Source organism: Medicago sativa, chromosome 2, assembly GCF_051527215.1.
Source record: "Medicago sativa cultivar Bolivia chromosome 2, Bolivia_mono, whole genome shotgun sequence".
Taxonomy (NCBI): Eukaryota; Viridiplantae; Streptophyta; class Magnoliopsida; order Fabales; family Fabaceae; genus Medicago; species Medicago sativa.
Window position 1 is genome coordinate 28,840,409 of NC_140750.1, and position 72,089 is coordinate 28,912,497.

The following is a 72,089-nucleotide window of genomic DNA, read 5'->3' on the forward strand; positions in this document are numbered from 1 at the left end:
ATTAATTGAAGTTTGAAAATTTTGAAAATTTCTATCCTTTTTATCGGTGTATCAAAAAGGGGGAGTATCAAATTTCAAATAACAATTAATTGAACCATTCTTCTTATCTATAAGTCAATTCTTTCAATTTTTTATAGCTCTAATATTATTATACGAAAAATGAATTTAATTAACCTGGATAGAACTTAGGGGGAGCTTACAAACCTCACCTTAAAGACTATCAGACTCAGGGGGAGTTAGAGCTTACAAACCTCAGACTCTGAGCTTACAAACCTCAGAACCCCAAGGTCAACTTGTTAATTAGATTAACAACAATTGATAAATTTTTAAATACTATTGTTTGTCATCATCAAAAAGGGGGAGATTGTTGGAACAAAATGTGTTTAACAATGAACCTCAAAGAGTTTTGATGATAACAAGGTATTAAAAATTGTAAATTGGACTAGCTAATATTTGTTCAAGTGTACAGGACCATAGTTAAAGTTACATCATTAATTGGTTCTGAATGAGTAAATAAAGAGCAAATGGAAATGAAGCTTAGACGATTCTGAAGGCAATACGCTCCTGAAAGTGGAAAGCGCTCCTGAAGTCAAGCTGCTCCTGAAGAGAGTAAAACGCGCTCCTGAAGAATAGTGCTCCTGAAGACAAGAAGTCCAGAAGCCACATTATCAGAAGCAGAAGAAGCTGCACCATCAGAAGCTGCAGAAGTTGCTTCATCAGAAGCTGCATCATCAGAAGCTGCCTCATCAGAAGTCATTTCACCAGAAGCTGAAGATCAACTGGATTTGCAAAACATTCAAATATTGAAGAATCTACATTGCAAAAGCTGTCTATTGGTTTCGAAAACACAGCAGAAAATCAGTGGAACATTGCAACGGTCATTTCAAAGGTGTTTGAAGGCATGTGCTTGCAATTTGGACGAAAGCGTTGACATTGTACTTTGTACGAATTGTACAACCACGTTCTCCACTACTCTGTTTTGTGTCCACGCTACAAGACAAGAAAACAACTCCAGAATACGGTCTCGCCTGCATATATGTTCCTTTGGATAAGGAATGGATTTCAAATTGGTTCTTCATAGGACAACAACCAAATCAGGCAAAAGATCATTGGTGAAAGATCAAGCTTCAACAACGACTCTTTGGTGTGCTGGCAATTTCACAACGTCTCTTTCACACCTCTATATAAAGGAGTGAAGACTTAGAGTTTTGGTAATGCAAGAACGCTGAACGAAAGACTCACAACATTTTTACAAGTGCCAAACCTCTGCTGAAATTGTTCTGCATTCACTTAGAATTTATGTGTCTCAAAGTCATATCTTAGAAATTCTTAAGTCCATTGAGTCTGTATCTGATTTATATTGTGAGCACCTCTGATTGTATATCAAGTGTTCAACCTTAAACAATTTTCTGTGTAAATTTGTTTAGTTAGGAAGTCTCTTGCAGTTGTGCTTGAGCATGAAGTCTCTTGATTGTGTTCTTGAGCAAAGGAAGTCTCTAGCTTGTGTGCTTGAGCAAAGGAAGTCTCTTGCTTGTGTGCTTGAGCAATTGTAATCAGATATTACTCTTAGTGAAATCTCCTTGGAAGTGCAAGGGGGACTGGACTACTTCCGGATTGTGGAAGGAACCAGTATAATTGCTTTGTGTCGTTCTTCTTCTCTCTCTCTGTTTTATTCCGCTGCATTTAGATTCTGACCATCACTTCAGAAGCTGTCTCACTTAGCTTCTGATCAGTGTGTTCAATTTTTAGGAGAAACGAAGAATTTTTCAAAACACAATTCAACCCCCTTCTTGTGTTTTTCTCACCTTCAATTGGTATCTAGAGTCTTGGTCTGTTGTGTAACACTTAACCGTGTAACAGTCAAAGATCTGAGAAAAACATGTCTACTCCCCCTTCTTGTGTTTTTCTCACCTTCATAAACATCATCAACATATCATAACAATGGTCATGTAGCATCAATATCATCATCATAATCAATTTCATAATCAACATCAATATCAACTTCATAAATCAACTTAACAACTTGACTCGACAATGCAACTTAACTCGACTATGCAACTCTATCATTTTACTCATGCATGTGGTACCATTCTAGGGCATAAGCCCTCGTCGCTTTTGAGCATAAATATACTCCTAGGGCATGAACCCTCGTCGCTATTGAGCAAAAGCTCCTAGGGCATGAGCCCTCGTCTTTAAATGAGTATGCATGGAGTCAACATCTTACAACTTAGACAACATGAACGTCTTATATGACTCCAATAATTTGGATCAACATCTCACATCTTAGACCGACACATGCAGCTTTAATCAATAGTAAACAGCAACATGACAACACATCAATAATCTCAAGATATAACAATATCAAAATGTAATCATCGTCTCGAAACATCACTTATAATTCACATAATGCATATACGATTATATATATAACAACTTCACAGATCATCGTTAATATTATATTCAAACATTAACAATTCATTATATAACATCGTATTCAAACATCAACAATTCATCATGCAATTTTATAAAAACATAATAAATTATACATAACATATTCCCATGTCAAACCAAGGATACTAGAAAGATATCACAATTATCAACAACTTTCATGTTTATACTAAAGACCAATTTAAAACAGAGACGTGCGAAAAAGATGCAAAAACATGAAACAGAGAATGTTGTCACCGTACAATTTCGCTAAGACCTCCTCAGAGTATTTTCATCATAACTAAAAAACTAAAAGTCATTTTCACGTCAAACCAAAGCCACTGGAAAGCTAACAAAATTATCTAAAACTTTCATGTTTTCACCCAAGGCCAATTTTGTACCGATCAATACCAGTTTTCATTTCAATTTCGAAAAAGTTGTGCAGAAAGTCCATAAAAATTCACTGTGACCTACGTGAAGTAATTTGACCATAACTCAAGTTCTATAAATCGTTTTGACGTCAGACCAACGGCATTAGAAAACTAACATCCATACCTACAACTTTCGTGTTTACGCCTAAGACCAATTCTGTACCAATCAATACCAGTTTCTATTTCAAAATTCGAGACAGAGAAAAGAAAAAATCAGGAAAAGAAACTTATATTATTCAAACTTCACATTCATTCAAAATCTTCACAATCAACAACAACAACTCAACATAATTCATACCCAATTTATAATATGACATTAACAATAACAATCATCGACAACCACAAATCAACAACAACATAACATAAATCATCAATTATCACTCTTAACCCTAATTCTCCAATTCTCAAAAACTAAACCTACAACATGTTAAATGAAATTTCCAGAATCATAGACTCAAGATTATTGAATGATAGTTCCACCATTACTTTAGATTGATTGATTGCAAGGATTCTACAGACTTCTCTTCTCTGGTTCTTCTCTTCTCTAGGTTTCTCCTCTTTCTCCCAAAAACAGTTTGCACGTAATCCTTCTTTTCTAACTCTGACTCTCCTCTTTATATAAACCTTAACCTACTTATTTTCCCTTATTTCCAATTCTGCCCCAAAGCCTCATTATTTTAAATAATTATATTTTTCCACTAAATATATTCTTTCACTAAATATATTCTTCCACTAAATATATTCTAATAAATAATAAAATAAAGTCACTCAATAAAATATCAACATATCACATAATTAAATAAATCATATAATTCGACTCTATCTCAAGAAAAATAATTAAATAAACAAATATAGGCTACTAATATATATATCAACACATAACAAAAATATTACTTATCAAATAAAATAATTAAATTATAAAAAGACTCTAAACTCAATCAAATAAATAAATAATAAAATAGGGCGTTACAAATAAGTTGAAATGTGTGATCGGATCTATGATATCAGACACGCAACCAGTGTTTATTTTAGGGAGACATATTTTAGATGGGATTCTAATCACAAACGAAATTATGGATGAGGCAAAAAGAAAAGACAAAGAAGTAATGTTTTTTAAAGTTGATTTTCAGAAGGCGTACGATTCAGTTGATTGGAATTTTTGGATGTTGTGATGTCGAAGATGGGTTTCCACGAGAAATGGAGAAAATGGATATCAGAATGTTTGAAGTCATCAACTATTTTAGTGTTGGTAAATGGCAGCCCAACAAAAGAATTTGGGATGGGTCGTGGTTTTAGGCTAGGAGATCCACTGTCGCCGTTCTTTTATTTAATAGTAACGGAAGGCTTTAATGTTGATGAGGAGGGTCGTGGAGGAGGGAAAATTCACAGGATACAAATTTGACAAGGGGGAAGACCAACTAACACATTTACAATATGTTGACGATACATTGATTATTGGTGAGAAAAAGTGATTGAATATCATAATCATCAAGGCAAATTTGCTTCTTTTTGAAGTAATATCGGGTTTAAAAGTCAACTTTCATAACAACTTATTGGTGGGAGTCAATATATCATAGAGATGGTTGGAAGAGGCAGCTAAAGTCCTAAATTGTAAAATATGATGTAATCCGTTTAAGTATCTTGGTTTACCAATTGGAGCAAATCCAAGGAGATTAGATACGTGGCAACCAGTGATTGAGGCCGTGAGATTAAGATTATCGAAGTGGAAGAATAATCATTTGTCCATTGGAGGTATAGTCATTCTAATAAAATCAGTCTTGTATGCGCTTCCTATTTACTTTCTTTCCTTTTTCAAGGCTTCGATAGGTATAATCTCAAAACTTGAATCTCTTTTCAAACAATTTTTATGGGGAGGAAGTGAGGATGTGAGAAAAATAAATTGGGTTAAATGGGAAAAGGTGTGTAGACCATTGGAAGAGGGAGGGTTGGGAATTAGGAACTTGAGGATATTTAATTTAGCTTTATTAGAAAATGGGGATGGAAAATCAGAAATGAAAGGAATGGCTTGTGGTATAAAACTTTAGTAAATAGAACTATTATGAAATAGTTCTGTTTGGTGAAAAGACATTCGTAACATTGACTTAGGGGGTGTGGAGTCTCAAAATCTGTATTCGGTTAAAGAGACGTATATGGGATTGATTTCTACGGAACCTATATGGTCGAAATTTTGGCATAAATCGGTCCTGTTAAAAGTCTATTGTCTAGTTTGGAGACTTTTTCATAATAGATTAGCAACAAAGGATAATTTATTTAGAAGAGGTGTTTTGGATCAAAGTTCATTACAATGTGTGGGAGAGTGTGGATGTGAAAAATCGATAACTCATTTGTTTTTCGAGTGTCTTGTGTTTGCAGATGTTTGGTCTGGTATATGCAAATGGCTTGGAATATCGTCTGCTTTACAAAAGGAAGGCCATCTTCATCTAGAGTAGTTCAGAGACTTGCTAAGTATAAATTTTTTTATCTCAACGCGCTTAAGTGTGATTTGGTTTGCAGGTATTTGGAAGGTAAGGAACGATAAATCTTTTCATTATAAAGGAGTAAGCACTGAAAAATTGATGGAGGATGTGAAGGTATTCTCTTGGAATTGGATGAGGTTTAAACCAAAGACCTTATATTATAACATCAATCAATGGTTCTTAAATCCGAGGGCATGTTTGGGAGTTATGGTGTCGTGAAGCTTCGTTCAGTTTGCTAATTTAATGGTCAATATCAAGGATTAGGTTCTAGTGTTGTTACGGTGTGATTTTCTCGCGTATCAGTTGGAATAGTGAGTGGAGTTGGTGTTGGATCATCATAATCCTTTGAGGTATGTTTCTATCTATGATTCGGCGTCTTGGTTGTATCTCAAGATCCTTGTTCGGCTGGCTGCGACTGAAGAATGTGTGTTTTTCATGTTCTTTGTAAGATTGTTAGTTGTTTGTGGCATGGAACGAGACCCTAAGAGGACTATCTCTTATATTCAAAGGATTATGCATTTTGTACCATCTGTCGTATTTTTTATACTGTCATAGTTTTAATTTATCAAAATGATGTAGGTGATTATTTAGGGACAGTTTTTCTCTTAGAGTTATGTTAGCAGAAACATATATGTTCTTTGAGGTCTGATTCATAGCTTTTTGTTAAGAGTTGATTTAAGAGGTGGTTAGTTTCGTTGATGTTGGATAATGCTTTGGTGTTCACTCATGTCCATTCTCTTGTACTGATATTGGTACTTCTGGTGCCAAGCTATAATTATTTTACATTTTTCTTTGCCTTTCCACAGAGAGAGAGAGAGAGAGAGAGAGAGAGTGTGTGTGTGTGTGTGTGTGTGTGTGAGAGAGAGAGAGGAGGGTCAATGGTAAAAGATATAATAGATATGGTAGAGAGGTTAGAGAGAAGATATGAATGGAAAATGGGAGAGAATGTGTTTACAAGTACTTTTTTTTAAGGAAAGTCAATCAAATCTGAGACACAAAATAAGTGTTTAATCAAGTGATTGAGCGGGTCCAAAAAAGCTAATATGCAGGCTCACATGTAACTCGGGTAGTTTTGAAAACATGTATAAAATGAATTCATTTTTGAAATTCTGGCACGTTAGACTTAAGATGTTCTAAGAGATGTTTCAACACGAAACACAGAAAACAGATGTTGTATACGATGTTTAGAACATTAAGCTAACCAACATAATAAAACAAAATAACAGACAAGAAAGAAAAGAGGCACAGAGAAATTGTTAACCCAGTTCGGTGCAACGCCACCCACTCTGGGGGCTACCAAGCCAGGAAGGAAATCCACTAGTGCAGTCCGTATTCAAAAGCTCTCAGCAAACCACGTTTGCACTTATGACCTAGGACCTACCCCAACAAGATTTCAACCTAGGAACTCCTAGATCTGAGATCCCATCTCACTCCCTTACAACTGATCATAAACCCCTGTGATTCTCGAATTACAGACTCAATCAAAATGAAGTTACCTTCAAAACATAACAACATGCAACCATGCTTAAAATCTTAGATGCAGTTCACAGACTACCTAACTCCTTGCTTAAAAGCTTCAGAGTAGTGCACAATTTACAACTCAAAATACAGTCCAAAACATGCATCAGGATGATACACGAAGGCTCACAAACAAGTGACTCAAAACCTAGATAAACTCTATTTCTGAAAATGATGTCTTGAATGATTCTTCAGGTCTTGCAACCTCCTTTATATACTGAAGCAAAGCGCTTCATCAACTCAATCGGGCTTCAGAACAAACCGGTGATCCATTACTCAATCAACATGGCCGGATAAGGAAACTCCTAAAAAGTAGGCACATTAAAAGACACATTATGATCACCTTAAAAATACTTTCCTAAGTCATTACCATTTCCTCAGGAAATCACATCGTTCTGATCTTCTCATAACTGCACACGGTTTTGACCAACACATGCTGGCGTGGATTCCTTCAATCAAGCGAACGCGTGCGTGAAAATGGGCAAGGCACAGAACATACAGACCAAGCCTGGATGTTGGAACATTGTGTTCCACATCTGAAGTGAATATTTGTTTTAGGCAAAAGTGTAGCCAACATACAAATATCCAACACAGTCCCACACCGCCGCCTTCACCTCATCAATAGTGAAAGGGCACACAAGGTTCACACCATCACCATACTCAATACAGCGAAACATCAATCCTTCCACATTTGGTCGCACGGCCTCAGGAGCCATAAAGTCAGTTGAAAAATAATCAAAAACCGCTTCACGAACTAGATTGACACCTTCCACAACAGACGAAATAGTGTTACCACGACGCCTACTGGACATGAACGAATCAAAGTACTTAGAGTTGGCATCACCTTCTTGTAACCATAACAATCGAGACTGCTGCCAACAAATGCTAGTGTTAATCTAAGCCAGGGAATGAAGATCAAAAGTATATGCTCGCAATTCTGTTAATGCATCCACCGAAAGAACATCCTGCTCACTCTTTTTATCCAACACTGCAACACGCTCCTTGAGAGCCTGAATTCTACCTGGTAAATTTCGAACATGAACACGATGCCAATCTTTCAAAGCTATTTTTATCTTTTTCAACTTTTCTTGTAAAACAAAACTGCTCCAACCTTGAACTTCAACCGACCACCACTTATTAGTAACAAATTGTTTATAACCCGATACATCAGACCAACATTTCAACATATAAGATTCAGTTAACTGAGGCTTTCTAGACTATATGATGATTGGAGGTTAGGGTTCAATGTTAAGTGTAGATCATAGATTCGATCTTGTGTGTTCTCATGTAGACTATTCGTTTCGATCAATGGTTGCCCAACATAAGAGATAAACATTCAAAAAGGCCTCAAGCAGGGTGAACTTTTAGTCCCGTTCCTTTTTCTTTTGGAGGGTTGAGGGTCTGAGTGCGTCTATTGTAAGGCAGAGAAGCTGGGAGAGTTCTCAGATTCATGGTCGGGGCAAATCGACTTTCTATATCCCATCTCTAGTTGTGAATCCTCCGTGGCAAATCTATGAACCATAAAAACCACCATTCAGTGTTTTGGTTTGGCGTTTGGCCTCAGGGTTAATTTCACCAAGATCAATATCATGGTTGTTAATGTGGACACAAACTTTATGGATCTGGCCAGGAGCTTTCTCCGCTACAAAGTAGGGTCTATTCCTTTCAAGTACCTTGCTTTACGTGTAGAGACGAATCCAATGAGGCTTGAGACGTGGGAGCCTCTAATTGAGCTTATTGCTAAGCGGCTTTGGTCGTGGAGCAATAGGTTTGTCAGTTTAGTTCAACATATAATTTGTGTTCTAGTACTTTGTACAAGAAATTAGTAAACCTTTTGACATGACTCTTGAGCCTTAATTCAGTGTAATGAAGAATAAACCCCACTTGGAAAAGAATGCAGCATCTTTTGACATCTATATAGATCTAATGATTTTGTTCATTCACTCCCAACATAAAATAATTTCTTTCATTCATTATGCTTTATTCTTTTTTTTTGAGAGAATCCATTATGCTTTATTCTACTATGCTATATATAAATTATTTTTGTGAAAAATATCTAAACAAAGAGAAGATACACTATTGGCATTGGATAAAGCACAACAAACAAGAAAAAAGCAGGCCGGAACAAAACACAAGTAGTCTTTAGCATTTTTCGCAGTACCCATGCTCATATAATGATATGATCATATCAAAGTTGAAGATATACTAGTTGGTTGAAATACTAAATTGCAATATTTGTATGTATGTAAAATTTAGTAAAATAATAACTTATGAACGAGTTCCCATACCATGCTCTCTAGCATCCACGAAGAAGGGTATGGATTCGTGGACCCTTTGGTATTTTTCTATTCTTATTACGCGGATACAGCTGTTCAGCCACATTGCTTGCATTCATTTTATTGTTTCTCATGAAGGCAAAATATGGTGTACGTTATCATTTTTTTTTATAAGAAAACATAATAATATAGTAAAGATAATTCAAGGTAGGGATGTCAATAGAACAGTATTGTTTCTCATGAAGGCAAAATATGGTGTACGTTATCATTTTTTTATAAGAAAACATAATAATATAGTAAAGATAATTCAAGGTATAGGGATGTCAATAGAACAGGAAGGTGAGTAATTTCTTGGTCCTCACTTCGGGAAATACTTCCATGACATAGTTTTGGTGCCATTGGGGAAATCCTGGCCATTGATGTGTGTGGATGTGTGTGGGGATGTGTGTGTGATGTGTGTGTGTGGTGGAGATGTAAGTTATGGCACCAATGGCACCAAAGCTATGGCACCAAAGTGCTACTCCCTCACTTCTCATCCCCGCAGCCCAGATAGCTCCATCTATACTCTCCATGATGTTTTTTTCTCTGTCTTTCAACCTAAAAAAATAATAACAATAAATTTCTATCATTTCAACCTTAAAACAAATGTAATACTAGGTCACTATTTTTTTTAAAGGTAATACTAAGTCATTATTGTGAATTTTGTTGCACAATAAACATTATATATGTATGAATTTTTTTTTTAGGGAATATATATGTATGAATTTATACTCACATTTGCGTGAAAAGACATATAATTTTTGTGGCACAATAAACATATGATCAACCCGAAAAAAATTACCTGCAGGCGGTCTCCATGATGATACCTTCTCATGAGTGTAAAATGACATAACTTAATTCTTAAAAACAATATTTTTTTTAAAGGTAATGCCACTAAGATAATTGTCTTTAGGTCACTAAATATTTTTGAAAATTCTTTCATATAAGTTGTTTAGGGGTATACTCATCTAATTTGTTAAACTTTTAAAAGATAAAAGAAAATAAAAATATACACTCATGTAGTGTGTGTTTGTTACACTTTTATTTTATTATTTAAATTTACTCTTATCTATTTGTTATATGTATTATTTGTATTGAAAGTTGAAGGTAATATAGTCTAAAGTTGAGGACACTTATTAGCAAGACCCTTTGTTTATACTCTCTCCGCCCCAATTTAAGTGAGCATTTTGCTCATTTCTCACTTATTAAGAAAAATATATTAGTGAAGGAGAGAGAAAAATAGTTTTAAGTGCACTTGTCAAGTATTGGTGCATTTACCATTATCGTAAATGCAAACAAGAATATATTAAATTGAGAGATGAGTATAATATTAATTAAAATTATAATTGTCCTCGTGAGATAACCTCAGTTGGTAGGGACAATATGCAAGTTCTGAAGTTCAAAACCCGACCATCAAAAAAATTAAAGTTATAATTAGAAAAAAATAAAATATGTTTGCTAAAATATTATCTCCAAAGTTAATTCCAAATCAAACACTACTAATTTAATTCCGAAATAAACTTTAACAAACATAACATGCAAATTAATATACAGAATTTGAAGTATCTAATTTAAAATAACAATCACAGGTTCTATTATTCTCTTGGAACTGAAGTACTGTAAAAAAAATTGAAATAGTTCCATATAAAGTGCAAAAGCCAATGTGAAGTCAAATATATCAACCAAACATAGCGCAGGTAACGGCACCGACGACCACATGAAACCAAATGATGGCAAAAACGTAATTAAACAATTAAGTTAATCATTAATTAAACAAAAAAGACGCATTAAGCAACCCCACCCCAAACACACTTTTTCTTTATAAATCCTCATTTCCTCTGACACTCTCACTGCCACTCTCTTTTTCTCTTCCCCCTTTCTTCTCATTCTCATTATTTAACCTTACCATTGATTCAATTCAATTTAATACAACCCTAACTTAGAACCCACATTATGGGTTCTATTTCTATTTCCATCTTCCTTCTTCTTACCTTAATTTCACAATGCTATTCATTACCATCCAAAAAAACTTACATAGTCCACATGAAAAATCACTATAACCCTACAATTTACCCAACACATCATAATTGGTACTCTTCAACACTTCAATCACTTTCATTATCAACAGATTCATCTAATCTTGACTCAGACGACGTCGAAGACGAAACCGATTCCGATCCGCTTCTCTATTCATACACAACTGCCTACACTGGTTTTGCTGCAAAACTAAACACTCAACAAGCGGATACATTACTTCAAAACGATGACGTTTTGGGAGTTTACGAAGATACCCTTTACCATCTTCACACAACAAGAACTCCACAGTTTCTTGGGCTTGAAACACAAACGGGTTTATGGGAAGGTCATCGTACACAAGAGTTAGATCAAGCGTCACACGATGTTATCATAGGGGTGCTGGACACTGGAGTATGGCCCGAATCGTTGAGTTTCAATGATGCTGGTTTGCCTGAGATTCCCACGCGCTGGCGTGGCGCGTGTGAGAATGCACCAGATTTCAACTCTTCTGTTTGTAACCGTAAACTCATCGGTGCTAGAAGCTTCTCCAGAGGCTTTCATATGGCTTCTGGTAAAGGTGCTGATAGAGAGATTGTTTCGCCGCGTGATAGTGATGGACATGGGACCCACACGGCGAGCACCGCCGCGGGTGCGCACGTTGGGAATGCGAGTTTTCTCGGTTATGCTGCGGGAACGGCGAGGGGTATGGCTCCTCAAGCGCGTGTTGCTGCGTATAAGGTTTGTTGGAAAGATGGTTGTTTTGCTTCGGATATTCTCGCTGGAATGGATCGTGCGATTCAAGATGGTGTTGATGTGCTTTCTCTTTCGTTGGGTGGTGGATCTGCTCCTTATTTTCATGATACTATTGCGATCGGTGCTTTCGCGGCGGTGGAACGTGGGATCTTTGTTTCGGCTTCCGCTGGTAACAGCGGACCAACACGTGCTTCGTTAGCCAACGTCGCGCCGTGGATTATGACGGTCGGAGCAGGGACTCTCGACCGTGATTTTCCGGCTTACGCGACGTTGGGTAATAAAAAACGGTTTTCGGGAGTTTCACTTTACAGTGGGAAAGGAATGGGAAATAAACCGGTTAGTTTGGTTTATTTTAAAGGCACCGGATCAAACCAATCCGCGAGCATTTGTATGGCCGGTTCACTTGAACCGGCCATGGTTCGTGGCAAAGTTGTTGTTTGCGATAGAGGAATAAGTGCGCGTGTGGAGAAGGGGAGAGTTGTCAAAGAAGCCGGTGGAATTGGGATGATTTTAGCAAACACCGCCGCGAGCGGGGAGGAATTAGTAGCCGATAGTCATTTATTACCGGCTGTCGCGGTGGGGAGAATCGTCGGGGATCAAATTAGAAAGTATGTATCGTCTGATCTTAATCCAACGGCCGTGCTTAGTTTTGGTGGAACTGTTTTGAACGTTAGACCTTCACCTGTGGTGGCAGCATTTAGTTCAAGGGGACCCAATATGATAACTAAAGAGATTTTGAAACCTGATGTTATTGGGCCTGGTGTGAATATTTTAGCTGGTTGGTCAGAAGCTATTGGTCCCTCTGGGTTGGATGAAGATACTCGTAAAACAAAGTTCAACATTATGTCAGGTATTTTTATTTCTTTTTTTATGTAGTTTGTATTGATTGATGAGTTTGTTTGAAATTTGAATTAATGTGTGTAGACTATAGAGCCGTTTTTGGGTAGCTTTTAATGTGGTCCATGGACCATGGTTGAACTATTACTAGAAAACTAGAAAATTATTATTGGAAAGAGATTTGAAGACAATGACAGCCCTTTATTGATAGATTCTCAATGACATCGAGAGTGCATATAAATCTTTAAATTCAATTCAAAATATAGTAAGATTGAAAATGCCCCTTAAATTAGAAATCTCATTTTCTATAGTTAAGATGTGGACCTGATTTGTGTTGGTTAGACAAATAAAAATAAGTAACATAAGTTGAATTTTTATACACACCTTAATTTTATTTTATTTTTTTTGATCAAGTCACTGCGTCAATTGTGAGGACGAGTAGAACTATAAACTTCTACTTCTGAAAGGGTTAGTACGTTTTCGTTAAAGTTTTAAATGACTTTCAATATCGGACGATTAACACCTATCATGACGATCACAATATAATATAGGACGATTAACCCTAATTTTGTGGCACATCACCATTAAATTCATAATTTATGATAAGTAACTAAGATGTACTATCTCCATTAAATTCATAATTTATTAGAAGTAACTAATACATGTCCTGATTTATTTTATTAGAAGTAACTAATATGTCCTGATTTATTAATTTTTGAGATTAAATGTTAACTATTTTTACTTCAAAAGCATCAGAGGCCACATTTTTTCTTCAGTGACTACAACTAAGATGTACTCTAATTTTTAGTAGTTTCATTTAAGTGTTGAGTGTTTGATTTTTTTTTTGTGTGTTGTGTGATAAAATTCAGGTACTTCAATGTCTTGTCCACACATAAGTGGGTTAGCTGCACTATTGAAAGCAGCTCATCCAACTTGGAGTCCAAGTGCAATTAAATCAGCACTTATGACAACAGCTTATAATCACGACAATTCCAAGTCTCCACTTCGTGATGCTGCTGATGGATCCTTTTCAACTCCACTTGCTCACGGTGCTGGCCATGTCAATCCACAAAAAGCACTTTCTCCAGGCCTTGTTTATGATGCCTCAACAAAAGATTACATTACCTTCTTGTGCTCCTTAAACTACAACTCGGAGCAAATCCAACTCATTGTTAAGCGTCCCGGTGTCAATTGTACCAAGAGATTCGCTAATCCTGGTCAGTTGAACTACCCGTCTTTCTCAGTTGTGTTTTCGAGCAAGAGGGTTGTGAGATACACGCGGATCGTGACGAATGTTGGTGAGGCGGGTTCTGTCTATAATGTGGTGGTTGATGTGCCGTCTAGCGTGGGGATAACGATGAAGCCTTCTAGGCTTGTGTTTGAGAAAGTAGGGGAAAGGAAAAGGTACACTGTGACCTTTGTGTCTAAAAAGGGTGCTGATGCTTCTAAGGTTAGGAATGGATTTGGTAGCATTCTGTGGAGCAATGCACAGCACCAAGTTAGAAGTCCAATTGCTTTTGCTTGGACAGAACTGTTAGTATGAGTTGTTGGTGGGTTTGCACTTTTATGTACTATTTTCAAGCCTTTCAAGTCTTTTTCTTTTGTCCAAAATGAAAATTCAAAAGAAAGGAGGTGCTTGAGGCTTTGATGCCATCAACAACATAACATTATTTAGTTGGAAGTTTAGGAGGTTGTGCTTTCTTTGTTGTGTGTTTTTAAATGTGGGGAATGTTTGTAAACAAATTGAGATTGAAAAAGGGTGCGAGAGATGTTCTTTTTAATTTGTTTTAGTTTTTGTTTGTACGGTGTAAAACAAGGACGTTGTTATTTATTAACAGTCTGGTGACACCAGAGATTCCATAAACTAAGCATTTAGTCCAAAGTGTAAAATCAGTAGACCCAATTCTGCAATTTAATCTTACTATGAACTAGAATGACTTCAGCATTTCAATCGTCCTTTAAGTTTTAATTAGCCCTAAATTTGTGTTTGGAATATCATGATATTAACACATTCATAATTTTTGTTTCATAAACATGTTATTAGATGAAATGTGTAACGGAACTCAAACGTGGATTTTGATGAAACATAATCTCTTGAATCTTGCTATAAAAATCCATATTTAGTTTGAGAGAAAAATATTAAATCAACACACTAAAAAAGTAGTAATTGATTTTTTTTTGAGAGAAAAAAAAGTAGTAATTCATGAAACTAAATAAGAAAGGCGGACTGCGTATGATCAAATGAGAGTTTTTTATGACTTTAACTTTGTAACAAGTGAATGACGATTCTTAGTTTCGATTATAGTGGTTTAAGTGTGTTGGAAAATATGTGGAAAATTGAGTAATTAACTAAACACAAATTTCTACAATGGGCAGAACTAATGTAGTGTGAATTGAAAAAAGTGGAAGTCCCCCACATCGGATAGATCACACATTAGTAGTGTTTATATGTGAACGAAGTAAGCACTAGAGAAAAATAAATATATTGATATATATTTTATTATTTGGAAATGATAAGTTAAATCATTAATTTAATCATTATTAGAAAGTGATTTCTTAATCCCCAAGTTTTGCTAAAATATTTCGAACGCAATCTAGAATATTTTGGAACACAATCTGAAATACTTTGATAGACAATCTAATATATTTTAGTGCATGATCTGAAATATATTTTGATAGTTAATAATATATTTTTGTACTCAATAATATATTTATGTATTGAATTGTACTAGATCTAATATATGAATTACTTGCTCCCAAAGTTTCTCACTTATTAGTTGTGAACTTTCTCTATAAATAGAGAGCTCACACAGTGCATTCAACACACCGAAATTCACAGTTGATGATTCCTGTGCTTTTCTTCTCTTCTCCCTCCTTCGACTTGTGTCAACAAGTCCTTCTCTTTTTTCTACTCCTTCGGAATTAAGAGTGTTCTTAAGATCATAGTCCCTATTCAGTTTATTGTCCTTTCGGAAATAAGAATGGTCTTAAGAGCATAATCCCTTCAATTGTTCATGTCTATTTAGAATAAATAATATTTTAAGATCATAGTCCTTTTCGGTAAAATAAGAATGATCTTAAACAAATATATATATATATATATATATATATATATATATATATATATATATATATATATATATATATATATATATATATATATATATTCTTCTTCTATTCATGGAGAAGTTAGATCTTAGAATGGTCGTAGCACCATATTTGAGTGGTTGGAGTACCATATTGATATTTGGAGAAATTAAAATTAGAATGTTGTTAACACCATATTTGAGTGGGTCTCAACACCATAATAGAGTGGTAACAATACCATATTGGTTTCAGTATTAAAGTGTGGTCATAGTACCATATTTGAGGGTGTTATTTCTCGAACGATTATTTACGGTGTAGTACTTAATCAAACAGGTGAACTGGACTTTTTTTTATCCTGGAGGCGCACGGTTGTTAGTCTACCTTGCACAAAATCGGGTAATGCCGTGAAACGTCTTAAAGAAGGCGACCTGGTCGTGACTCAACCCGGTAGGACGTCAAGAAGACTCAACCCGGTAATATCTTCGGTGGTGATTTTGATTTTATTAAAAGGTACGTTTCTGAACTCGAAAAACAACAATTTTAAGACGTTTCAACTGCTATGTCTACCGAAGAAATTGCCTATTGAGGTTTCGTTGTCCCTAAATACAACAAGGATAAATCAAGCTATATAATTACATCTCTGAACTGAACACAATGAAGTGCTTGTTGTTATAACAACAACACTAAGAAATTCACATATGTGACTTTGAGTCTGTTTTGAAATTTATACCGCACTGTGAATAACTAACTCTAACTATCAACAAAATAGGAACCCCAAAAAGGTCCTATATCGGAAATCAGTAGCCACCATCAAGAAATGACACTGGTTCACAATTTATTTTTAAAACAATTGTGAAAAACCATGTCATATGTCCCGCAATTATATGAACATGTCAAGTGTGAATAATTGTTTTTTTTCAATTATACCCACTAATTAACTAATTGTACTTCATTCTCAACTTATTTTTATACTTTAAAATTATAATAATCAATTTTAAAAAATTACTAATATAGAGAATTTAGTAAAGTAATCATTCACTTTTTCTCATATATCAACATTTCCTGATACGTGTAAAATGGCTAAATGAGATCATTATTGTTGAACGAGAGGAGAATTATATATGAATATAAGCTTGAAAAAGTGTGTGGGAATTGCAAATTTTTGTTTTCAGTATAAAATTTAGTAAACATAATAAGAACTGGTCCATCTTTTTTTTTTCTTCAAAAAAAATCATAATTTTTCAAATGTTTTATTTATCTATTAATGAAAATAAAGTGATTTTTCTAATAGGACATTTCCTTTTAAAGTGAAGATGGGCCTACTTAAAGTCCATTAAGAAAAAATGGCTCAAATATTATTTCGAAAAATTGGTTTGCGGCAAACATATGCTCTTGTTCTTTGGCATTTTTTAATTTTTTCGCAGTCGATGCGAAAATAAGGTTCAATCAGGTCGACATACCTGGCCTAGTCAATTTTGACAACACTAGTTTTTTTGGTACCAATCTAAATTGAATCAATTATCATTCCTTGATACTATCCTATCCTTCTTTGTTTGCTCAAAAAACATATAACCCTCTTTGGTCCAAGTGAGTATCAAAACCCTTCCATGAATGCAAAAATAAATTTAGTTTGGGATTTTTTTTGTTTTGGTATTAATCCATACATAGAAAGTTTTAACCGTAATATATTAAATTTAAAGTAGAAATAATAGTCTTAATAAAGAGGATTTGAGTCGTTACCCTTTTAAATTTTATCCTTGACCTAAACTACATTTCTCAAATATGAACTTGAAAATCAAAACAATTTTATAGAATGTTCTGAAATCCATTCAGTAAAATAATATTCTTAAACAATAGTAATAAAGTTTGAGTGTCATGTATATTGTGTATGCTTAAAGACAAGAGTAAAGTTATAAAGATCGTGCATAAGAAGTATCCTAGTTCAAAAAATCTGGAAACCTATACTTCTTGTAACTGCGAGATTTTCACTATACTTCTCAAAGAATTTTCACTACATGAACTTTTACATTAGATCACTCTTGATCTTACAACATGAACTCTACTAGCCTCAACAAACTTAGTTGATGAATTTTTTCAACCTCAACAAGCTTACATAAAGATCATTCATTCTTATTATGAACTAGAAAAACTTGAGCATTTGACAAATAAAAAGAAAAGATTGATCATTGTAAAAATAAATAGGAATGTGTTTGGTTTCTAATTAGGACTAAATTTGTGTTTGAAATATGATGGAATGAACAATTTCAACTTTTTTTCTTTCACAAATATGTTATTAGATGAAATGTGTCATGGATGACGAGTTTATGATATTTTAACTCAAAAGTGGATTTTAATGAAACACAATCTCTTTGGATTTTGCTATAAAACTACATACCTAGTGTAATATCCCGCTATTTATGTAATGGAATTTTCATCAGACAAATGTATCGGAGGACTAATGTTCATGGAAAGCGAGCATGATGGAAAAATGTTAAGTACGACGGAAAATATTACTATGTGATATCAGATAAGTATGGACTCATGTATCAGTGTCGTATTAAACACGTTTGAAGCAAGGGATTTATGGTAATTGCGCGAAAAGAGATATTTATATGGTTTTGACACCAAAATACCTCATTTCCCATTTTCCTTCTCTCTCTAGGTTTTTGGTAAAGAGTTTTCTCTCCCCCTCTCTATAGACCGCCCCCATCCTCCCTCAAAGAAGTCATCAAAGCCTTCCAAATTCAGGCAATAGATGGCTTAGCAAGTAAGAAACAAGTAGAAGCATGGATTTAAGCATGGGTTTGTTGGAAAACTATGGATCAAGAATGAAGTGGAAGCTAGGGTTGATGTAACATCAAAAAGTGCTTATGATTGTGCAATTAGTTGTGCCATTTCCAAGTCTATTAACGACAATACTGGTATTCACACTTATACTTTTATCTATTTTACTATTCATTGTTATCAAAATATACTAATAAGTTGTCATTTCATCAATTCATGGCATTTCCTAAAATAACGGACTATTTTACAGATGCTCGTGGTGTTAATCTGATCGTGAATTCATGCTTGGAAGACTGCAAGAACAAATAATTTGTGGAATGTAACATTCAATGTCTGAATCCAAAATTTGAGAATCATGCACTGATGCTATAAAAGTTTTACACACACAACAAAACATATCTTACATATTAGTAGTGTGTTTTGAATAATAATTTTTTTTATTAGTATGTGTAAACTCTTATTATGTTAATGGTTCGTACCCAAAAATTTGTTAGATTTATTTGTGTAATAATAATTCTCATAAATAATTTCAATAAAGTTTAAATGGATCATTCTCTAAATATTTACTTTTGTCTCTAGTAAAATTTTACTTCGTGAACGTGGACTTTCATATTCTATATTATTACAGATGATTTTATTCGCTATAAACACGATCTTTAGACCATTAGATGTTGTAGATTTTATATTTAATAGATTTTTTTAACAACCCGATTCCTTGGGGAAGCCCCCCTAACAATTTAGAGTTATTCGGTTATATAAGTGAATTCGGGACGAGATTTGAACCATCAAGAGTTTGATCCATTATTCTTGATCTTTGTAACATAATATAAATTGAACATACTTGCATATTTTAAACAGAAAAATGGTAACTAATAGAATAATGAAGTTAATGTGTTGAATCACGCCAATAACCATGAAAAAGGGGAATAACCTCACCCTCACTTAAATTTATGTTGGTACACCTTCCGTCCTATAATAAATGTCACATTTTAAAAAATGAAATAAAAATAATCCAAAAAACTAATAATAACATATGTAACATCCACACTAAACATATCTAGAAAGTTTAGTATGTGCATTATCTTTAGTATTGGATACATTAAAACTTACAACAATAAAACTTCAAATGAATAATATTTACAACAAATCACGTTCTTACAAACAACATTACAGTACAACTCGTCTATACATAGTAAAAACATCCTTAAAAGTCCATGACATCCTGCAACGGGTACGAACGAGCACTTGCTGAAATATCCATCTGGCTACAAGCTTGCATACATCATCCTGCTTATTTGAAACAAATAAGGATTGGTATGAGACATAATGTCTCAGTGAGTTCTACCTAATCCTAGGCTATAGGTAACCTCGGGGGAAACCTATGGTCACCACGTGTCTACAATACAACCTGACAGTTGATTATACATGTGTGGTCATGCTTTCCTAGACGGTCATGCATACTAGATCCGTCGTAGGTTCATCTTACTTGTCATATAGGTCTTGCTTACATCATACGTGTCATGGCGGTCAAGGGAACCTAAGACCGCTAACTCAAGATCGCTAATCGCATCAAGACTTCACATGCATATACATGACATGATCCTAAACCAGACGATTAAGGAAACCTAAGATCGTCATAGGTATTACATTCATAACTTGCTCTATCTCATAAGCTTGTACATGTCTAACATCATATCATAATCATAATCATTCATACATAGATGTTAGCGTTGAACAAACATATCATCTAATTCATTTTACGGAGAGCCCCGGGTGGAGTAACCCCGAGTACAATCCCATACATGACCGATGAAAACCTAGCTAAGGCACATCAGACTCCCTCAGTGACGTGCGGGCCTACCTTGTGGAGCGTATCCCGTTCCCCTTGGAGAACCTCTCGTATCCCCCTTGGCGTGGATAACGGAAAGACACGACACCTGCATCTTACATACTCATTTACCATGGATACGTAAACGATCTGATTAACGGTAAACTACACATACATCATAGTCTTGGTCATACATACATGAAGGGTTAAACCTATACATGCTTGCTCGTTTACCACAGGTCTGTGATCTACCCGTTAAGCGGTAAACTACCTACACAGACATTCCGATTCATAGTGAAGAGATTACCTTATCTATTCACGGCTTAACATGCTTGCATGGTCATTCTAGTTCATGTGCGAAGAGAATACACTAATCACTTCACGTCTTAACATACTTAGGACTCATGCTTAACATTCTAGTTCTCGACAACTTCATTGAGGCTCTACATTCATTCCCTTTCTTAGTTCATTGCTACCCGAACAATCATGCTTAAACTCTCTTATGCCATTCTTGATACATATATTAATTCGGCCATAATTTCATATTATATTCATGTATAAGTATGTATAATTATTACTACACAATAATACAAATGTTGTGATTGCATGTTAACGTATAACGAAAATAAAATATTATTCTAGGCTTTGGACCTAGAAATGGACGAGATACATCAGTGAAGTTTTTATTATTTTATATAATATCGAGTTTAAGACCATCTTTATTTGGGATGATATTTCCTAGTAAAAGTTAACATTGGAATGTTGAAGAATATATACACATTGTTTGTTAGTCGTCTAAAGTAGAAAGTTGTTGTAGTATCGAATGACCGTCAGAGCTTTAGATTACTATAATATTGCTATACTATCAATTGGCCTATCTATTCTTCGGTACTTTTTAAACCAATACATTGGATAATTTTAAATTTTAATTCATTTCATATTTTCGAACCATCCTTTTGTTTTCTTAGCTGTCTTAAACAAGTATGACAAAAAATTATTACTTTTTAGATCCTTACCTTTATGGGATATAATATTAAGCCATTCTCTTAATCAATTTTAATATATTTCCAAACTAAAAAGATTTAATAATATTTGTCACATTCCTGATAAGATAATTTTTTTTCTTATGGTTTTAGAAGAAAATTAATTTGTTTCGGGACAGAAAGTCAACAAGTCTTTTCGGACTTATATGCAATTTATTTATGGAGTCAAATTATCAATTAATGTGCATTTATTACTATATGCTTATAAATTAAGGATTTTGTTTTCAACATTCATCGTGGAATCAAGTTTAATACAATCTGAATATCAAGATTTATACAGAGAAACGTCATGACAATGTGTGAAATTAAAACGTTTGTTTCAATTTTCATGATGATGATGCTAGTTGTCTCCAATGCTGATGATTCTCCTCCACCTTCATCATCACCTCACATTTCAATAAGTGAAATCATTTGTCTTGGCAAATGCGGTTTTCAATGTAGTAAATTGCTCGGGGAAATACAATCATTTGTAGCTTGTTTTGCTGCTTGTGGATACACATGTCTTGATGTAACATCAAAAAGCGCTTATGATTGTGCAACTAGTTGTGCCATTTCCAAGTCTATTAACGACAATACTGGTATTCACACTTATACTTTTATCTATTTTACTATTCATTGTTATCAAAATATACTAATAAGTTGTCATTTCATCAATTCATGGCATTTCCTAAAATAACGGACTATTTTACAGATGCTCGTGGTGTTAATCTGATCGTGAATTCATGCTTGGAAGACTGCAAGAACAAATAATTTGTGGAATGTTACATTCAATGTCAAAAGAAAATTTGGCGCGAGAAACTGAATCCAAAATTTGAGAATCATGCACTGATGCTATAAAAGTTTTACACACACAACAAAACATATCTTACATATTTGTAGTGTGTTTTGAATAATAATAATTTATATTAGTATGTGTAAACTCTTATTATGTTAATGGTCCATACCCAAAAATTTGTTAGATTTATTTGTGTAATAATAATTCTCATAAATAATTTCAATAAAGTTTAAATGGATCATTCTCTAAATATTTACTTTAGTCTCTAGTAAACTTTTACTTCGTGAACGTGGACTTTCAGATTCTATATTATTATATGATTTTATTCGCTATAAACACGATCTTTAGACCATTAGATTTTGTGCATTTTATATTTAATAGATTTTTTTAACAACCTGATTCCTTGGGGAAGGCCCCCTAACAATTTAGAGTTCTTCGGTTATATAAGTGAATTCGGGACGAGATTGGAACCATCAAGAGTTTGGTCCATTATTCTTGATCTTTGTAACATAATATAAATTGAACACACTTGGTAACTAATAGAAGGGTTAATTATGTTTTTGGTCCCTACAAAATCGCGACCTTGTAAGTTTAGTCCTTACTTAATTTTAATAGCATTTTTAATCCCTACAAAAAATTTCTGCACTCAATATTAGTCCTTACTCAATCCAAATTTGTTTAATTTATGCTTAAACTCTTAAGTTTTTCAACAATTTTTTATAGGCGTGTTAAGAACGTTATTAAAAGGTCCTTCGAAAAAATATCGCAAAAATTTGATTTCGACGTCCATATTTTTGTTACTTATATCTTAAACTTTTTCGTTTTAAAAAGTTCATATTTAATTTATTTCATGTTAAAAAATTATAGATTTTAGTAAATGAACCTTTCATAGTGTTCTAAACTTGTCTAAATAGAATCGTTAAAAAATTCAAGAGTTTAAGGATAATTAAACAAAATTTATTTTAGCAGGGACTAAAATTATAAGTAAATTTTTTTTGTAGGGATTAAAAAAGCTATTAAAATTAAGTAAGGACTAAACTTAGAAGGTCGCAATTTTATAAGGACCAAGAACATATTTAACCCAACATTTAATAATTAAACAATTAGTCTAACAATACTTAAATAAAAAAAAAAAACAGCATCAAAACTTGTTCCAGAGGAAGAGTACTAGGAAAAGTTTATGGTCAGTCAACTCAAAAGTCTAGCACCTCACAGTTTCACTTATACAAATTTACATAATACCGCCTCCATCCATCATTCCATCTCTACTCTTCATTTTTGTACTTCAAAGAAAATTTTGAAATTGCTCTGGTTTCATTTCTTTACTAGTTTCTCTTCCCAGACAGATATCTCTATAAATTTTCGTTTTAGTCTCTCTAAATTTTTTCTTCAACTTTTAATCCTCCAAAAAAATTTCATCTTTACTTTTGGTCTCTCCTTTAAAGTAAACTCATGTAAAATTCGTATTTTTGAATAAAATTTTGCAGAAAAATTTATAATATTATAAGGATCTATCTCACAAAAAAATTAGAATTTTTTTACTAAAACATGAATTAAATATGAATTTTTATATTTTTGGCGGTAAAAAATTCATATTTAATTTATGTTTTGTTAAAAAATTCTATTTTTTTTGAGTGATTTTTACAATATTCTTTACATTTATGCACAATTTCATTAAAAAAAAATACAAAAATTTACTTAACAATAAGGACCAAAAGTAGTGATTGAAAATTTTATAGAAACTAAAAGTTGAAGAAAAATTTTAGAGGGACTAAAACGAAAAGTTAGTATATTTATGGGGACAAAAAACATATATAACCCGATTAACTATGGTTTCTACAATTTCTCATATGGCCAAGACCCAGACCCAGACAAAGCATAGGCCATTGGGTTATGTCATGGAGATCTTGGGCCAAATAAGCGTCGTATAAACCTAAACAAGTCCAATGTATGGCGTTAGAGGTGGACAAAAAAACCAAAAAATCAAACCGAACTGCTGAATTGAACCAAACCAAACAAACTGAACAATTACTAACAATTCTGAAACTGAACTAAAATAGTTCAATTCTGTTCAAAATAGTTCGTTCCAAGTGAAACAGTTCAGTCCAGATCGATAACTAAAATTCGATTTCGTTTGGTTATTTTTATATATTTTTCAACGGTACCAATAATAAAAGTTCAGTTCAGTTCGGTTCAGTTCAAAATGCAAAAAGTTCAGTTCAGTTCAATTATTTTAAATTTAACAAACTGTTCAATTCAATTTGGTTCAGTTTTCATCCCGAACTGAACCATGCCCACCCCCATCCAAGTAATGTGTTGTAGTTCTTTCCAAGCACATCTATTCTTCCCCTCTAATTTGTTTTACGTTTTTCACCATTTTACGGTCCAAATTGGGATTTAGTGTCTTCATGAAAGTTGTAGTAGTTATGGATATTAGATTTCATTTGCAACTAACTAGTTTGACTTCATTTGGACATTTATAACTCCAAATATGATTAAAATATATGTTGCACATGGTTCATGTTGTTTTTCACCCAAACTTAACGGTGCTCTAAACCAATAAAACAAAACAAAACAACGCAAAATTTTGGGCTGATTAAGAAAATGAAAACATAAACACCTTATTTAATCAACAACCATTTATTAAAAATATTTCAAAAACCAACATTAAATTTGTTTGAACAACAACTAGTAATAAAAGATTAAAGAAGCACAATTCACAAGCAATGGATCACGAACATTTGTTTGTGCAATTCAGCCAATTGTGCGTACCCCTGCAACTATATTTTTGTATATTACTTAAGTGAATTAGGGTTTACATACTAACTTGAGTGACGAGTGGTTGTAGATATATGCAAAATATAACATATAATATATTAAAAAGTAACAATGATGCTTGAAACATATACATCAGTAAAAGAAATAACAAGGATATTTTGTTATTTATTGATTTATTATAATAAAAGTGGAGTCAGCTGCTTTGAATGAAGACTTAGGTACCTAAAGAGTACATACTGGTGTTGCTACATGATAGAAATTTAGTAAGTGTACTAAAAATTATCGAAGTAATAAAATAAGTTCGTTTCCACGAGGACCGTGTTAATCTCAATAAAACAATAGCATTATTAAATAGGATGTTTAAAGGTTATTTAGTTTTGCCCTAGGAAGTAGATTTGGTTTGATTGCATAAAATTTAAAGACAAAAAATAAAGATTTGATTAGAAAATATGGAGAGAGATGAGATCAGGTCTTTTGAATCATCTGGTTTCCCTATTTGGTACACTGCACCTATTTCTTATGATTGATTTTCTAGTTTCACGATGTTTAACTAAATAGCCCTAATCAATCCCTTGACTTAGAACCCTCTTCTCAGATTACAGCTCCTAATTCCTTAGGTGTTCTAATATTCTTTGAAGGTTTTAAGAACGTTAACCTAATATCACAAATAAACGATTATCCATTCCTAGACTAACCCTGTTTATTTGAACAATTCAATTAGGTCTAAGTTGAAAGCTATGGTCAGTAGTCATTCATTCTCACGAATGCATGTTTATATTTGATTAGGATATAAAAAGCATTAAGAACAATTGAATTGAATAAAACTAGATTGTCATTCGCAATAAATAGAGTTTCACAACAACATGTTTTAAATAGGATTACACAGATTCATCTCAGACCTAATCTCTAAGAGATTTAACTACTCATAATTGAGTTTACAAATAACATAATCAATGGAAGAATTAAAACATACATGAACTGGTAAAAGGATGAAGAAATCGCCCTCCTTGCAGTCTTTAGGTCTCAAAACCACACTTTGCTCTCTCCAAATCGTAACCCCTGTTTCCAACACTGACTTGTGCTTAAATAGGCACAAAAACGCGCCAAATCGTGTCACGATTCTTCCTTGCATAACAAACTTAACAAATTAGGGTTTCCAAAATCGTGTCACGTTTTAGCCATCGTGACACGCTTTCCTCAATGTCGAATGTTGGTTTTGAGAGCTCCAAATCGTGACACGTTTTTCAGCAACCGTGTCACGATTTCACCTTCTTCATTTTCTTCAGTTTTTGATCCTTTTCTTGCTGCTTAAGTTGCTTTGTAAACTCAAAATGTAATGAATTTACATAAAAAATTAGATGATGACAAGGTGTCATCACTACACACATGGCCACGGATACATGTATTTACACAATCAACATATACAAATATTTTACAGAATCATCAAATGTCACTTTATTTAATGAGTTTAAAAATACATGCATGACTTATTATAATCGTTAATCCACCACATCACCCTTATGAACGAAATCTGTCGAGGGTATGGGTCAGTAATTGAAGCATGGTTTATTGATTCTCCCTCAAATTGCATGTCTCGAACTGGAGGGCTTCTAGTTCTGCGAACCACAAAAGATGCAGGCTCCAAAGGTACAGAGAGAGAGATAGAATAACTACTAAGCATGAGTACAATGGTTGCCATAATTGGCCTTTCAACCAAATTTTCTTGAACACATAGTAAAGCAATGTGAATGCATCTCATTATTTCATTTTGTGAACCGTTGTTTAATGATGGATCTATTATATTTGTGATTGTACCCTCCCTCCAGTTTCTCCATGCCTGCACAATTGCATATACCTAATTTAGATCACTAATTACAATTCAACCTTAACATGCTTAATTTCATGTACTGATCTTTTTAATGCATACTTTTTCATCGGCGTACAAGAAATAATAATGGCAGAACAGGACTTACAAAGCTAAGTAGATCCTCCGGATTCTGCCCATCAAGAACGCGACAAGCTTTCTGGCCACTTATAATCTCCAAAACTAGTACACCAAAACTAAAAACATCTGATTTTACCGAAAATTCTCCAAACATTGCATACTCAGGAGCCATATATCCACTGCATATAAAAGTGAAAAAGCTTAACTAGTCATAACTAATGAGTCTTTTCGAGTAACAAATATTCAACTTATAGTTGTTAAGGCCAATGATACTATTAACAAATTTGATTTAATGAGTATAAAAGGATTTTTCACCAATGATGCATGATAGCATCTTTAAAAGAACTTCAATATCATAACAACTATTTTAATACTCAACATCAATGAATTACTTACAATACAAGATAAAGTAATGATGAAAAAAATTGTACTTAACAAGACATGGAAATCATATTCTAATACTTACTATGTTCCAACGATTTTATTTGTATTTACTTGAGTTTGATCAACAAGAAGTAGTCTGGCCAAACCAAAATCTGATATTTTAGGATTCAACTTTTCGTCTAAGAGAATGTTACTTGCTTTAAGATCACGATGTATAATACGGAGTTGAGAATCCTCATGAAGGTAAAGAAGGCCTCTAGCAATACCTCCAATGATTTTATAGCGCCTTTCCCAATCCAATTTTGCTTTCTTTATTGGATCTATACATACACAAAATTAGTTATTTTATTAGTCATATATGTAAGAGAGCAACAATCTAATAAAGCGTATATTATGGCCTACCAAATATAAAATAATCAAGACTTTTATTCGGAACATATTCATAGACAAGCAATCTTTCTTTTCCTTCTAGACAAAAACCAAGTAGTCTAACTAAATTTCGATGTTGAAGCTTAGCGACTAAAAGCACTTCATTCTTAAATTCAATATCCCCTTGTCCTGAATTTGTTGACAACCTTTTGACCGCAATCACTTGTCCACCGTCCCTGCAAATATATTTCATTTGTGTATAACAAGAATGTTAAAGATGAAGAATGTGATGTTGATCATCGAAATAAATAGTATTACTTACCTGATAAACAACTCCAAATCTCAGAAAAGTTATTTGTAGCAACTCGTAATGTCTCAAAGTTGAATTGCAACGACTCAACGATTTCAATATCATCATTATCATCTTCTTCTATTTCTTCAAACACGATACAAGGCACGTTAGTAAAGTAAAAATAGAAAAATATGGTAATATCTAATTTTTAAAATCAAAATACTTATGACTATTGGCTTCCATTTTTCTTTCCCTTCTTTCTATTTTTGAATTACTGCATCTGGGTTTTTCTATTTGAATGCAAAAGACTTTATTAACCATCACAACTTATTATTATGAAGTAGATTTTATGTCTTCAAAAGTATCATGTTCATACCTTCAAGATTTATCGTTGCCGCCTTCCTTTTCCTTAAGCATATGCAAATGAAAATTAGCAGGGCAGCAACAACAACAGTCGGCACAACTATGGTGATGGTAGTAGGTGATGATTTGCTTTTTTCTGCAAAAAGAGAGATTTCAAAGATTAAGAATAGTAAAATAATACCAACAAACATGCTATAATGACTAGCTAATGAGAAAACGGCCAAGATAAGAACAAGTAAAACAAAATAACCTAACTTTAATCACCTTGTACAATTAAGTATGATTAAGTTAATGACAATCAGTAATTACCTTCTGATGGGGAGGTTTCATCTCGGTCTATTACTATCGTAGGATCATAGAAGCGATAGGTTTCATATCTAATATTACAACTTGGTGTAACAACCCTTGCACCAATCTTGCTATTACAACAACGTGGAATGTCTGATATAGCAAACTCTAAACAATCATTGCAATCTTGCTCTAACAAATCAGGGGTACACTGCACAAAACCATATATGGTTTGAAAATTCGAATTCACATCAGTTGCATTATCCATAGCAAACTTAAGATGAGAATCGATTGATGCAGCTATTCCTTTCAGTTTCCTCATCAAGTTTCCAAGAACTTGATTAAATTGACCCACCTCGGAGACGGTGGTTAAATTGTACAAGTTCGCCATATAAAATGAAGGTGACCAATCAAGAATGCCAAATATTGATCGGTTTGAGTAACGCAACATGCAGTCGTCATACCAACCAATTGCTTCTTTTTGGTTTGGACAAAGTTTTGTGAGAAGAACTCTTGAATCATTGAGACAACTGCGGAAAACATCAGGTTTAACATCTCCTCTGCAGAGTCCAATGGCGTTTACTTTGTCGGTGTTTTGGCCATAAGAGAAATTGTAGAAACCGTAGTTGATTTGTGTGTTGGAAGTGAGATTGGATAAAAGGGTGTTGAGGTTGTTTTGATAGGTGCTATTTGCTGTGTAGTTGCCCTTATTGTTTACACAACTGTAGCTCCAAAAATTTGGTTGGCCTTGGGCTAGAGATACGATAATAATAATGAGAAGGAGAAAAGAATAAAAGGAAAATATTATTTTGCTAGAAACAATTGCCATTCGTGTATATTGATCTCTGTCTTGGAATAATATTAGGTAATTAAGAAATGAGATACAAAAGTAATGAGAAAGAGAAAAGAATAAAATGAAAAAAAAAATACTTGCTAGAAACAATTGCCACTGTGATATAGTGATCTGTCTTGGAATAATATTAGGTAATTAAGAAATGGATGATTGAAGCTTTGGATATGAAAGTCAGTCAATTTATTAATTTGCCGTGGTTGAAGTGATTTGTTGACTAAAATTTGTGGTATGAAAGTTGAAACAAAGCTTTCAGACTTTTATCATTCAGTCGTGGGAAAAAAGAAAGAGCTAATATCTAATTTTTATAATCAAAACATTTATGACTATTGGCTTCCATTTTTCTCTCCCTTTCTATTTTTTTGAATTATTACTGCATTTAGGTCTTTTTTAGTTTCCTTAACCAGCTCGGGGCACTGGTTAACAAGACATTTTTTTTTAAAAATTTGGCTAAAATCTAAACGTTTTGAAACATAGATGAAAAAGTGCATTTAAACCTAATTTTTTCTAACAAACTTAAACATTCCATCCAGGGACGGATGCAGGCACAAGAGTATGTAGGCTTGTGCCTGCACTAAATTTTGAGATTTTTTTTTTTTAGGTGGTAGAAATATAGTAATATGTAGTTATAGTTGAAATGTTGATTAATTGGCCCACACAAAACAGACAACACTTTTCTATTGGCCCACACATAAACACACACTTTGACACAACATCATACACACAACTTGAAATTATTACTTGGATGCATGCTCTCATGATGTATTTTTAGAATTAGGAGGAATTTTGGAGAGAAGAAAACATATTGCATACCCGTTGGTATATTTGTTTTTAGAGTTATCTTTGATATTACCCGTGGCAACTGCATCAGCTGAAAGGGTTTTCTCAACTATGAATATTGTCAAGAATCGGATGCGAAATCGCATGTGAGATGAATGATTAAACAATTGTTTAGTTATTTATATATAGAGATACTTTTGTTGGTATTGAAAATGAGAAAATCATTCAATTTTTCTAAAAATATGGAGAATTGTAGAGGACAATTATGATGTATATTTATGCTATTAAAAATGAATTATAATATATATATATATATATATATATATATATTTGTTTATTTAATGTTTGAAATTTATATACATGTGGTGCCCCACTTTCCAAAATTTCTAGATCCGTCACTGATTCCATCATATTAAGATCCGTTCAAACTCCCGTCTACACCACGGCAACCCCTTTGGATTGGAATCGTGAACCTTTTTCCACATATCATTTTCTTTGAAAGTGGTTTTGAACAGTTGGCTATCGAAACTGTTCTTCCTCTCAGGAGAATAGTATTCGCTACCAATTGAAAAGCCAACAACACTATTACCCCATTCTTCCTTCTTCCTCCCTTCACATTTTTTCACGTCACTTTTTTCCCCTCATGGTGGGGCACTGTTTGTTTGGCCGCGTTGCCTTGTTAATTGGTTTAAATAATATCGCATCTCCCCATAAGTTCTAACGTTAGAAGTCAATAACATCATGTTGTCAAGATGTTTGAAGAAAACATCAGCATCAAAATTTGTTCTAGAGGAAGAGTACTAGTAAAAGTTTATGGTCAGTCAACTCAAAAGTCTAGCACCTCACTTTTACAAATTTACATGATACTGCCTCCATCCATCATTCCATCTACTCTTCATTTTTGTAGTTCAAAGAAAATTTTGCAATGGCTCTGGTTCCATTTCTTTACTAGTTTCTCTTCCTAGACAGATATTAACTATGATTTCTACAATTTATCGTATGGCCAAGACCCAGACAAAGCATAGGCCATTGGGTTGTGTCGTGGAGATCTTGAGCCAAATAAGTGTCGTATAAACCTAAACAAGTCCAATGTCTGGCATGATACAAAATTAGCAAGTGTACTAACTTATATCGAAGTAATAAAATTTATAAGATTTGTATCCACAGGGACTGTTTCAACTTCTACTCGGGAACGTCATTATAAGATTTATAAGATTTGTATCTTTACTAGTTTCTCTTCCTAGACAGATATTAACTATGGTTAAGGAAAAATTGGTTTGAGAAATAATATGGAGAGATGACTATGTCATTCGATTCATCTGCTCATCGCTCATTAGCAACCTGTTTCTTAAGTTTACGAACACTATAAAGTTAACGACAAATTAACAAAATAGCTTAGGTCAATCCCTTGATCCTAAGCTCTCTTTTCTGATTATAATTCCCTAATCCCTTAGGTGAACCTATAATCATCAAAGGTTTTAAGTCCGTTAGTTATCACAACCTAACAACGCTCCATCCCTAGATTGTCCGTTAGATTGAACAGTATAAATATGTCAGAGTTACACGCTAGTGTCAGTAGTCATATATACTCTAAAATCAGTTATATTGGGTCAGAATCATAAAAGCATTAAGAACGATTTATACTGAATAAACTAGAATGGCATTCATAAAGATTAAGAGTTACAGGTTACATAAACATGAGCTAGAACAGAATCATCTCTTGACCTAATCACAAAGGATCTAGCTACTCATGGCTAAAGCATAAATAACTAATATAAAAGAAGGATTCATTACATGAAATTGGTAACCGGATATGAGTTTTGATGGTCTCCAACCCTCTCTCCAAATCTCCAACTCCAAAAGTACGTTTTTCTCTCCAAAATTTCCAACCCTTGGCTCAGAAAACAGTTTGGCTTTTATAGAAATTTTCCAGGTCACGCAAAAATCGTACTTCGATGCATAAAATCGTAGTACGATGCTTCATAATTTTCAGATCAAACCCAGACGCTCCTCTTCATCGTAGTACGATGCTTGTAGATTGTACCACGATTTTTCCAGTGGCCAAAACTCCTCAAAACGTCTTCAAATCGTAGTACGATGCTAGAAATCTTACTACGATGCTTCCTGTACTCATACATTTTAATATCACTTTGTTGTAGCTCATAACACATGCAAAACCACCTAAACTCGATAAAAGTACATAAAAATTAAAGCAAAAGTGATATATGACCTAGTGTCATCACAACCCCAAACTTGCATCGTTACTTGTCCTCAAGGAACTTACTTTAAAAATGGACTTTAACAGTAAAATAGCACCTACCTCATCAATGGTAAATCAAAAGTTCATCTTCTAGTTAGCATTAGTGGGCTAACTTGCTTGCCATAACATTCATTCCACAACTTCGCGCAACATCATTTAAATGATTCACACAGTCGACACACTAACCACTATATTGCCAAAACTTGAAAAGCTTCTAAACATCAATCAAAGTTACATCACAATACACACTTTTAAGGACTTTCAGGGTGTAACGGGGCTAAGGTCACATGTTGGATTATTTGGGAAGTAGGCTTAAAATAACAAATTGGAGTTAAGCATTTCCTACATACTTTGGCAATTTGGAACACCACAACCTGAAATAATTTGCTTAAATTTGATTCACATTGCCGTACACTTCAACCAAGTCCTTCGTGCAAGCTCTTCCTCCTTCAACTTTTGATATACCATTGATGAAAAAATGCTACTAGACTGGTAAAATTCAAAAACAAAGCAAATTCATTAATAACAAACAAACGTAGATGCAATTACAAAAGAGGGCATACAAATCATAAAACTAGCAACAATCATATCAACCAGTTTTTTTTATTGTGCTAAAACATAAAAAGTAAACATGCAAAACTAATAACTACTGTGCGGAAGGTGCAGAGTCAACCCTCCTCCTCATCCATCTGGTCCTGCTGATCGTCCCCCGACAAGTTGTGAGGGTCGGCACTTAACATGCTTGCAATTCCACATATGCATTAGCAAAGAATTCTAAAGCAATGGACTTGTTGCTTGTTTTTGTCACCATTGCATTCAACCCTTCCCAACCATTCTCCCTCAAGGTGGCTTCGAACGTCATGTGCCCAGTTAGATTTTGTGATATCAAGTGCTCGCCATTGTCGGGGGACTTGGTTGAAGTTGAGCCAATGATGGGAGACCATCAAAACTCATAGTCAGTCATTGTGATGACACTAGGTCATATATCACTTTTGCTTTGATTTATGTATTTTCAGTCTAGTTCAGGTGATTTGCATGGGTTATGAGCCACAAAGAAGTGAAAAATTCAAATGCACAAGTTCACAAACCATCGTACTACGATCTGTATCATCGTACTACAATTTGAAGATGTTTTGGAAGGTTGTGGCTACTGAAAAAATCGTAGTACGATCTGCCAGCATCGTATTACGATGTAAGGGAGCATTGATTGCTGATCTGGATTAATGAAGCATCGTACTACGATCTGCCAGCATCGTAGTACAATTTGGGCGTGACCTAATTTTTTCTATAAAAGCCAGAATATTTTCTGGGCAAAGGGTTCAGAATTTTTAAGGAGAAAGACTGATTTTGAAGCTGAATCACTGAGCCAATGGTGGGAGACCATCAAAACTCATAGTCAGTCATCAATTGAATGTAATGAATTCTTCTTTATCATTAGTTATTTGTGTTTTTGCCATGAGTAGCTAAATCTATTGTGATTAGGTCAAGAGATGATTCTGTACTAGCTTATGCGATGTAATCTGAAACTCTTACGTTTATGAATTTCAATCTAGTTTATTCAACATATTTTGTTCTTAATGCTTTTATGATTCTGACCCAATATAATTGATCTAAGAGAATATATGACTACTGACAATAGCGTGTATCTCGAAAATATTTATGATGTTCTTTCTATCGGACAATCTAGGGATATAGCCTTGTTAGATAGTGACAATTGAATTAACGCACTAAAAATAGCCTTTGATGATTATAGGTTCACCTAAGGAATTAGGGAATTATAATTAGATGAGATGACTTAGGATCAAGGGATTGAACTAAATTAATTTGTTAATTCGTCGTTGACTTTGTGACATTCGTAGGCTTAAGAAACAGGTTACTAATGGGTGATGTATAGATGAATCGATTGACCTAGTCATCTCTTTTAAACATTCCAAAAACCAATTTGTTTTCTTTCGTTTTTTAAAGTACAATTGCACTTAAAAACCAACTTGCCTAAGGCAATCCCCTTATTTACATACATCTTAACATAAATATTATTGTTTAGTCGAAATCAAAACAGTCCCTGTGGATACGAATTTAATTTTTACTTCGATATAAATTAGTACACTTGCTAATTATTTATCAAGTTTTTGGCACCATTGCCTAGGACTGTTGAATTATTTCAGTTTGGAAATTTCGTTATTGTTTAGGATTTCTGTCATTTACATTTTTTTTGTCTATATATATTAAAAAAAATTGAAAAAAAAATATGTTATGATTTATGCTCTTCAAGTTTTGCAGCTATGATAGATAGGTTAGTAGACAGGTTACACCTTTATGACACAGAGGAGATTGTTACGTTGGAGTATGAAAATCATCTGCTTTCTTGGAAGATAAAACAATGGGACAATCAAATCTCAAGATTAAATGCGAGATGTGAACTTTATGAGGCGAATCATCAGGGTACAGATTTTGAAGGGCTGAAAGAGCATATCAACATCAATTACAATACTCAGCTTCAAAATATTTTAGATGATTTCTTGAGATTAAATCAAGTTTCATTTGAAAAATTTGAAGTTCAGTGTGGTGATCTTGTTGAGAAAGCATATGAGTCTCAGCAAAAGTTGGTTGAGATGGAGACTGAGTGTCAAGCTACTGTGGTGGATGACAGTCCACAAGTGATGAGTATTGGTCTCTACCTGAAGTCTCAGCAAATGGGGTCTGAAGAACTCACTCATGTGCAAATGAATACATATCCTTCTTTAAGGTGGGAGAGCTTGATTTCCAAAGGATTAATGGTGAGCACATGGTAGCATCTGCTACTTTGTATGAAGTTCATGGAATTCCTACCAAACAAGAGGAAGAAGAAAGATGACATATTCTTTCTTTCATATTTTCCACCCTAACAGTGGCTGAGGCGTCAAGCTTAATGACGTAAAATAAAGCGCTTGATGGGAGGCGACCCATCATATTTTCTAATTTTGTTTATTTGGCTGGTATTTCTTTAAAAAAAAAGTGTGTGACTGCTGCTAGTGTTATGAATTTTGTATTCCCCTATGTTTTGTAATTGCATCTGCACTTGTTTATTATTAATGAATTTTCTTTTTTCTTGAATTTTACCAGTCTAGTAGCATTTGTTCTTCAATGGTTTATCAAAAGTTCAAGGAGGTAGAGCTTGCATGAGGTTCCTTTGTTGAAGTGTACGACAGTGTGAATTTTGACAACTTCCATAAACCTCAGCTAGTAAGTTCCAAAGCCAAATCTTTGTTTTTCAATTTTCACAAAATATGAGTGTTCCATGCTAATACTATTTCTGGGACTTGCGAATTTTCTTTATGTCAATTGGTTACGTTACTTACACACTAAGGCAAAGTGCTTGTACCTTGAGCCTTTGAAGCCTACCTGTTGCATTGAATTTTTCCCATTTTTAAGCCAATTTTGAGCCAATAGGTTAGACCCCGTTGTTTCGGTGACAAACCATATTACAAGCCTAGAGACCTTAGGATTTTAACCCAATTTTTGGAGTTAGGCAATTATTATGTGTTTGCAAAAGTCTAAGTTTGGGGTTGCTCATGGGATAACAACATTTTAAGTTTGGGGTGAGGGATATAGAGAACATGAGTAAATATATCACATTGTCTCATTTCAAATATGAAAAAAAATATATATAAAGAAAAAAAATTCAATCAAGTTGATACAAAAAAAAAAAATCAACTCAAAATAATGTGTGTATATAGTTATGAAATAAATTGAGACAAAGACTTGTAAATTGAGTGATCCGGAACTTCTGTTGTGTTCTCTATTTCTCAAATTTAAGCAAATTATTTCAGGTTGTGGTGTTTCAAATTGCCAAAGTATGTAGGAAATGCTTAACTCCAATTTGTTATTTTAAGCCTACTTCCCAAATAATCCCACCTGTGACCTTAGCCCCGTTACACCCTGAAAGTTCTTAAAAGTGTGTATTGTGATTTAACTTTGATTGATGTTTAGAAGCTTTTCAAGTTTTGGCAATATAGTTGTTAGTGTGTCGACTGTGTGAATCATTTCAATGATGTTGCGTGAAGTTGTGGAATGAATGTTATGGCAAGCAAGTTAGCCCACTAATGCTAACTAGAAGATGAACTTTTGATTTACCATTGATGAGGTAGGTGCTATTTTACTGTTAAAGTCCATTTTTAAAGTAAGTTCCTTGAGGACAAGTAACGATGCAAGTTTGGCGTTGTGATGACACTAGGTCATATATCACTTTTGCTTTAATTTTTATGTACTTTTAGTCGAGTTCAGGTGGTTTTGCATGTGTTATGAGCTACAACAAAGTGATATTAAAATGTATGAGTACAGGAAGCATCATAGTAAGATTTCTAGCATCGTACTACGATTTGAAGACGTTTTGAGGAGTTTTGGCCACTGGAAAAATCGTAGTACGATCTACAAGCATCGTACTACGATGAAGAGGAGCGTCTGGGTTTGATCTGAAAATTATGAAGCATCGTACTACGATTTTATGCATCGAAGTACGATTTTTGCGTGACTTGGAAAATTTCTATAAAAGCCAAACTGTTTTCTGAGCCATAGGGTTGGAAATTTTGGAGAGAAAAACGTACTTTTGGAGCTGGAGATCTGGAGAGAGGGTTGGAGACCATCAAAACTCATATCCGGTTACCAATTTCATGTAATGAATCCTTCTTTTATATTAGTTATTTATGCTTTAGCCATGAGTAGCTAGATCCTTTGTGATTATGTCAAGAGATGATTCTGTTCTAGCTCATGTTTATGTAACCTGTAACTCTTAATCTTTATGAATGCCATTCTAGTTTATTCAGTATAAATCGTTCTTAATGCTTTTATGATTCTAACCCAATATAACTGATAGAGTATATATGACTACTGACACTAGCGTGTAACTCTGACATATTTATACTGTTCAATCTCATGGACAATCTAGGGATGGAGCATTGTTAGGTTGTGATAATTGAATTAACGGACTTAAAACCTTTGATGATTATAGGTTCACCTAAGGGATTAGGGAATTATTATCAGAAAAGAGGGCTTAGGATCAAGGGATTGACCTAAGCTATTTTGTTAATTTGTTGTTAACATTATAGCGTTCGTAAACTTAAGAAACAGGTTGCTAATGAGCGATGAGCAGATGAATCAAATGACCTAGTCATCTCTCCATATTATTTCTCAAACCAATTTTTCCTTAACCATTTTATTTTAACTTGTAAATCAAACCAATTGCCTCAGTGCACCCCCCATTTTACAACATCCTTAATAATAATGACGTTCCCGAGTAGAAGTTGAAACAGTCCCTGTGGATACGAATCTTATAAATTTTATTACTTCGATATAAGTTACTACACTTGCTAATTTTGTATCAAGTTTTTGGCGCCGTTTCCGGGGACCATGTTGATTAATTTCAACGAGGCAATAACGTTAATTGTTAAGATTTCTGTCATTTAAATTTTTGTCTGTAGTTTTAAAGAAAAATTTCATTGGTTGTTTATGGTGCAGTGCTACTAAGGTATTCTTTTGCTGTGTATGCGAGGTAGAGTCCAGCCTGAGGACTTGCAGTACAATCCGGAGATCAAAAAGGCCGCAAGAGCTAATCGAAGAGCAGTTTGATTAGCTAGACTAGCTGAGGATACAAGCCGAGGTTCTTCATCAACAGAAATTCATGCCATTGAAACTGAACCTGAAGTCATAATCATGGGAGAACCACCACCACAACAACAAAGACCAATGATGGGGGATTATGGATTGGATGCCAACCGTGGCCATTTAACTCATGTTTTCCAATCGGCCAACCCGGTAGCCTTTGACATTAAGAGTTCTGTCCAACAAAACCTTAAGGAAAACCAATATGATGGACGCGATGACAGAAGCCCTCATGAGCACCTGAGCCATTTTCATGAAACTTGGCAGTTCTGTGTGCCTTCTGCTAATGTCACTAAGAGCTAAAAGAAGCTTAGACTATTCCCATTCACTCTAACTGGTAGAGCCAAAGATTGGTTGTTGTCCGTACCTAGTGGAACCATTCAAACTTGGGATGAACTAGATCTTAAATTCCTTAAGAGATTCTTCCCTATGTCAAAGTATTGGGAGAAGAAACATGAGATCACCAATTTTAAACAAGGGGAAGGTGAGACCTTGTATGATGCTTGGGAGCGTTTTAACCTTTTGCTTAGGAGATGTCCTTCACATGGTCTAGATGAAAAATCTTACCTCCAAGTCTTTACCGAAGGGTTAAACGCTAACCATAGAATGTTCTTAAATGCTTCAGCCGGTGGAAGTATGAGAACCAAAACTGACCATGAAGTCCGGAACCTGATAGAGAACATGACCCAAAATGAGCATCGAGTTGATGCTGAGAAAAAGAAGGGAGGAATGTTTGAGGTGAGTGACAATACTTATATCTTGGCTAACCAAGCAGCCTTGAACAAACACCTTGAAACTTTAACTAAACAGGTTTAAGCCATAACCATGGGGCAGACGCAACATGCCCAAGTCCAACAAGTGCAACAGAGGTGTGACTTTTGCCAAGGAGATCACCCTAATGGTGAGTGTACTTTAGAAGGGTCTAGCGAGGAAGCCAACTACATGACCAATTATCAGAAAAACAATACCTACTCTAACACTTACAACCCTGGCTATGCTAAACACCCTAACTTGAGTTACTCTAACACAAACACCCTTAATCCTCTCTATCCTAACCCTCCACGCCAACAACCGTAGCAACAACAAAAACCACCAGCAGCTTGGGAAGAGGCCATGACCAAATTCATGCAAATGACTCAAGCCAACTTGGAGGAGATGAAAGCAAGTCAGGAAGCTGAGAGAAAGAATAATGAAGCAGCCCAAAAAATGTTTGAAACTCAAATTGGGCAGATGACGAAACAAATGGCTGAACACACAAAAGGAGGCAACACTCAAGACAATCCGAAGAACAATGAGATTTGCAAGGCTATTGAGTTGAGAAGTAAAAAGGTGTTGACACCTTTACCTCCAAAGGTGATTAAAAAGAATGAAACAGTTAAGGTGGAGGAGGATGAACAAGACGTAGTTGAAAATAATAAGGGCGTAGTTGAAAATGAACATGAAGAGAAAAATTCAGAGGGAGAAAAAATTAGAGAAAGTGAGAAATTGATTGATGAAGAGTCCATTTTGAGGAAGACTAAAAGTCAACTTCTTGAAGAGGGTGGGAAGAAACAAGTTGTCCCGTCTTATATGAAATTACCCTACCCACATTTGTCAAAGAAGAAAGAGAATGAGGCTGGTCAATTCAAAAAGTTTATGGAGTTATTTTCTCAATTACAAGTGAATATTCCCTTTAGTGAGGATATTGAGCAGATGCCGTTGTATGCAAAGTTTATGAAGGATCTGTTAACCGGAAGGAGGAAACCTAGAGATGATGAAAACATTGCATTGTCAGCGAATTGCAGTGCCATCCTTCAGAAGAAATTACCGCCTAAATTGAAAGACCCAGGCGCATTCACCATTCCTTGCACTATTGGGAAGGTGAACGTTGGAAGAGCATTATGTGACTTGGGAGCTAGCATTAATCTGATGCCGCTCTCTATGATGAAAAAGTTAGGATGCGGGGAGCCCAAACCAACAAAGATGACTCTCACACTTGCCGATCGTTCTGTTTCTCATCCTTATGGAGTGTTGGAAGATGTATTGGTAAGGGTAAATGAGCTGATGTTTCCTGTTGATTTTGTGATACTAGATATGGAGGAAGATGAGGAGACGCCTTTGTTGTTGGGAAGACCATTCTTAGCAACGGGAAGAGCTTTGATCGATGTTGAGATGGGTGAATTAATACTTAGGTTTCAGAATGAACAGGTTGTTTTCAATATATTTGAAGTCATGAAGCATAGGAATGAGCACCCTCAGTGATATAGGGTGGATGTTATTGATTGTTTAGTTGATGACACAAATCAAGAAGAAAATCTTGTGCAACCCTTAGAAAGAGTGATGGTAAATTCAATTGAAGAGGGTGAGAAAGAGATTAATGATGAAGTTGATGAATGTGTGCAACAACTCAATGCATCAAAGGTTGAGTCCACAAACAAAAAATTTGAGGTGTTGGAAACAGAAGTTGTTGAGAAACCAGTTGCACCAGAGTTGAAAGAAATACCATCTCATTTGAAGTATGTGTTTTTAAGTGAAGATGCCAGCAATCCAGCTATCATAAGTAGTACCTTATCCTCTCTCGAAGAAGAAAAACTGATGAGAGTTCTTAAAGAAGATAGGACAGCACTTGAGTGGCATATATCAGATCTAAAGGGAATTAGTCCAGCTTATTGTATACATAAATTTCATTTGGAGGCTGAATACAAACCAGTGGTCCAACCCCAAAGGCTCCTTAACCCTACAATGAAAGAAGTTGTCAAGAAGGAGGTCCTTAAGCTGTTGGATGCAGGAATGATTTACCCAATTTCAGATAGCGCATGGGTGAGTCCTGTGCACGTGGTACCGAAGAAAGGAGGGATGACCGTGGTGGCCAATGAGAAGAATGAATTGATCCCTACTCAGACGGTGAGTGGTCGGAGGATGTGCATCGATTACTGGAGACTGAATCAGGCCACTAGAAAGGACCACTTCCCTTTACCTTTCATGGACCAGATGTTGGAAAGGTTGGCTGGACAAGCATTTTATTGTTTCTTAGATGGGTATTCAGGTTACAATCAAATTGCGGTGTCCCCGGAGGATCAGGAGAAGACAGCGTTCACATACCCGTTCAGTGTATTTGCTTATCGAAGAATGCCTTTTGGATTGTGCAATGCACCAGCCACTTTCCAAAGGTGCATGCTTGCTATCTTCGCAGATTTGCTGGAGAAAAACATAGAAGTATTCATGGATGACTTTTGTGATTTCGGTAAGTCCTTTGATGATTGTTTACATCACTTGGATGTAGTTCTCAAGAGATGCATCGAAACTAAGCTTGTTATAAACTGGGAAAAATGTCACTTCATGGTGACCGAAGGTATAGTTTTCGGGCATAAAATCTCTGGGAAAGGCATCCAAGTTGATCAGGCTAAAATTGAGGTTATAGAAAAACTCCCTCCTCCCATCAATGTGAAGGGAGTGAGGAGTTTTTTGGGGCACGCTGATTTTTATAGGCGGTTTATAAAAGACTTTTCAAAAATTGCCAAGCCCCTTTGTAACCTTCTTGTTAAAGAAAATGATTTTGTTTTCGATGATGAATGTTTAGAATCGTTTTCATTGATTAAGAAAAAGTTGGTCACTGCGCTGGTAATCATTGCACCAAATTGGGACCTCCCATTTGAACTCATGTGTGATGCAAGTGATTACGCGGTTGGAGCAGTGCTTGGCCAACGACATCAGAAATTTTTCCATGCCATCTATTATGCAAGCAAGGTTTTGAACGAAAACCAAGTCAACTATTCAACTACTGGGAAAGAGTTGCTTGCCATAATATTTGCTTTGGAAAAATTTCGCTCATATCTCATTGGTTCCAAAGTTGTCATCTTTACAGATCATGCGGCATTGAAATTTCTGCTTACTAAGGGGGACTCCAAACCCCGGTTGTTGAGATGGATACTCTTGCTGCAAGAGTTTGATGTGGAAATCAGAGATAAGAAGGGAGTGGAAAATGTGGTGGCTAACCATCTTTCCCGGTTGGACAACGAAGAAGTTACCAAGAAAGAGAAGGCCATTGAGGCCGAATTTCCTGATGAACAGTTATTTGTGGTAGCTGAAAGACTATGGTTTGCAGATATGGCAAATTTCAAAGTCGGGAACTTGATTCCCGAAGAGTCCACATATCAGCAGAAGAAGAAATTCTTCAAGGAGGCTAACTTTTATGTGTGGGATGACCCATACTTATTTAGAACTAACGCTGATGGTTTGTTGCATAGATGTGTTACAGGTGATGAAGTGAAGAGTATTATGTGGCACTGCCATAACTCAACTTATGGAGGCCACCACAACGGTGAAAGGACCGCAGCCAAGATATTACAAAGCGGCTTTTGGTGGCCAACCTTATTTAAGGATTGCCACGAGTATGTCAAACAATGCGATAAGTGTCAGAGAACAGGTAACATCTCTAGGAGGAATGAGATGCCCCTCAAGGGAATCCTTGAGATTGAACCATTTGACTGTTGGGGCATCGATTTCATGGGTCCATTCCCATCCTTGTTTGTGTGGACTATGTGACCAAAAGGGTAGAAGCTGTGGCTTGCATAGCTAATGATGCCCATACGGTAGTTAATTTTCTGAAGAAAAACATTTTCCCTAGGTTTGGAACCCCTAGAGTTTTGATCAGTGATGGAGGGAAGCACTTTTGCAACAAATACTTAGAAAGTGTTCTTGCAAAATATAATGTAAAACATAAAGTTGCTACTCCCTATCATCCTCAAACTAGTGGGCAGGTAGAAGTGTCTAATAGACAACTGAAAAAAATCTTAGAGAAAACAGTGGCATCATCTAGGAAAGATTGGTCTAAGAAACTTGATGATGCACTGTGGGCTTACAGAACTGCTTTTAAAACTTCCATTGGTTTTTCACAATTTCAGTTAGTTTATGGGAAGTCTTGTCATTTACCAGTTGAGTTGGAACACAAAGCTTATTGGGCGATTAAATTTTTAAATTTTGATCACACATTAGCTGGTAAGGAAAGACTCGTTAAACTAAATGAATTGGAACAAATGAGGTTGCAAGCGTATGAAAATGCGCTAATTTATATAGAAAGAACAAAAAAAATATCATGATCGCAACCTTGTCTCTAGGGAGTTTTATAACGGGCAACCAGTTCTATTGTTCAACTCCAGGTTAAAGTTATTCCCAGGAAAATTGAAGTCCAAGTGGTCAGGACCATTCTTGGTTAAGAATGTATTCCAACATAGAGCTGTAGAGGTCACAACACCTGATGGTGAGAGAAGCTTCAAGGTGAATGGGCAAAGGTTGAAGCCCTATTATGGAGGTGACTTTCCCAGAGAAAGAGTGGGCCTGGTACTCACTGACTTTTAAAAGGTCGTCAGAAGTCAAGCTAATGACGGAAAACGAGCGCTGAGTGGGAGGCAACCCACTAATTTTACGGTTCAGGTAACTTTTCATTTTTTGTATATATATATATATATATATATATATAAAAGAGTCATCGTACTACGATTTCCATCATCGTAGTACGATGTGATGTGCTTAAGAATCTTGTTCTTACTGGAAATATCGTAGTACGATACCCAGAAATCGTACTACGATGCTGAAATCATGAAAATTGTCACGTGCCAAATATCGTACTACGATAAATACATCTCGCTACAATGTTTGGCCCATAAAAACTTGTTTCATTTCTGGAAATATCGTACTACGATACGGGGAAATCGTACTACGATGCTTAAAAAATTTCAACTCCCTCGACCGTTACAGATTCTATCGCAGTACGATATATGCCATCATACTACGATCCCTCTTGCCTATATAACCTGAAGTCGCACCAAAACATTTCATTTTCATCCCAACCTAGCAAAGCTCTGTCGAAATTTTTCCCAAAATTCTAAAATCTTCAACCCAAACTGTAATATCCCGCCTGTCGATATCGGTATATTACCCGTTGATCGTGTCAGAGGAATTAAATTCATGGAAGATAAGCGTGATGGAAATATTTTATGACATGTCAGCATAATACAGATAAAGTATCAATGTCGTTTTAAACACGCTTGAGGCAAGGGCATAATTGTAATTTCAAGGGAAAGGATATTTATTTGGTTGAGGTGCCAAAATATCTCATTTCCAATTTTCTTTCTCTCTCTAAGTTTGAAGAAAGGATTGGCTCTCCCTTCTCTCTTCTCCATCGGCTCTCTTCTTCTCTTCCCATCTCATAAACTCATCAAATCCTCTTACTTTAAGATTCAAGATCAAGAATTGGTTCCTCCATCATCCTACAAGAGATTGGTAGCTTGGATTAAGCTTGTTCCCAATTCCTCTCCTCTTTGGAAGTCATTCAAGGCTAGGGTTGTTGTTTGGTGGAGTGGGAGCTTGAGCTTGCTATGTTATGGTTTTATTTTCATAGAAAGGAGTGGTATGAAGCTTTGGAAGAATTGATTTCATTATTTTCCCTCCTTAAGAGAAGTTCATGAAAAGTTAGGATTTGTTGAAGAAAGCTTTGTTTTGGATTAGAGATGAGCTAGCAAGGACTATGAAGCTTTGGATTTCAAGAAACAACAAGATTGAGGTGGTTTGATCAAAGGAAGTGAGTTGACCTAAAGCTAGGGTTTTGGCTTGCTTGAGCCTGAAGCTTGGAGCTATCACAAGAACATGTTTAGGTGAGTTCCATAGATAGTTTTTCCACCCTTTGGGATCATGATTATGCCATGTTAGAATATTATGAGAACTATGATAATTCTAGGGTTTATATGTATATGTTTAGTTTCCCCTTTGAGCCATACTTGCTATGCTTACAAATACTTGCCATGGAAATGTTTTACAAGTTTTCTATGACCTCTAGAGTCATAACATGCATTGAGATACTTGGTTTTGAGGATTTTGGGTCAAAAACACCAATTATGCAGGTGCTGGATTGTCATTACTCGCCACAGCGAGCAACTAGCTCGCGAGGCGAGCTAAACCTCCAGGGAGGGGTGTTTTCTCGCCTTCAACTCGTAGCTGCGAGCAGTTACTCGCCATGGCGAGCAAGCTCACTCGCGAGGCGAGTAGACAGTGCACTTGCACTGTTTGCTTGTTTCGCGTAATGTTGGCAGGTTCCGACTCAAGTTTTCTTCAAGCAGTCTTTTTATAAGATAAACCCCTCAAACTAAGGTCTTAAATGATAATCTTTTGCAAGGCTTTCATGTTAATGAAGCAAGTATTTGGTATAGTTAGTTAAGCATGGCAAATGAGAGATGTTATGATATGAATTGGGGTTAGTAAGTTATTCATTAAGCAAAGGAAAGAACTAGAGCCTCGACATAGTTGTCGAGAACTAGCTAGTTAGCAAGAATCCTTAGATTGATAAGACGCGAAGTTATTATCTTCGCACATGGACAAGAATAATATAGCAAATATGAAATTACCGCTAATCGGATCGATCAAGGTTCTGAGGTAAACATGTAAGCATGAATAGGTTAATCCTGCATGAACGACAAGACCATGATTAATATATTGTAGGTGGCATGTCTCTTGCTATCCACGCCAGGGGGATACAAGGGGTTCTCATTGTGAGAATGATTCAAGCCGTATGGGACCCGCATGTCATCGAGTAAGAAAAACGTAGGTGTTCGTGTCTCTTGTTATCCACATCAGGGGGATACATGAGGTTCTCGACTCAAGGGGAACAATTCAAGTCGTAAGGGACCCGCACGACACCGAGGGAGTCCAATGTACGTACATCGTTCATGTATGGAATTGTTCTCGGGGTTACTCGACCCGGGGCTCTCCGTAAAATGAATCAAGATAATGATTGTTTGTTCAACGCTAACTTAATGAATGAACTTATGTACGACCATGCATGTTATGATTATGATTATGGTTATTCAAGAATGTTTTCATGTAAGATCGTGTTAAGAACAAGAGCACAAGACGTTATTAGACAAGTACAAGTCATGAATAGAACAAGTAATGAACATGATACCGATGGCGATCTTAGGTCTCCCCTAATCGTCCGGTTTAGAATCGTGCCATGATTATGATATGCTTAGGCTTTGATACGTAGAGCGTATTCTTGGCCATGCGGTTTTAGATTCCTCCTCAACCGCCATGACACGTATAGGAAGTGAAGCCTATAACAAGTAAGATGAACCTATGACGGGTCTAGTATGCACTACCGTCTAGGAAAGCATGAGCACACACGTATAATCAACCGTCAGGTTGTAATGTAGACACGTGGTGACCGTAGGTTTCCCCCGAGGTTACCTATAGCCTAGGATTTAGGGGAACTCACTGAGACATTATGTCTCATCCCAATCCTTATTTGTTTCAGATATCAGGTTGGACGTCAAAGTTGTAGCCGGATGGATTTTTCAACAAGAGCTCGCTCGTACCCAAGGCATGAAGAATATGGATTTTAAGGATGTATTTATTTTAAATTAGACAAGTTGTGTTGTATTGATATTGTACGAACGCGTTTTGTTGTAAAGAAATTCATTCGAAGCTTTTATGTTGTATATTTTAATGTATCCAGTACTAAACTTAACGCACGTGCTAGACTTTCTAGATACGTCTAGTATGGGTGTTATATTTGGTATCAGAGCACGTCGATTCAGACCGTGCCTTGGGTCATTAAGTTACAACAAAGGTAGTGGGACCATTGGGTTCCGGGTAAGTGTTCTATTTGTTGATGTTAGATGAGCCTGATCAACTCAATTTAACATTCGACGATTAAAACGGATGCCTGAGAGCTGAATAGGACCCAGAAGGAACGAAGTATATGACAAAGAAGTTTAATCATGCCAAAAGGTGGCCGGTGAACTAATCAAGTAGTAGTGTGAATCCTCCGGGAATATAAGGTCGTGTTAAGAAGGAACGTTCCGACAAGTCGGGTAAGATGTGAGTGATACTTCGTGTACCCGTGAGTCAAGAAGTTAGATATGTATATCTAAGCATGACCGAAAGTTTCGGTAAGAGTTGTTGTTGGAACGGGTTTATGATATTCTGGAATGTCAGAACAAGGTTAAAAGGTAGTAAGAAGTCGACGTATGTTGACAGAGTCAGCAGGCTCTCAGGAATAGCATCATGTGAATAAAGTTAAGGACATGTATGTTCGGAAAGTTGCGTAAGTGGCAACGTAATGAGGTAAGCTATTCGTAGTGGAGGAAGTAAAGGATTCAAGAGGAAGTTTATGTTATCAGGATTAAGGCATTGATTTTCGACGTGCCAAGAATTGTATCGAAAAGGTTGATGTTGCCATGCATATGTTATAGAATATTTCACGAAGATAGGAATGAATGATGTGCATTGTATACTTGAGAATAAGAATTTTATGCAAAGAGTGTTTTCTGAAAAATAGAGTTGGAGAAGCTCACCAATAGCAAGCCTGGGACGAAACATTCCGTTTTTATGAAACCTACCAGTTCGTTCCTATGGTTTGCAACGACTATTGGGGAGATGTCTTCACAGTGATCTTTTATGTGATGAAAATCTTTTATGACATCAAGTAATGAATGCATATCATACCCTAAGATTTCCAAGGAAAAAGGCATGGGCAACCATCAATAGAATCGATACGGTTCATGGTAGCTTTGGGAGTTAATGTGTTAAGAGTCAAGAACGAGCCAAGATCAAGAGTATAGAAGTTCCGACATTTAGAAGGGAAGTCACAGATTTTTATGCATGAGGTATGAAGTAAGAAGATAAAGCGGAGCAAAGTTATGAGAAATCACAAGGTTCTCGATTTTTGTGGAATTATGATGTATCTCTCGAACCTATGTTTTGCTTAATAGACTTGTTAAGGCTCGATATGATGTTGAGTTACAAAGTTTAAAGAATTTTAGAAAGATTTACGCATATGGGTGATTGAAGTTGACATTTTGAAAAAATTCACAAGAAATTTTCTAGGAATCGGTTTGCTACGATACTTGTAGAGCGGGCTAGACTCACCAAAATCTAGATTTGATGACACGTAGGTGTTATCAACTCGTTCTATGATTTTAGAGTAACGACCGGGGCCTAAATTTAATATATATAAAGTAGAAAATTATCAACGTCAATGACCCGTGCGCTAGTTTACGAATTTTTCTTTAAAAGAAAAATCAACGAGCAAGCATTGGTGTGATTAAGCAAAATATAGAATTCGAGAATGCGAAGGTACCAAGTTATATGCTCAAGAAAGGTATGTTTAAGTGCAAGATGAGTTTGTCAAATAAATTTGAGTTCACTCGGAAACAAGTTCAAGTGTGTTAGGTGTACCTCAGCAGGCAAATCCAACCAGCAAGAATGTAAGGTTCACCCCCAAGTTAAGTATTATGAGCATAAGATAAATTATCATGAGTGTTGATCTTTCAAGGCAGAGGTAAAGACAAGTGTGAGGTTGTGACGGTGGTTGCAACATGGAAGATCTTGAGAATAGTTCAAGAAGTTAGTAGACAAATGGCAATCAGGAATGTGAAGTTCACTTGCTTTAACAGATTAGAGTAATGGTCTAAGCCAACTGGTGGGAATCAGAGTAGCGCCGTGGAAGCTAATCGTTAATCACGAAACATGGAATTATAGTATAAAAGAATCTTCGTGGAGAATATTCGGTTGGTAACACAAGTTCAACAAGAAGCATTATAAGGCAAGCGAAGAGTTCTCGATGTGATAAGTATGTATGGATGTTTATATAATCAACATTGGCTAAGGTAAAAGTTTTAAGTATGTGTCTTTACCTAAGTAGAACGAGAAAGACAAGAGTTGCCATATATGAATTGGTCAGGATGCATGAATGATGATATTGTAAACATGTAAGGTTCAAAAGATTTCCTCTTGTGAATCAAGTAATGATCGAAGTATAAAGTATGATGATCGGTATTCGAAAAAGGTAGTGAAGTTCAGGTAATACTTGAAAAAGATTATTTGAAGATTCAAGTTTAGTGTTCCTAGATAAGAGGAATAAGATAATGTCAAGAGGTCCAAGGATTTTCTATGGTTATGATAAGTGGTAATGCGAATAAGTATATCGGTTATAAGAAGGGAAGAATCCACTCGCGAAGTTAGGCATGCTATCAAGAAAGGAGACGCAACTCTTGAGTTTTATGCAATGAGATTCATACTCTTGTATGCAATACTTGTTGAGTGGAAACGATACTTGTTAAGACATGTCAAGCCATGATTTTATAATTGGCTTAATAGCACTTTTGGCCCCCTATGTTTGCAAAAATTGCGATTAAGGCCCCCTATCTTTGAAAACTACAAAACCGCCCCTTATGTTTCGTTTTCGTTGCAGTTTTGGCCCCATGGTCATTTTTGACCTGGTCCACGCTGACATGGCACCCACATCACTTATGTGAGGGGCCAAAATCGCAACATTTGCAAACATAGGGGGCCAAAAGTAATATTAAGCCTATTTTTTTATTTTTTTTAATTCATTTTCTTTTTTTTTCCATTTTTTTTGTTTTGAAAAAATTTAAAAAAATAGGGAAAATTAATAAAAATTGAAAATAATGAAAAAAAAACTAAAAAAATTTTAAAAAATTTGAAAAATTAATAAGAACGAAAACAAAAATCTGGAAATTTTTTTTTTTGCATAATATGTGTGTATATACATACCACATCATTAAATTATTTTAATAATAAAAAAACATTAAAAATTGAAAATCTTTTTAAAATAACAAAAAATCAGATTATTTTTTTAAAAAAATAAAAGATTGATTTTTTTAAATTTTAAAAATATCAAAAAATCAGATTATTTTTTTCGAAAAATAAAAGAAAAAAGCAGAAAAGACATTTAGATTTTTTTGAAATTTAAAAAATTAAAAAAAGTTCGGATTTTTTTCGAAATTTAGAAGATATTTAAAAATACTGGAATTTAATTTTCAAAATAAATAAAATGTTTAGATTTTTTTGCGAAATAAAAAAACTGGAAAATATTTAAAATTTTAAAGATTTGGATATATATTTTTTTAAAATCCAATTACAATCGAAAAATTAAATTTTAAAAATCATATAATCTGAAGAAAAAAATTGATTTTAGTTTAATTAAAAATTTAGGAAAAAAATCTGAGAAGCTTGAATTACATAGGAATATTTTTGTAAAAAGAATTACTAATGCGTGTAAAATTTTAAAAAGTGTCTTATTTAAGAGACATTAAAATTTAAAAAGTGAGTACCTCAAGTTGCTCTTCCAATCTCTTTTGAACTAAAATTGATTTTTTTTTTCTTCAGATTATACGATTTTCAAAATTTAATTTTCATATTGTAATTGGATTTTAAAAAATATATATCCAGATTTTTAAAATTTTAAATATTTTCCAGTTTTTTATTTCGCAAGAAAATCTAAATTTTTTATTTTGAAAATTAAATTCCATTATTTTTAAATATCTTCTAAATTTCGAAAAAAATCCGAACTTTTTCTAATTTTTTAAATTTTAAAAAAAAATAATCTGATTTTTTCTTTTATTTTTCGAAAAAAATAATCTGATTTTTTGTTATTTTTAAAATTTTAAAAAAATCAATCTTTTATTTTTTTAAAAAAAAATCTGATTTTTTGTTATTTTTAAAAGATTTTCAGTTTTTAATGTTTTTTTATTATTAAAATGATTTAATGATGTGGTATGTATATACACACATGTCATGCGATTTTTTTTTTTCAGATTTTTGTTTTCATTCTTATTAATTTTTCCAATTTTTTAAATTTTTTCATTATTTTTTTCATTATTTTCAATTTTTATTAATTTTCCCGCTTTTTTTAATTTTTTCAAAACAAAAAAAAATGGAAAAAAAAGAAAATGAATTAAAAAAATAAAAATAGGCTTAATATTACTTTTGGCCCCCTATGTTTGCCAAAGTTGCGATTTTGGCCCCTCACATAAGTGATGTGGGTGCCATGTCAGCGTGGACCAGGTCAAAAATGACCATGGGGCCAAAACTGCAACGAAAACGAAACATAAGGGGCGGTTTTGTAGTTTTCAAAGATAGAGGGCCTTAATCGCAATTTTCGCAAACATAGGGGGCCAAAAGTGCTATTAAGCCTTTATAATTTTTAAAGCTAAGATTGGTATTATGGAACTTGGGAACGATGCTTATTTTTTTAACTCATGGAATTATACATTTTCGAAACTGATAAGGTACGTCGTAAGTAAACTCACTTAAGACGTACAACTTCAGGACTAACTTGTCGTGGACAAGTTTGGGGCGAGTTGTTAAATCTTTTCAAAATATAGAAACTCGTCTGATGGTTCAGTGGTACCATTACAAATTCAGTTTTGGAAATGATAAAAAATCTTTTTAGTCATGTATCTATTCGTTCCAAGAACCCGAATACCAAAGTGATGACATCCTGTCATTACGTAATATTAGGGACTTATTGTGACATTTTGATAGAGTTCTCATGCAATTTATACTGTTCTGGAGTGCAAAAAGCTTAAATATTGAAGTCTGTTCGAAGGAAATCGCGCCACGCCAATTTCAAGCCGTGCTGCGATTTTTGAAGCAAAATTACATCCTCCCTGTCTGAGGGAAATCGCGGCACGCCATTATACAAGGCGCGGCGCGATTTTGATGGGTCAGGCCCATGACTTCTATAAATACTGCACTAATCCTGAAGAACAAGGGTTACGATTTTGGAGAGCAAAGTGCGATTTTGAGACATCAGAGACGGCTAGAAGGGCGATTTCTTCATCCTTTTACCAATTCATGTATGTTTTGATTATTTCATTGATTATGCTATTTGTAAACTCGATTATGAGTAGCTAAATCTCTTAGAGATTAGATCCAAGATGAATCTTTGTAACCCTAATTGACACATGTTGCTGTGAAACTCTATTTTGTTTATGAATTCAATTCTAGTTTATTCAATTCAATTGTTCTTAATGCTTTTTATATCTTGATCACATATAACTTGATTTCGTGAGAATGAATGACCATTGACCATGGCTTTCAACTTAGACCTAATTGAATTGTTCTAATAAACAGTGTTAGTCTAGGAATAGATAATCGTTTGTTAGTGATAATAGGTTAACGTTCGGTAAAACCTTCAAGAATTATTAGACCACCTAAGGAATTAGGGGCTGTAGTTTAAGAAGAGGGTCCTAACTCAAGGGATTGATTAGGGCTAATTTGTTAATCATCGTAAACTAGAAGAGGGTTCATAACAAATAGGTGCAGTAGACCAATTAGGGGAACTTAGAGGATTCGACGGATCTGATCTCATCTTTCTCTCATATTTTCTTAATCAAATCTAATTTCTTTTATTTGATTTCATAAAATCAAACCAAATCTTCTGCCTAGTGGCAAAACAAAATAAACTTTACACATCCTAATTATATAACGAAATTGAATTATTGAAGTTAAAAACAGTCCTCGTGGGATCGATATTTTTACTACTTCGATAGTATTTGGTGCACTTGCCAGAGATCTATCAAGTTTTTGGCGCCGTTGCCGGGGATTGTTGAATTATTTCAACAAGGCAATTACGTTATAATTTAGGATTTCTGTCATTTATATTTTTGTATATATATTTATAAAAAAAGAAAAAAATATTATGCTCTTTGTTTTCTTCTCATTGTACTGTGCTACTGAAAAGTTTATCCAAGTTTTGCAGCTATGATAGACAGGTTACTCCTCTATGACACAGAAGAGATTGCTAAGTTGCAGTATGAAAAATATATGCTATCTTTTAAGATCAAAATTTTGGACAACAAAATCTCGAGTTGTGGTCATAATGAGGCGAATCAACCAGGTAGTGATGGTGAAGGGAAGAAAGAGGTGATCAACATCGATTACAATACTCAACTTCAGAATATTTTAGATGATTTCTTGGTGTCAAATCAAGTTTTATTTGAAAAGTTTGATGTTCAGTGTGGTGATCTTGTTGAGAAAGCACATGAGTCTCAGAGGAAGCTGGTTCAGATGGAGATTGAGTGTCACAAGGTTGTGGTGGAAGAAAATCCAAAAGTGAGGAGTGCTGACATTTTCCCGAAGTGTGAGCAAACAGGGGTTAATGAAATCACTCGTGTGCAGATGGTTGCTTGTCCTTCTCTAAGGTGGGAGAGCTTAAATTCCAAAGGTTTAACTGTGAGTGCATGGGAACATCTACTTCTTTGTTACAAATTCATGGAATTCCTACCAAACAAGAGGAAGAAGAAGGATGATGTGTTCTTTCTGAGATATTTGCCACCCTAACAGTGGTTGAAGCGTCAAGCTCAATGACGTAAAAGAAAGCGCTTGGTGGGAGGCAACCCACTATTTATTTTTCAGGTATAATTTTATTGCTTTCAAATACAAAAACACAAAAATATTTTTCTTTTCTTTTTAATATGAGGCAGGAAAGTTTTAAAAAAAATTGTTCAAGTATACCTCCTGCCAAGAAAATCATGCAAGGTACTGATGTCTTGCATGATTCTCTCCTCAAAAGTTTTTCAGAAATTAAAGGAACTCAGGCATTTTTCAAGAAAACAAAAATTTTGGCCTGAGGAAGCAAAACATGCTCCCTGTTTGACCGAAATCGCGCCGTGCCTGTATATGGCCGCAACGCGATTTTCACAAGAAAAGAACCAAACTCCCTGTTTTGAGGAAATCGCGGTACGCCTGATATTAGCCGCGGTGCGATTTTCCTCCTCAGCCTATAAAAACCTCATTGTTCATCATCATTTTCATTCCATTCTTCCTACTTTTCTTTGCCAAAAATTTCCCTAGACTTCCCATTTACGAATTTTTCCCATCTTCATCTACTTTACCACTTCCTAAACATCATCAAACCACAATCCAATCACAAATTCATCAATCCAAAGCATTATCATTCACAATCCTTCACAATTTTCCCAAACTTCACAAAACTTCCCTTTCACCATCTTCCTTAACCACAAATGGCCTCAAATCCACGAAACACCCGCTCAAAGAAAGCCACCAACCCCAAGCCATCCACAAACAAAGCCAAACGCCCTTGTTCCGCATCCGAACCACCCGAAAATGCCATTCATTTCATCAATGACCAAGCCCAAGAGTTCCACAAAGCCATGAATAGTTTTGAAGTTGTGGGGGAGAGGAAGTTTGATTTCACAAAGCTTGTTAAGTATCTGTTCTTTGAGGTTGAATTACAAAGGAGAGGGTGGTCATCGTTGAAGCGAACAACAAAACCGTGATCGTCAAATTCTTTGCAAATGCACGGGTTTCCGATGCACCCTTTCAATCTTTTGTTCGAGGTAAGACCATTGATTTCAGCCCTGAAGCTCTTAATGAATGGCTGAATGTTCAACCACCGGAGGAGTGTTGGGTTGAGAAACTGAGGAGGGAGAGATTTGGTATGACGGAGGATACATTTGATGACATCATTAGCACGATGTGTAGGCCTGGGTCGACTTGGAAAAAGTCCCGGATGCTTACCTATGCTGAGATGTTACCGATACCCAAGGCGTGGGTGTCCTATTTGGTCCAGACTCTTGAGAGTGCATCTTGCACTTCTGAAATTCCTCTCAAGAGGGTGCTTGCTGCCTACGCCATCATCAAGGAGCACCCTATAGATATTGGCCGCCTCTTGGCCAATAGTCTTCATGATCTAGCAACCGGGAACACCACACAATTGGGGCATGGAAGTCTAATTAATTGGTTGTGTGAGCAAGAGCTTGTGCCGGTTTATGATAGTGATCTCAACACCAGCAATATGAAGCCAATCACGGACTCGGTAATGGATGGATTTATGAAGAAATATGAAGGCTATATTAAGTAGAGAGAGAGGGAGGCAGCAAGGCAACAACAAATGGAGCAAGGAGGGAGTAGTAGCCAAAGGGGTTATGCTCCTCTTCACCCAAAGCTTGAGGAATTCATGCATGTTCAAGCTAATTGGATGAATGAGACTTTGGACCAGCTGTGGGTGAACCGTCCTAGGTTCTCAGCTGCGTTTGCTGCGGAGGCTCAATTGCATATGAGTCCGATTAGTGGATCTTACGAGAGGTTTGGAGGCTCCCGTGAGCGCATGGAGCAATATTTTACACATCAAGAAGAGTATGGTCTGCGCATGAGGAGGGAAATCACTGATGATTTCAATGCCACCGAGCAAGATCAAGGGGATGGCATCTTTGAAGGATTAAGGACACCGGGGGCTGGACACTCGGATGATGATGTGAACATGGGCTGATCTACTGATGGATTAGCATTTTCTGCTTTGTATTTTATTTTCAGTCATTTTTCTTTTGATATATTTTCTTTATTTTCTTTTTAATGTCAAAGTCCATTGAACTTCTTTCCCTATTGTAATTGCTCCTGCACTTGTTTTATTAATGAATTTGTTTTGTTTCATGTGACCTATTCCAGTTTAGTAACAGTTGTTTGATGAAACGGTATTCAAAAAGTTCTGAAGGAGGGGTGACTTGATTCAAAGGCGAAGAGTACGGCGTTGCTAGGTAGTCACATACTCCCAGAAATCTCAGCCATAAGGTTCATTGCCAAATCTTGTTTTTCAATTTACTTATATTTAGATTAGTTTTCCATGCAACTACATTTCTAGAACTTGCATTGTTTCTCTATTATTGATTGGTCTTTGTCAATTACACACTGAGGCAAAAGTGCTTGGTCCTGTGAGCCTTTTTGAAGCCTACCCTGTTTTAATTTGTTGAATTTATCCTTTCTTAACCAATTGTGAGCCGGTAGGATTAGAACTTTTTGTTCGGTGACAAACTACATTACAAGCCTAGAGACTTTTAGGACTTGTCCCTTAATGTATTTTCTGAGTTAAGGCATTGTAGAATGTTGCTAAAGATTAAGTTTGGGGTTGCTATTGGAATTTGCAACCAACTAAGTTTGGGGTGGGGGTACTAGAGAATAAGAGAACAAAAATATGAAATTGACATGCAAAATACACACAAAAATGGTGTATCAAAAAAAAAAAGAAGAGAAATTGAATGATGAAAAAGGGACAAAACATTGAAAATCCGAGTAACTTCAAACTCGATTGTCCCTAAATGTTAAAAATGTTCTCTAGTACCTTTGCATTGATTGTTATTCCACAAGGTGAATGATTGAAGGATTGAATTTTGTGCTTTAACTTCCGTAGGAATGCCTAACTCAAATTTTGTGTAGCCTACTTATCCAAATATATCCCACCTTTCACCTAAGCCCCGTTATAACCCTAAAGACCTCAAAAGTGTGTAATGATATTGACTTTGATTGATGTTTAGAAACTTTTCAAGCGTATGGTAATATGTAGACCTGCATGTCGACTGGTAGAACCCTGTTTCAATTTGATGCGTGGAGTTGTGAACTGGTGGATGCGAACAAGTCAAACTAGCTCATCTTTAGCTAGAAGGAGAATGAACTTTTGGGTACTATTGTTTTGTCAGGTAACTATTATTTTACTGTCGTTTGTCATTGTTGCAAGCAAATTCCTTGAGGACAAGGAATGGTTTAAGTTTGGGGTTGTGATGACATCCTGTCATTACGTAATATTAGGGACTTATTGTGACATTTTGATAGAGTTCTCATGCAATTTATACTGTTCTGGAGTGCAAAAAGCTTAAATATTGAAGTCTGTTCGAAGGAAATCGCGCCACGCCAATTTCAAGCCGTGCTGCGATTTTTGAAGCAAAATTACATCCTCCCTGTCTGAGCGAAATCGCGGCACGCCATTATACAAGGCGCGGCGCGATTTTGATGGGTCAGGCCCATGACTTCTATAAATACTGCACTAATCCTGAAGAACAAGGGTTATGATTTTGGAAAGCAAAGTGCGATTTTGAGACATCAGAGACGGCTAGAAGGGCGATTTCTTCATCCTTTTACCAATTCATGTATGTTTTGATTATTTCATTGATTATGCTATTTGTAAACTCGATTATGAGTAGCTAAATCTCTTAGAGATTAGATCCAAGATGAATCTTTGTAACCCTAATTGACACATGTTGCTGTGAAACTCTATTTTGTTTATGAATTCAATTCTAGTTTATTCAATTCAATTGTTCTTAATGCTTTTTATATCTTGATCACATATAACTTGATTTCGTGAGAATGAATGACCACTGACCATGGCTTTCAACTTAGACCTAATTGAATTGTTCTAATAAACAGGGTTAGTCTAGGAATAGATAATCGTTTGTTAGTGATAATAGGTTAACGTTCGGTAAAACCTTCAAGAATTATTAGACCACCTAAGGAATTAGGGGCTGTAGTTTAAGAAGAGGGTCCTAACTCAAGGGATTGATTAGGGCTAATTTGTTAATCATCGTAAACTAGAAGAGGGTTCATAACAAATAGGTGCAGTAGACCAATTAGGGGAACTTAGAGGATTCGACGGATCTGATCTCATCTTTCTCTCATATTTTCTTAATCAAATCTAATTTCTTTTATTTGATTTCATAAAATCAAACCAAATCTTCTGCCTAGTGGCAAAACAAAATAAACTTTACACATCCTAATTATATAACGAAATTGAATTATTGAAGTTAAAAACAGTCCTCGTGGGATCGATATTTTTACTACTTCGATAGTATTTGGTGCACTTGCCAGAGATCTATCACAAAGCTTAAGAAAATTTCTTCAAGAAAGATGCTAGAACACGTATCGTTATCATTTAACAAGAAGTGGCACTTGAAAGTATGCATACGTGATGGAAACAACAATGTCCGTATGACATCAATGTCCTACGGGATACACGGATTCGTGGTTGAAAGTGCTCAATGCAAGTGTAAATGAACTTACTAGAAAGTTTCAAGAACATGTAAACCACAACGTTGGTTATTAGATTGTCAGATGAAGTAGCAAATTTGATTTCACTCCTCTATGTCAAGCTTTATGAGTTACCCATGAGTTCGGGTGTGATAAGATGTAATAAGATCTCAATGAGATCGAAAAATTTCTTAAGACTCGGAAAGAGATTCGTGGAATCGTCTAGATGAGTAATGAAAGTAAGAGACATATGTCTCAAGGTACAGTAAGTAAAATGATTCATGAATTATGTATTCATGATAAGATGTATGTATGAAAGATGTTTTAATGTTACAAGTAAGCACTGCAGGGCAAACCTGGCTTCCGGTAGGATTCCTGTTAAAAGGCAAATCCTGAGTGTTCAAGTTTATGCCAAGTTACTTACAAGAATGATTTATGTTAAGCGGGTAAGATACGAATCCGAGACAGCAAGTCTGTGTGTAACAAGGAAAATTTCAAATCATGATGTGTTAAGATAACTTCCAAGTTTAAGTGATATTAGGACCAAGAAAGCTATATGCTTATGTGTGTGAATCAAGAAACAAGACGAAACACAAGCAATGATGAACTTCTCAAGGGTTTGTGTTTCGAATATGTATGGCTCAGACCAAAGATGGTATGATTTTGTCATGACGATCGGTAGGTGATCTCTAAATTTCGAGGACGAAATTTCTTTAAGGGGGTAGGATGTAATATCCCGCCTGTCGATATCGATATATTACCCGTTGATCGTGTCAGAGGAATTAAATTCATGGAAGATAAGTGTGATAGAAATATTTTATGACATGTCAGCATAATACGGATAAAGTATCAGTGTCGTTTTAAACACGTTTGGGGCAAGGGCATAATTGTAATTTCAAGGGAAAGGATATTTATTTGGTTGAGGTGCCAAAATATCTCATTTCCAACTTTCTTTCTCTCCCTAAGTTTGAAGAAAGGATTGGCTTTCCCTTCTCTCTTCTCCATCGGCTCTCTCCTTCTCTTCCCATCTCATCAACTCATCAAATCCTCTTCCTTTAAGATTCAAGATCAAGAATTGGTTCCTCCATCATCCTACAAGAGATTGGTAGCTTGGATTAAGCTTGTTCCCAATTCCTCTCCTCTTTGGAAGTCATTCAAGGCTAGGGTTGTTGTTTGGTGGAGTGGGAGCTTGAGCTTGCTATGTTATGGTTTTATTTTCATAGAAAGGAGTGGTATGAAGCTTGGGAAGAATTGATTTCATTACTTTCCCTCCTCAAGAGAAGTTCATGAAAAGTTAGGGTTTGTTGAAGAAAGCTTTGTTTTGGATTAGAGATGAGCTAGCAAGGACTATGAAGCTTTGGATTTCAAGAAACAACAAGATTGAGGTGGTTTGATCAAAGGAAGTGAGTTGACCTAAAGCCAGGGTTTTGGCTTGCTTGAGCTTGAAGCTTGGAGCTATCACAAGAACATGTTTAGGTGAGTTCCATAGATAGTTTTTCCACCCTTTGGGATCATGATTATGCCATGTTAGAATATTATGAGAACTATGATAATTCTAGGGTTTATATGTATATGTTTAGTTGCCCCTTTGAGCCATACTTGCTATGCTTACAAATACTTGCCACGGAAATGTTTTACAAGTTTTCTATGACCTCTAGAGTCATAACATGCATTGAGATACTTGGTTTTGAGGATTTTGGGTCAAAAACACCATTATGCAGGTGCTGGACTGTCATTACTCGCCACAGCGGGCAACTAGCTCGCGAGGCGAGCTAGACCTCCAGGGAGGGGTGTTTGCTCGCCTTCAACTCGCAGCTGCGAGCAGTTAATCGCCATGGCGAGCAAGCTCACTTGCGAGGCGAGTAGACAGTGCACTTGCACTGTTTCCTTGTTTCGCGTAATGTTGGCAGTTCCGGCTCAAGTTTTCTTCAAGCAGTCTTTTTATAAGATAAACCCCTCAAACTAAGGTCTTAAATGATAATCTTTTGCAAGGCTTTCATGTTAATGAAGCAAGTATTTGGTATAGTTAGTTAAGCATGGCAAATGAGAGATGTTATGATATGAATTGGGATTAGCAAGTTATTCATTAAGCAAGGGAAAGAACTAGAGCCTCGACATAGTTGTCGAGAACTAGCAAGTTAGCAAGAATCCTTAGATTGATAAGACGCGAAGTTATTATCTTCGCACATGGACAAGAATAATATAGCAAGTATGAAATTACCACTAATCGGATCGATCAAGGTTCCGAGGTAAACATGTAAGCATTAATAGGTTAATCCTGCATGAACGACAAGACCATGATTAATATATTGTAGGTGGCATGTCTCTTGCTATCCACGCCAGGGGGATACAAAGGGTTCTCATTGTGAGAACGATTCAAGTCATAAGGGACCCGCATGTCACCGAGTAAGCAAGACGTAGGTGTTCGTGTCTCTTGTTATCCACATCATAGGGATACAGAAGGTTCTCGACTCAAGGGGAACGGTTCAAGCCGTAAGGGACCCGCACGACACCGAGGGAGTCCGATGTACGTACATCGGTCATGTATGGGATTGTTCTCAGGGTTACGACCATGCATGTTATGATTATGATTATGATTATTGTAACACCCATACCAGACGTATCTAGAAAGTCTGGCACGAACGTTATTCTTAGTACTGGATACATTAAAATATACAACAATAAAACTTCGAATGAATGTTTATACAACAACATGCGTTCGTACATGAGATTACATCTTAACTTTCCTAATACATAATGTATACATCCTTGAAGATCCACATCATCCGGCATCGGGTACGAACCAACACTTGTCGCAGCATCCATTCGGCTACGAACATGCATAATCATCCTGCTTATCTGAAACAAACAAGGATTGGGATGAGACATAATGTCTCAGTGAGTTCCCCTAAATCCTAGGCTATAGGTAACCTCAGGGGAAACCTACGGTCACCACGTGTCTACAATACAACCTGACGGTTGATTATACGTGTGTGGAGTCTTGCTTTCCTAGACGGTAGTGCATGCTAAACCCGTCATAGGCTTATCTTACTTGTTATAGGCTTCTCATTTTACACGTGTCATGGCGGTTAAGGGGAAAACTAAAACCGCAATGCCAAGATACGATCTACGCATCAAGGCCTTCACTTGCTAAAGTCATGACACAACTCTAAACCGGAAGATTAGGGGAAACCTATGATCGTCGTCGGTATAACTCTCTTAACTTGCTTACTTGAATATGTTGCATCTAACAACATATCATCTCTTGCCACAAAAGTGACTCTTTCTAGCTTGCTAGTTCTTGACTATTTACTTCTATATTCTTTCTAGTTCTTGACAGTCTATGCCAAGGCTCTATGACATAACACATAAATGTATGATGAATATGCATAGTCAGCTTCATTGATTATGTTAGCGTGTAACAAACAATTATCTTGGTTCATTTTATGGATTAGTCCCGAGTGGAGTAACCCCGGAAGATAATCCCTTACTACCGGTGAAATGCTTAGCAAGAGCGCACCGGACTCCCTTAGTGAACGTGCGGGTCCCTTACGGCTTACCCCGTTCCCCTTGAAGAACCTTTTGTACCCAGCCTTGGATGGAATACAAAAGACACGACACCTTAGCTTAGTGAAATGCGGCTCCCTTGCGGCTTAACCATTCCCCTTGGGGAACCCCTTGAATCCAATTTGGATAACAAGAGACATGACACTCTTTCTTTCTTTCTTATAAGTCTTAGTCTTATGCATGAAAAATAAACTTAAACATGCCTTCTCTTTTACCTCGGACCCTTAAACGATCCCACTAGAGGTAAGCTTAATGCTTGCTTAACTTATTTTGTGAATGGATATGGAATCGATTCACGTCTTGCCATACTCGTATGGCACTTAACTCTTATGCGAAGAGATTACACTTCGCGTCTTAACATTCTAGAGATTCTTGCTTAACTTGCTAGTTCTCAACAACTATGTCGAGGCTCTACATTCATGCCCTTTCTTAATTTATCACTACCCGGACATATTGCATAACATAACACTCTTGCGTATCATTTACCAACAAGTATTGTTAACAATTTGCCATGCCTTTCCCTTGATTAAAACCTTGTTTGGAATTGTACTTTAGGCACTTGGAATTGAGGGGTTCATAGTTTAATAAGGTACTGCGAGATCGAGCCTCGGATAGCCCATGATGGCCACAAAACGAATTGACAACACATGATGTGCAATCAATTTCGCCATGGCCAAATATTCTGCCAGGCCAAATATTCCGCCAGGCCAAATATTCCGCCAGGCGAAATTTTTCGCCATGGCTAGCTAAATGGCGAGCTATTCCAGAGAGATCTGATCCCCAGCTCGCCATGGCGAGCTAAATTCCGCCAGGCGAACTGTAACAGTCCAGAATTCTGCAGAAATTGTGATTTTGCATAAAAACCTCAATTCAAGTGTTCTAATTCATTCTAATCATCCAAAACATCATAAAAGCTGCTTATATCTTGTGCATGGCATCAATTAACAATATTTGATCATAAATGGTACAAAAGGGGTACTAAACATAATACTTGAAACCTAGAATTTTCATGTTAATCTTACATGACATAAACATAATCCCAAGGGTAGGATATCTATCTATGGAACTCACCTAATCAAAGCTCTAGCAACAACTCCAAGCCTCAAGCTCAAGCAAGCCATAACCTTAGCTTTGATCCACTTGCTTCCTTTGTACAAACCATCCAAACTTGTTGGTCTTTCTTGCACTATAAGTACCATAATCCTTGCTTCCTCATCCATCTTTTAGTTCCTACCTCCACTCAAAGCTTTCACCACCCAAAACCCTAACTTCTTGATTCTTTCTTTGAGGTGAAAGAGTTAGAAACAAACTCATTAAAAGCTTATACTTGTTCACATGCCTTGGTAGGACCATAACATAAACTTAATCATGGAGAGAAAGAAGTTTTGGAAGGTTGATGATGAAGAGAAGAAGAAGGTTGGCGATGGAGAAGAGAGGAAGAGAGAAGAAAGACTTGGTCAACCCTTGGAGAGAGAATGGAAAAGATTATGAAGATATTTGTGTCCAAAACCAAATAAATATCCCTTAGCGTGCAATTACCATAATACCCTTGACTTAAGCGTGTTATATACGCCTCTGATACTTAATCCGTAATAAGCTGATATTACGTAATGAATATTCTCCATTAAACTTTCTTTTCATATACTTTAATCCTCTGACACAGTCGACTGATAATATTCTAATACCGACAGACGGGATATTACATTCTACCCCCCTTAAAAAAAATTTCGTCCTCGAAATTTAGAGATCATCTACCAATCATCATAACGAATCCTTACCGTCTTTGCTCTAAGTCATACATATTCTTATCATACATTCTCAAGAAGTTTGTCGTATAATTTTCCCTTCAAAACATGCATTTCATCTTGTTTCTTAATTCATACACATAAGTATAAAGTTTTCTCATTCTTGATATTCTTCACAAAATCTAGAGTTATCTCGAAACTTGTGATTTGAAGCTTATCTTGCTACACATAGACTTAATATTTCGGATTTGTATCTTACCCGCTTAGCATGAACCATTCATAAGGATATCTTATCATAAACATGAACACTCAGGATTTTCCTTTTAAGTGGAATCCTACCGAAAACCAGGTTTGCCCTGCAGTGCTCACTTGTAACTTTAAAACATCTTTTCATGCATACATAATCTTTCTTACCGCATTTGCGACTTATGCCTCTTACATTCCTTACTCGTATAGACGATTCCACGAATCTCTTATCTTTTTCCAGAGCCTTGAGAAATCTTCCAATTTCATTGCAATCTCATTGCATCTTATCGCACCCGAACTCATGGGTATCTCATATAGCTTAACATAAAGGAGTGAAATCAAATTGTTACTTTATCTGACAATCTAACAACCAACATTGTGGTTAACATGTTCTTGAAACTTTCTAGCAAATTTACTTGCACATACATCATACATTCTCAACACATTTCCGTGTATCCCGTAGGATATTGGCTTCATACGAACATTGTCGTTTCCGTAACATGTGCATACTTGGAAGTGCCGTCTCTTGTTAAATGATAACGATACGTGTTCTAAAATCTCTCTTGAAGAAATTTTTCTTAAACTTTGGTATTCGGGTTCTTGGAACGAATATACTCGTGATTAAAAAGATTTTATCATTTCCAAAACTGATTGTGTAATGGTACCACAGAACCACCAGACGAGTTTATATATTTTGAAAAAGATCTAACAACTCGCCCCAAACTTGTCCACAACAAGTTGGTCATGAAGCTTGTACGTCTTAAGTGAGTTTACTTACTACGTATCTCATCAGTTTCGAAAATGTATAATTCCATGAGTTTTAAAATAAGCATCGTTCCCAAGTTCCTTAATACCAATCTTAGTTTCTAAAAGTTATAAAATCATGGCTTGACATGTCTTGACAAGTATCGTTTACGCTCAACAAGTATTGCATACGAAAGTATGATTCTCATTGCACAAAACCCAAGAGTCGCATCTCCTTACATGATAACATGCTTACTTCGCGAGTAGATTCTTACCTTCTTAACTGATATACATACCCCTGACACGTACTGCTGCATAACATAATTCTTAGAAAATCCTTGCCCCACTTAACGTTAACTCGTTCGGTTGTCGCTTGAGCGTTAATACCTTTTCCGGAAACCGGTCATCATTCTTGATGCTTGGATTCTTTTCTTGAGTCACGAAAGGTAACCTTCTGAACCTTACATGTTTTCCATTATCATCATTCCTACATCTTGGCCAATTTATATATGGCAACTCTTGTCTTTCTTATCTTACTTACATAAAGGCACATACTTAAAACTTTTACCTTAACCAACACCGACTATATAAACATCCATACTTACTTATCACATCGAGAACTCCTCGCTTGCCTTATAATGCTTCTTGTTGAACTTGTGTTACTAACCGAATGTTCTCCACGAAGATTCTTTTATACTATAATTCCATGTTTCGTGATTAATGATTAGCTTCCGTGGCGCTACTCTGATTCCCACCAGTTGGCATAAACCATTACTTTAATTCGTTAGAGCGATTGAGGCTTCACATTTCTGCTTACCACTTGAATACCAACTTCATGAACGGTTCTCAAGAATTTCCATGTTGCAACCAACGTCACAACCTTAAACTTGTCTTGTAAGAACAAAACTCTTGATGACTTATCTTATGCTCATAATACTTGACTTGGGGGTAAACCTTACGTTCTTGCTGGTTGCATTTACCATACATATCATACTTGAACTTGTTTCCGAGAAAACTCGAATTTCTTCAACAAACTCATCTAACACTTGAACATATCTTTCTTGAACCTCTAGCCTGGTACCCTCGTATCTTCGCATACTGTATTTTGCTTAATCCTACCAATGCTTGCTCGTTGATTTTTCTTTTAAAGAAAACTTCGTAAACTAGCGCATGGGTTATCGACGTTGATGATTTTCTACTATATAAATTGAGTTTAGGCCCCGGCCGTTGCTCTAAAATCATAGAACGAGTTGATAACACATATGTGCCATCAAACTTAGACTTTTATAAGTCTAACCCGCTCTACGAGTGTCAAAGCAAACCGGTTCTTAGAAAATCTCGTAAATTTTCAAAATATCAACCTCAATCACCTATACGTGTAAATCTTTTTAAAATCCTTTAAACTTTATAGTTCAACTTCATAATGAGTCTTAGCAAGTCAATTAAGCAAAACATAGGTTCGAGAGATACGTCATAATTCCACATAATCTGTGAACCTTGTGATTCCTCATAACTTTGCACCGCTTTAACTTCTTACTTCATACCTCTTGCATAAACATCTGTGACTTTCCTTCTAGATACCAGAACTTCTATACTCTTGATCTTGGCTCGTTCTTGACTCTTGACACATTAACTTTCCAAACTACCTTGAACCGTATCGATTTCGTTGATGATTGCCCATGCCTTTTTCCTTGGAAATCTTAGGGTACGATATGCATTCATTACTTGAGGTCGTAAAAGATTTTCGTCTCATAAAAGGTTATTGTGAAGACATCTCCCCAATAGTCATTGCAAACCACAGGAACGAACGGGTAGGTTTCATAAAAACGGAAAGTTTCGTCCCAGGCTTGCTATTGGTGAGCTTCTCCAACTCTATTTTTCAGAAAACATTCTTTGCACAAAATTCTTATTCTCAAGTATACAATGCACATCATTCATCCCTAACATCGTGAGATATTCTATAACATATGCATGGAAATATCAACCTTTTTCGATACCATTCTTGGCACGTCGGAAATCAATGCCTTAGTCCTGATAACATAAAACTTTCTCCACTACGAATAACTTACCTCGTTACATTGCCACTTACGCAACTTTCCGAGCATACATGTCCTTAACTTCATTCACATAACACTATTCCTGAGAGCCCGCTGACTCTGTCAACATATGTCAGCTTCTTACTATCTTGTAGACTTGCTTGACATTCGAGAATATCATAAACCTGTTCCAACAACTCTTACCGAAACTTTCGGTCATGATTAGATATATATATCCAACTTCTTCGCTTACGGGTACATTAAGTATCACTATCATCTTACCGACATTGTCGGAACGTTCCTTCTTATCATGTCTTACATTCCCGGAGGATTGACACTTGTACCTGATCAGTTCACCGGCCACCTTTCGGCACGATCAAACTTCCTACTTATACTCATTCCGAGTTCTTACTTCTGAGTTCACACTTTCCAGTGCATCTTCATCACATACTTCATTCCTCCTGGGTCCTATTCAGCTCTCAGGCATCCATTCTAATCGTTGAATGCTAAATTGAGTTGATCAGGCTCAACTAACAACAACAACTAGAACATTTACCCGGAACCCAATGGTCCCACTACCTTAGTTGTAACATTAATGACCCAAGGCACGGTCTGAATCGACCTGCTCTGATACCAATTGTAACACCCATACCAGACGTATCTAGAAAGTCTGGCACGAACGTTATTCTTAGTACTGGATACATTAAAATATACAACAATAAAACTTCGAATGAATGTTTATACAACAACATGCGTTCGTACAAGAGATTACATCTTAACTTTCCTAATACATAATGCATACATCCTTGAAGATCCACATCATCCGGCATCGGGTACGAACCAACACTTGTCGCAGCATCCATTCGGCTACGAACATGCATAATCATCCTGCTTATCTGAAACAAACAAGGATTGGGATGAGACATAATGTCTCAGTGAGTTCCCCTAAATCCTAGGCTATAGGTAACCTCAGGGGAAACCTACGGTCACCACATGTCTACAATACAACCTGACGGTTGATTATACGTGTGTGGAGTCTTGCTTTCCTAGACGGTAGTGCATGCTAAACCCGTCATAGGCTTATCTTACTTGTTATAGGCTTCTCATCTTACACGTGTCATGGCGGGTAAGGGGAAAACTAAAACCGCAATGCCAAGATACGATCTACGCATCAAGGCCTTCACTTGCTAAAGTCATGACACAACTCTAAACCGGACGATTAGGGGAAACCTATGATCGTCGTCGGTATAACTCTCTTAACTTGCTTACTTGAATATGTTGCATCTAACAACATATCATCTCTTGCCACAAAAGTGACTCTTTCTAGCTTGCTAGTTCTTGACTATTTACTTCTATATTCTTTCTAGTTCTTGACAGTCTATGCCAAGGCTCTATGACATAACACATAAATGTATGATGAATATGCATAGTCAGCTTCATTGATTATGTTAGCGTGTAACAAACAATTATCTTGGTTCATTTTATGGATTAGTACCGAGTGGAGTAACCCCGGAAGATAATCCCTTACTACCGGTGAAATGCTTAGCAAGAGCGCACCGGACTCCCTTAGTGAACGTGCGGGTCCCTTACGGCTTACCCCGTTCCCCTTGAAGAACCTTTTGTACCCAGCCTTGGATGGAATACAAAAGACACGACACCTTAGCTTAGTGAAATGCGGCTCCCTTGCGGCTTAACCATTCCCCTTGGGGAACCCCTTGAATCCAATTTGGATAACAAGAGACATGACACTCTTTCTTTCTTTCTTATAAGTCTTAGTCTTATGCATGAAAAATAAACTTAAACATGCCTTCTCTTTTACCTCGGACCCTTAAACGATCCCACTAGAGGTAAGCTTAATGCTTGCTTAACTTACTTTGTGAATGGATATGGAATCGATTCACGTCTTGCCATACTCGTATGGCACTTAACTCTTATGCGAAGAGATTACACTTCGCGTCTTAACATTCTAGAGATTCTTGCTTAACTTGCTAGTTCTCAACAACTATGTCGAGGCTCTACATTCATGCCCTTTCTTAATTTATCACTACCCGGACATATTGCATAACATAACACTCTTGCGTATCATTTACCAACAAGTATTGTTAACAATTTGCCATGCCTTTCCCTTGATTAAAACCTTGTTTGGAATTGTACTTTAGGCACTTGGAATTGAGGGGTTCATAGTTTAATAAGGTAGTGCGAGATCGAGCCTCGGATAGCCCATGCTGGCCACAAAACGAATTGACAACACATGCTGTGCAGTCAATTTCGCCATGGCCAAATATTCTGCCAGGCCAAATATTCCGCCAGGCCAAATTTTTCGCCATGGCTAGATAAATGGCGAGCTATTCCAGAGAGATCTGATCCCCAGCTCGCCATGGCGAGCTAAATTCCGCCAGGCGAACTGTAGCAGTCCAGAATTCTGCAGAAAACGTGATTTTGCATAAAAACCTCAATTCAAGTGTTCTAATTCATTCTAATCATCCAAAACATCATAAAAACTGCTTATATCTTATGCATGGCATCAATTAACAATATTTGATCATAAATGGTACAAAAGGGGTACTAAACATAATACTTGAAACCTAGAATTTTCATGTTAATCTTACATGACATAAACATAATCCCAAGGGTAGGATATCTATCTATGGAACTCACCTAATCAAAGCTCTAGCAACAACTCCAAGCCTCAAGCTCAAGCAAGCCATAACCTTAGCTTTGATCCACTTGCTTCCTTTGTACAAACCATCCAAACTTGTTGTTCTTTCTTGCACTATAAGTACCATAATCCTTGCTTCCTCATCCATCTTTTAGTTCTCACCTCCACTCAAAGCTTTCACCACCCAAAACCCTTACTTCTTGATTCTTTCTTTGAGGTGAAAGAGTTAGAAACAAACTCATTAAAAGCTTATACTTGTTCACATGCCTTGGTAGGACCATAACATAAACTTAATCATGGAGAGAAAGAAGTTTTGGAAGGTTGATGATGAAGAGAAGAAGAAGGTTGGCGATGGAGAAGAGAGGAAGAGAGAAGAAAGACTTGGTCAACCCTTGGAGAGAGAAAGGAAAAGATTATGAAGATATTTGTGTCCAAAACCAAATAAATATCCCTTAGCGTGCAATTACCATAATACCTTTGACTTAAGCGTGTTATATACGCCTCTGATACTTAATCCGTAATAAGCTGATATTACGTAATGAATATTCTCCATTAAACTTTCTTTTCATAAACTTTAATCCTCTGACACAGTCGACTGATAATATTCTAATACCGACAGACGGGATATTACAATTATTCAAGAATGTTTTCATGGAAGATCGTGTTAAGAACAAGAGCACAAGACGCTATTAGACAAGTACAAGTCATGAATAGAACAAGTAATGAACATGATACCGATGGCGATCTTAAGTCTCCCCTAATCGTCCGGTTTAGAATCGTGCCATGATTATGATATGCTTAGGCTTTGATACATAGAGCGTATTCTTGGCCATGCGGTTTTAGATTCCCCCTCGACCGTCATGACACGTATAGGAAGTGAAGCCTATAACAAGTAAGATGAACCTATGACGGGTCTAGTATGCACTACCGTCTAGGAAAGCATGACCACACACGTATAATCAACCGTCAGGTTGTAATGTAGACACGTGGTGACCGTAGGTTTCCCCTGAGGTTACCTATAGCCTAGGATTTAGGGGAACTCACTAAGACATTATGTCTCATCCCAATCCTTATTTGTTTCAGATATCAGGTTGGACGTCAAGGTTGTAGCCGGATGGATTTTTCAACAAGAGCTCGCTCGTACCCAAGGCATGAAGAATATGGATTTTAAGGATGTATTTATTTTAAATTAGACAAGTTGTGTTGTATTGATATTGTACGAACGCGTTTTGTTGTAAAGAAATTCATTCGAAGCTTTTGTGTTGTATATTTTAATGTGTCCAGTACTAAACTTAACGCACGTGCTAGACTTTCTAGATACGTCTAGTATGGGTGTTACACAAACCCAATCTACACCAAATCTTCATCTTCCTTCACTAAATTCACCACAAAATCATCACTTTATCAAAACAAACCACCAAGAACCTAAATTTTCCCCAACTCTCTCATACCTATTTTATCAAACACCTACCAAGCTTCACAAATGGCCCCAAAAACATCTCTCAACACCGACCCAACAGCCCGAAAACGAACCAGACGCCAAACGCAAGCATCAACCTCCACCCAACAGCCAGAAGATACTCAAATACCCACTCACCCAATCACCTACCAAAGGTTCAAGTCGGTAGAAGCAGAAGAAAGGTTTCAGGAGATTAAGGAGCATGAATTTGTCGGAGAGCGAGCATTTGATATCACAAATCTGACTGGGCACATGACGTTCGAACCCACCTTGAGGGAGAAAGGTTGGGAAGGGTTGAATGCAATGGTGACAAAAACAAGCAACAAGTCCATTGCATTAGAATTCTTTGCTAATGCATATGTGGAAGCTAAGTCTGATTATGTCGCAACCGTAATGGGGATTGAAGTGAGTTATGTTGCACAGGACATTAACAGTCTGTTGGGTTTGACGGTTCTGCAAGTTTGTGATGTGGAGCGGAGAAAGGTCCCGTTGAATTGGCCCAAAACTCATGAAGAATGGGATGAGTTACTGGAAGGAATCATGAAGGAAGGATATGGATGGAGAAGAAAAACCCATGTCAGCAATCCTCAAAGGATCAATACGGCGCATCTGTTGTACAAATGATTGTTAACAGGGTGTTTATCCTATTGGTTTTGCTTTCTGAGCATGCGCAGATGAATGTGGGAACGTTGATTGCTAAAAGCATCAAAGACATGGTTACTACGAAGAACTCGACATTGGGTCACAGTTGCTTGATCAATCTGTTGTCTGAAAAAGCTGAAGTCCCAACTGAGCCTTTGGATGTGTTTGTCAAATCTTAACTCCTCATTACTGACACTACATTGGAAGGGTATGATAAGAAGATGCAAGAAGAGGGAGGTAACCAGCATGAGCAAGAGGAGCAACCAAATGTGCAAGGAGAACCTGAGGCCGAGTACCCACCTCTGCACCCAGCACTGGCGGAGTATATCTACACATTAGCTAATTGGATGGAGGAGGCATCGTCTCAGTTGTACATTGAGCCTCCCCGGTTCTCGGAACAATTTGCTGCAATGACACTTCAGTACAAGAGGAAGCCGACTGGTTCTTATAAGAGGTTTGGCTCTAGAGACCGAATGGAGGGGTACTTTGATGCTACTAGAAAAAGGGCAGCTCAGCTGGAGAAGGATATTGCTGAAGATTATGAGTACATAGAGAATGTGGAGATTGCAAGCATGTTAAGTACCGTCCCTCCCAACTTGTCGGGGGACGATCAACAGGACCAGATGGATGAGGAGGAGGGTTGACTCTGCACCTTCAGCACAGTAGTTATTAGTTTTGCATGTTTACTTTTTATGTTTTAGCACAATAAAAAAAACTGGGTGATATGACTGCTGCTAGTGTTATGATTTGTATGCCCTCTTTTGTAATTGCATCTGCGTTTGTTTGTTATTAATGAATTTGCTTTGTTTTTGAATTTTACCAGTCTAGTAGCATTTGTTCATCAATGGTATATCAAAAGTTCTAGGAGGAAGAGCTTGCACGAAGGACTTGGTTGAAGTGTACGGAAATGCGAATCAACAACTTCCATAAACCTCAACCAGTAAGTTCCAAAGCCAATTTTTTTTTTAATTTTCACCAAATATGAGTGTTCCATTCTAATGCTATTTCTGAGACTTGCGGATTTTCTTTATGTCGATTGGTTATATTGCTTACACACTAAGGCAAAGTGTTTGTACCTTGAGCCTTTCAAGCCTACCTGTTGAATGTAATTTTTCCCATTTTTAAGCCAACTTTGAGCCAGTAGGATAGACCCCGTTGTTA

The 72,089-nt window shown here is 36.0% G+C and overlaps 2 protein-coding genes, 1 long non-coding RNA gene and 1 other non-coding gene across 4 annotated transcripts; 2 read left to right on the top strand and 2 right to left on the bottom strand.

Moving 5' to 3' along the window:
* Positions 1-11,017: 11,017 nt before the first annotated feature.
* LOC146946036 (subtilisin-like protease SBT1.8) lies at positions 11,018-14,638 on the top strand. The gene is made up of 2 exons (XM_085744280.1): positions 11,018-12,787; positions 13,644-14,638. Exons 1-2 carry the CDS (start codon positions 11,122-11,124, stop codon positions 14,315-14,317), a joined length of 2,340 nt encoding a protein of 779 aa, XP_085600406.1. The 5' UTR covers positions 11,018-11,121; the 3' UTR covers positions 14,318-14,638.
* A 7,124-nt stretch (positions 14,639-21,762) lies between these two features.
* On the top strand, positions 21,763-22,541 carry LOC146946037 (uncharacterized). The gene is made up of 2 exons (XR_015028213.1): positions 21,763-22,094; positions 22,208-22,541. It is a non-coding gene; the product is annotated as an uncharacterized LOC146946037 (long non-coding RNA).
* A 3,342-nt stretch (positions 22,542-25,883) lies between these two features.
* Positions 25,884-29,651, bottom strand: LOC146946038 (cysteine-rich receptor-like protein kinase 29). Its single transcript, XM_085744281.1, has 7 exons — positions 28,732-29,651; positions 28,436-28,558; positions 28,086-28,197; positions 27,801-28,003; positions 27,481-27,718; positions 27,043-27,193; positions 25,884-26,906 (listed from the first exon to the last, which is right to left on the bottom strand). The coding sequence occupies exons 1-7, from the start codon at positions 29,537-29,539 to the stop codon at positions 26,538-26,540; spliced, it is 2,004 nt and encodes a 667-aa protein (XP_085600407.1). The 5' UTR covers positions 29,540-29,651; the 3' UTR covers positions 25,884-26,537.
* Positions 29,652-38,682: 9,031 nt separating this feature from the next.
* On the bottom strand, positions 38,683-38,788 carry LOC146946039 (small nucleolar RNA R71). The gene has a single exon (XR_015029514.1). It is a non-coding gene; the product is annotated as a small nucleolar RNA R71 (small nucleolar RNA).
* Between the last annotated feature and the right edge of the window lie 33,301 nt (positions 38,789-72,089).

Excerpts from the sequence above, each read along its gene's own strand:
- LOC146946036 (XM_085744280.1), top strand. The coding sequence starts at position 11,122 with ATGGGTTCTATTTCTATTTCCATCTTCCTTCTTCTTACCTTAATTTCA. Across the intron at positions 12,788-13,643 it reads AAAGTTCAACATTATGTCAG|GTACTTCAATGTCTTGTCCA; the intron begins GTATTTTTATTT and ends GATAAAATTCAG.
- LOC146946038 (XM_085744281.1), bottom strand. The coding sequence starts at position 29,539 with ATGGCAATTGTTTCTAGCAAAATAATATTTTCCTTTTATTCTTTTCTC. Across the intron at positions 28,559-28,731 it reads TGAAACCTCCCCATCAGAAG|AAAAAAGCAAATCATCACCT; the intron begins GTAATTACTGAT and ends CTCTTTTTGCAG. Across the intron at positions 27,194-27,480 it reads AATAAAATCGTTGGAACATA|TGGATATATGGCTCCTGAGT; the intron begins GTAAGTATTAGA and ends TTTTATATGCAG.